Source organism: Lissotriton vulgaris, chromosome 7 (assembly GCF_964263255.1).
Source record: "Lissotriton vulgaris chromosome 7, aLisVul1.2, whole genome shotgun sequence".
Lineage (NCBI taxonomy): Eukaryota > Metazoa > Chordata > Amphibia > Caudata > Salamandridae > Lissotriton > Lissotriton vulgaris.
In genome coordinates this window covers 1,374,129,829-1,374,201,917 of record NC_141695.1, presented here as the reverse complement: position 1 = coordinate 1,374,201,917, position 72,089 = coordinate 1,374,129,829, and the positions used below count along the sequence as shown (strand labels likewise).

General features: G+C 47.3%; 1 protein-coding gene across 1 annotated transcript; it reads right to left on the bottom strand.

Moving 5' to 3' along the window:
• Positions 1 to 34,726: 34,726 nt before the first annotated feature.
• LOC147703741 (zymogen granule membrane protein 16-like) lies at positions 34,727 to 62,795 on the bottom strand. Its single transcript, XM_086928967.1, has 4 exons — positions 62,496 to 62,795; positions 61,896 to 61,951; positions 45,469 to 45,601; positions 34,727 to 35,284 (listed from the first exon to the last, which is right to left on the bottom strand). The coding sequence occupies exons 2-4, from the start codon at positions 61,948 to 61,950 to the stop codon at positions 34,939 to 34,941; spliced, it is 534 nt and encodes a 177-aa protein (XP_086785093.1). The 5' UTR covers position 61,951; positions 62,496 to 62,795; the 3' UTR covers positions 34,727 to 34,938.
• Positions 62,796 to 72,089: the final 9,294 nt, after the last annotated feature.

Below are 72,089 nucleotides of genomic sequence, written 5' to 3'. Positions count from 1 at the left end.
GGAAGGCTACCCCTCTTTCTGAGAATTTCTAATTCTAATTTAAAACATTTGTAGAGCGCAGCGTATACCGTACGGTTTCTTGGCGCTAGTAGTTTGTTTGACACCTGAAGAAAATAAGACCAGTCTTGGGTAGGGAGGGGCATTATACAGGGAAGGCTTGTTTGAAGAGAAAGGTTTTTAAATCCTTGCGGAACGAAAGATAATGGGTAGAATAGCGGAGGTGATCAGGGAGGGAATTCCAAAAAGTGGGGGCAAGAGTGGCAAAGTTGGTTCCGCCCCATTTTTTACGTTTAAAACGTGGGGTTAGGAGGAGGGATTTGGAGGAAGAACGAAGCTCTCTAGAGGGGACGTATTCCTTTAGTAATGAGGCAATAAAGGCAGGGGCAGTGCCTTGTCGGGCCTGAAAGACCATACACCCGGTCTTAAACAGGGAACGTTCTTTAACCGGGAGCCAGTGAAGCTCTTTGAGGAGGGGTGTGGAATGGTGGTACCGTGGGAGACCATAGACCAGGACCAGCCTGGTTCTGAACCAACTGGAGTCTCCGCAGGCTATATAATGGGATGCCGTTGTAGATGGCATTAGCGTAATCTACTGTAATCAAACAGGTCCACCTCCACGGAGGCCACGGACGGAGGAGGAAGCACAACGAGGCTGTGGGTTGATTGGACCCCTATTATACCCTCTGATCTAGCGCTGGCCCATGAGGCACTGGTCCTCATCGTAAAGAGCATACTACATGAGTACTTTACTTCGTAGCTAGGGATGTGTATCTAGTAATATAAAATATATATACATGCACATTGATCCCTTTAGTTTCATTTTTTTGTAAAAATTAGACCCACCGTGGCGACACACTAGTGAGTGACAGGGGGATCTCTTACCCCGGTCCTGACGAAGGGGCATGTCGCCCCGAAACATGTCGACCCACACAGGAAAGTAAGCTCATAAATCCGCTTACCCTTTCCGACACCACCCTTTTTTTAACAATACCAGCCAGTGCTTATTAAATAGTTTTTTGTATCACTAGGCCAGGTATTTTTTAACATCACTCACCTATCACCCCTGACCCCACTGACACTCACTCCATTCACTCACATAGCACCCACAATTAAAAAGGTGCTCCAGCGTAGTCGCTTGTCGCAGCACTGCCCCGTCCGGCAGCCGGGCGGGAAGACCCCGATGATGAAGCATGACACCAAGGGCCCTTTTGGTGTGTGAGGGGTATTTTAACCACATGTGTGTATCCCAAGGTCATCAAGATACGCACTGACCTCTTTGTTTGAGGTGGACCTGTTTGATTACAGTTACTTTTGCAAGAGGAGGACGTGCCCACCTCGGTGCCACACAGCACCACCTCTTCCTCCCCCCTTTTGATTTCCTTACTATTAGCGTAATCTAGCCTCGAGATGACCAGTGCAGCCATGATCACCTTAAGTGCCTGTGGGGAAAAAAAACGGGAAACAGAGCGAATAGTGCGAAGGGTGAGAAAGCAGGAAGATACAACGGTGCTGATTTGTGAGTGGAGGGTGAGCTGGTTGTTGATTTTAACCCCCAATGTTTTAACTGTGGGTGACGGAGAGGGGGGGAACCTAGAGAGAGTGGCCAGAAATGAGAATTCCAGGGACTGGACGAACCACCGGTGAGAACCAGCTCGGTTTTGTCCGGGTTCAATTTCAGCTGGTTGTGGTTCATCCAGTCCCTGATGAAGGTCATAGTCGACTGAAAATTAGAGACAGAAGAAGGGGAAGTAGACAGATCGAAGATGAGCTGGAGGTCATCCGCGTAATTGTACACGGTGACCTCCAGCTGCTGAAGAGCAAAGATAAGAGGGGAAATGTAAAGGTTAAACAATAAGGGGGAAAGAGAAGATCCCTGGGGGACACCACAAGTGACAGGGATAGGAGTGGACGTGAAGTCACCCGACCGAACCGCCTGGGTGCGGTCCCTCAGGAATGAGGACAGCCAGAGCAGGGCTGAGCCCTCGATTCCCGCCGCCCCGACACGGTACAATAAGATGGTATGGTCAACCGTGTCAAAGGTGGCGGAGAGATCGAGAAGCACCAGCGCCTGGTGTTTATTGTTGTCCATGCCCGTCCTGAGGGTGTCCAGTACCGACACCACGACTGATTCGGTCGAGTGTCTGGGGCGGAAGCCGGCCTGGCGGGAAGCCAACCCACCGTTGGCCTCTACGTGGGCGCTGAGAACCGCGGTGGCATGGCGTTCCAGCACCTTGCCCAGGTAGGGCAGCAGGGAGATAGGGCGGTAGTTGGCTGAGATGGTAGGGTCAGTGCCGGGTTTTTTCAAAATGGGCACTATAAAGGCTGTTTTGAGTGCCGGGGTCACTACTCCCTGAGCGAGAGAGTTGTTGAGAAAGGTGATGGGGGCTTCAGGGCAAGAAGAGTAAATATGTTGCAAGATACGAGCTGGACAAGTGTCTGCCGGAGAGCCCGACTTGACTTTGGGGAGCCCGCGCAGGGCTCAGGAGGATCCCCTTCCAGGGGGCTCAGGGATCCTGGCCGGGCCTCCGGCACGGGGAGGACCACCGGAGTTCTCAGGCCGGATGCCCGTGGGAGGATTGCCCAGGACCCATGGAGAGCGTCCCAGGCACTTTGCCATGCCGTGAGCCGGAGGAAGGAGCCCCCAGACGGAGGGGAGGTGTTGGCCAGGCATAGACCATCTGGTCCCCGGCAAAGAACCACCAGCCCAGGGAGAGGTGTTCCGACATACCCTCCCCTACTAATCCAGAGGAAGGCTACCCCTCTTTCTGGGAACTCATGCACACTGAGGGACTCAGGGGACCCTAGGCCCAGATGCGTACGACCTCCTGGAGCCCTGGCTGTGATTGGGGAGGCAAATGAGTCCTCATCCGTTCTTCCAGAGCAGCCCAGCCATCTTGTCGCCCCATTGGAAAGCATTGCGTGTAACCAGATGGCCGAGGGGAAAGGTGCGAACAGATGGTTGGGACCGAAAAGACTTCCATCTCGGCCCGGACACCCGGGGAAGGACTGCCCAGGACCCATGGAGCCCGTCCCGGGCACTTTACCACACTGTGGGCCAGAGGAGGGAGCCCCCAGATGGAGGGGAGGTGTTGTCAGGGCATAGACCATCTGGTCCCTGGCAAAGAACCACCGGCCCAGGTAGTGGTGTTCCGGCATACCCTGACCCTTCTAGTCTGGAGGAAAGCTGGGACCAGATGGCCGGGACCGAAAGAACTCCCATCTGCCTACCACGAGCCTTCGCGGTAGGGTTCCCGCCTGCTGCACAGGGCTCAGGGGCTCTGCTTCCAGGGGGATCTAGGACCCCTGGGCCACAGGCACGGGGAGGACCACCGGAGGTCTCGGGCCGGACGCCCGGGGAAGACTGCCCGGGACCCATGGAGAACGTCCCGGGTACTTTGCCACGCCGTGAGCCGGATGAAGGAGCCCCCGGACAGAGGGGAGGTGTTTTCCGGGCATAGACCATCTGGTCCCTGGCAAAGAACCGCCACCGCGGGAGGGGTGTTCTGGCATACCATGCCCCTAGTAATCCGTAAGAAGGCTAGCCCTCTTTCTGGAAATCTGTGGGCACCGAGAGACTCAGGGGACCCTAGGCCCAGATGCACCCGACCTCCTGGAGCCCTGGCTTGGATCGGGAAGGCAAATGAGTCTTCATATGGACTTCCAGGGAAGCCCAGCCATCTGGTTGCTCCATTGGAAAGCATTGCGTGCAACCAGATGGCTGAGGGGAAAGGAGCGACCAGATGGCCGGGACCAAAAGGACTCCCATCTGCCTGCCCAAGCTGAGCCAAATTGGTAGGGTTCCCGCCTTCCCTTGCATTGCTCTGGGGCTCTGCACCAGGTACCATTGTCCCGGCAAGATGGACACTTAGCAGGCCGCAGAATGGGCGCTCCCACACCCCAAGCTCTGACCGAAACCCAGGCCCCGCGATCGGTCCTTGCTTCTCAACCTAGCCAGGCCGGGGAGATCGGGGAGCCTGCCCCGGCACGAGGGACCCCTGTCCAGGGTACACGGACCCTCAGGACTGTTACCAATGTCTCCAATAAGTTCTTTCTTTAATCATGTTATGAGAGTAGGTATTTAGGTATTATGCTGTCATTGAGAAAGACAACATTCCTAATACCAATATGTAAAAAAGTGTAGACGGTTAATATCCTGTCACCACCAGCCAGTATTCTTGGATTATATCATTAATAGATTGTGTGGGATGGTATTCTATAATAGTCTACATGCCAATTTAGAAGAGAATAGGCTAATAGAGGATTAGCAAGCTGATTTCAAAATTATTTATTTTTAGATCTCGCCTACTGCAGAGCAAACGCTCTCACTTGTGAGAAATGTTGTATACAACAAGGGGCCTGCAACCCGCCCATTGCTTAACATTCGTTGGCTTCCTTGTCACTCATATTTGCTGCCTTCTAGTTTGCCAGCATGTGCTAGCTTCACTTGCTCTTCTTTAGACTGGAGCATGGACCAAGTAACGATTGCTTCAGCTGGATAACTGTCCTGCTGCTGATCACGCTTTGATTGAGGAACTACTTTTATTTTTTCTTCTTCCCTGTCGTCCTAGTTGAACCTCTTGTCATTTGTAGCTATGTTTTACTATGCTACAAGCACTTCAAAGAAACCCTTTCATCCTTTGAAATGGATGATTATTGTGACAGCAGATACTTTTATTGTGACAACAGGTGTTATTTGCCTCCAAATGTATATTCATTAAGATATGGACATGGTGGGCACAATTGCTTTCTTTATGTGATAGGATTTTTCTCAAATGTCATATTTCTTTTTCTTTTTCATGCATGGAAGATTAACTGATTTGTAACACAAAAACCAGAGGAGAGGGTCTGAGGGAGATAATTTAAAGACCAGCGAGAAGAGTATCCCCTTTTACAATACAATAATAACACCAAAAACGACTTGGGTCGATGCTAGCATGAAATCAGTTTCAAAGAAGAAGGAGAAAGTGTCTCACAGAAAAAGCTCCAAAGGGGAGCAATCCCTTTCATGACGAATGCCCTCACCCACCACAGGTGGCATGCTTCATCATATGGGCTTCTCCTCCCAGTGGGAAACCTAGTCACCAGTGAGGGCTAAAACTCCCTCACTATGAGGAAGGAGCTCTGGGATGTTTTATGAGATGGTTTTAAAGGGGGCTAAAACCCCATATGTGAGTTACTAGTGTAGTGAGCATGCAGCGCACAAATATGTAGGTAAGTGTGACAGAAAAGTGAGTTAAAACTACCTAGTGGGGGCAAAAACCTCTTTATTATCTTGCTCGCACTGGTAGGGTTAAAAAGCAGAGCAAATAGCAGTATAAATTCAAACTGCTAGATCTAAAAGACGGTCATCCTGTTTCTTTCTCTGCGATCTGTGTAAGATCAGGGCTTTCTTCAGGACCGCTCGCAGCTCATGTACCACAACGTGGTTCCGACGGAGAGAGCATGGCCCCTTCCCTGAGTTGTTGCCAGGTAGAGGTGGGGTTTCTTATCCTAAACTTTAGGATAAGCTCCAGTAATACCGAACTACACAGGATTACTGGTTTGGTATCAATTTATTTATTTCACATTGATAGCAGCAGCTTTGTTTCTACTCTTGGTCCTGAAGAAAGCCCTGACACTTATACAGATCGCAGAGGCTGAAACATGTCGAAAGTCTTTTAGATCTAGGAGTTTGAATCTATACTGCTATTTGCACTGCTTTTTAACCCTACCAGTGCGAGCAAGTTAATAAAGAGGTTTTTGCCTCCACTAGGTAGTTTTAAATCACTTTTCTGTCACACTTACCTACATATTTGTGTGCTGCGTCCTCGCCTCACTCGTGACTCACATATGGGTTTTAGCACCCTCTATAACCATCTCATAAAACATCCCAGAGCTCCTTCCTCACAGTGAGAGAGTTGTAGCCCTCAGTGGTGACTAGGTTTCCCACTGGTAGGAGAAGCCCATATGATGAAGCATGGCACCTATGGTGGGTGAGGGCATTCTTCCTGAAAGGTATTGCTCCCCTTTGGGGCTTTTCCTGTGAGACACTTTCTCCCTCTTCTTTGAAACTGATTTCATGCTAGCATAGACCTGAGTAGTTTTTGGTGTTATTACATTAACTGATTTGCCCAGAATCACTGGGGTGTTGTGTCAAGACCAAACAAGCATTGGCAAAGCCAATAGGTCTAGGTTTTTAGACTATTGGTTCTGGAATTGCTTTTTATTCATTCTGTACAGTTCCTACTTTGGCGATGATTTGTAGCTATCTGTATAGCAGCATGGGTGATGTGCAGCATGGCTAAAAATAATAACAAAAGAGGCCTATGATGCATCCATCACTAATACGCTTTAAAAAAAATAGTGCATTAGCCCTTGCTGCATCATAGCATGTTTTAACATCTGGTTTAGCCTCACTGCAAAGCATTCAGGCTGCTTGCTGTACAACATGGCTACAAAACTTGGCTAAAGCCAATAGCGTTCACAGGCAAGACTTATCTTATTGACTTTGTCAATGCTTGTATAATTTTAATTTACCACTCCACGTGCTGCTTCTTTACATTCTTCCTAGATTTTGAAATTGCCTTTGCGGAAAAAAAAGAGATCTATTGTTTGTACCAACATTCATAAGCTAAAGATTCGCAGGAAACTAACCAGTCAAAACTTCATATCAGAATGCATATGAATATTACCACCCAGTTTATAGTTGGTACTTCTGGAGACAAAACAAACATCTTTAGGATTAACAAATTCAGACAGGGGTGTAGTCTTCCCCTAACCCTCTTTCAATTGTTTTATAATTTATTTGACTGCTTTGGCTCCAATTAGCCCAGTTATCCCCTAATTGAAAAAAAATCCATACACTGCTTAGTCAAGTGTGTGCAGACAATGAAGTCTTTCACGATGCATTTTCAGCAAATAAAGCGATACCAAGTCCTGATATTGGAAAAGCCACAATCTGTATAGAAATATTTAAAAATAAAGAGTTTGGTGTTTAAAGAATTGTCTTTCTTCCACTATTTTGGCTGAAGATTTCACAATTGAGGAATGAGTGGTCCTAAGTTCTGAAACGCATATTAATATCATTAAATCATTTGAAGAGATAGCAGGGTCCTTATCCTCCTCGCTAACAACTTGGAGTCATCTGCTCTATATGGTGCTGAACTTTGGGGTTATGCTAATTTAAAAAAAAAAATGAGGCTTTTCAACTTTACCCCATGATGCTGTTAAAACATTAGCTATGGCTCAAAGACATAATTGATAAAGCTGCGCTAAAAAAGATACGTTGTTGGGTGAGCATCTGATTTAACCCAGAGGTAACACAGCATACCAAGAAGGACATTGTGACATCAAGCCGTGTCCAGGCTATGTGGTTGCTCTGGCTGTTCCAAACAAGGGACACACTGATAGAACTAAGATTGACATCTCGATGGTCCTTGCTGGACACCATTTTGACTACATTCACTAAAAGCGAATACCAACTATGGAGCCAATTTATGCGGTGAAAATTTAAACTGTCTGTGTGCTCCTCATTTGATACAAAGAACTTTATGTCCAAAACATAGACTAGGAAACTCTTTATAAATAAAAATTATAAATAAATAAAATATGTGGGCTACTGATTTTCATTATATACATTGTTTATTTTTGTATTCTTTACAAATAAGTGAAAGAGAAATCTGAACTAAGGGCCTGTTTAGAATGTTGGTGGAGAGGGAACTCCATCGCAACGGGGACAGAGTTCCCTCTCCTCCAACATAATGGTTGGCCTCCCTGATTTCATATTTGGGTGGGCCACAGTTTAATGACAGCGGAGACTACTCCATCTGCCATAGTCAAAACCCTCCGACGGTTTAACGGAGTAAGGGCCGTCATAAGTTTGGCTGGATGTTCGCCCACCTAACTGAGATGGGGGAACATACATTCATTTTCCAATGCCCATCCCCTCCAGAAAAAATCCTATTGGCAAGGGGCGCTGAAAAGTGCTCAATGGCCCCCTCACCATGGGAGAAAACTTCCATGGTGAAGGGGGAAATTGTTTCTTTTTATTATCAAAAAGAAAATCCCACTTTGGGATTCTCTGTTAAAAAATGAAAAAATGTATACATATGACGTAAGGCTCCGTCATGATGACAGAGTCATCCATTAAACTTACAATGCATTGACAGGAACTGTCAGGACATCAGTTTCTGTCATCACTTGGAATGTCTGCTGGGCCAGCGAAGATTTCAAAATTTGGGGAGCAGCACTCCCGTCACGGCAACTGAGTGGATTACTCCATTGCCCTGGCAGAGGACAGGCTGCACACCAAATATAAAATCAAGCCCTACATCTTTATGATAAAAAAGTATTACAAACTTTCTGGAGGTTGCTGCAATGCCCTACTTTTAAAATGACCCACTATCTCAGCTGAAGAAAGCATCCTTGATTTTGCAAATATTGCCATTATCACCTCTCTTAGCGCCACATTGCAAACGGAGGAGAAAATACCGACCCACTGATAATTTCCAGTCTGGAGGAGAAAATTCTGACCCATAAGTAGTTTCCTTGGCAAACTCTAACACCTTTGCATAGTACCTAGACTATGAATTGGCATAGTGTATCACACTCTTTTCACGGGATGACATGAAGTTTGCATCCCCTGTGTGACTTTAGGCAAATGAAACCTATCGAAATGTACCAGAGAACCAGAGAAAAAGGCCATGTAAGTAGCTGCACATGGAGATTTAGGTTTGTAGAACACCAATATAATGCGTGTTATGCCCCACTGTGATGGCTAAAGTATTGTAAGTGATAATTATCACACCTGATGAATACTAAAGTACAAGATATTTAATTGTGTGCAATAGTTAATGCCAACCCATGTGAAGTAACCATAATTAGGGCTAAACAGACCTAATTCCATTGGAAAGGCAAAGAGGCCTGAGCTATCGTCTCTTAAGGTGGCTGCATAATAAGCACAGTATAACACATTTATTCTATTACCACCTATTTACTATATGCGCTATTGCACTCTCGCTCGTGGTCCCAACTAACCCCCATCTCTCTAACGGCAAATGGCCCAGCCTAAGCTTAGTATGAAGCCGCCTCACTGAGTCACCTCTGGAGGATTCAATCTTAGATAAATAGGGTTCAAACCATTGCCGAAGTTTTGTATCTTTATATTAAAGAACATAATGGTTCCCAACCTTCATGGCAAGATCCTTTTGCATAATATCCCTTGGCACGCACTTTTAGAATTTCAGCTTTCCTACGCCAGTGTTGGGTGCTGACTCCCCCTGCTGGCCAGATGCAGCACCTCCAAGCTGGGTTAACCTGCCCCAGGTCACATGCACTCACCACCTTTATCTAGCCTCCAATAAACATTGAGAGCTTCCTTATAGAGACGAAGCTGCAGGCTTTACCCAGAGCATGACACTGAGCCGGCGTGGCTTAACGCCTTGACACATGCAGTACGAGTCAGTCCCACCTCTCCATTGGGGTGCTCCAGTTACACCAGACATTTTAGGAACTCAGTGTTACAAGACCACACCTGCAGCCTGAAAAGCAGTCATGTTATACAACATAAATTCTGTGGCAGGACACCGTGTAAACCTTGCGGATGATTTGTATGTCAGAATAATGCTGTCATAAATATCGTCTAATATGTATATCATGTCCTAAAGCTCGTTCACAAAAATATTGGATCACTGGGTGCTAAATCTTCAAGTTCTCTTTTTTGTTGTTAATGTTTTATTGGGGTTTGCGATATAATCAAAAGTACAAACTGTTCCGACCTCCGGAGCTCCATACCTCCTATCGGCCGATCTCCCTGTTAACCGCATGCGCGCTAGCGGGTTTTCCCGCTGCGCGCTGAAATTTGAAAATCGCGGGTAACGTGACAAAGCCAGCTCGTCATGCGCGCAGCGCAGGTAACGCCCATGACGAGCTGGCTTTGTCATCCGCATCAAAGGGGTTAAACTTGGAGGCCAAGCTCCTTGCCAAAGCTTTTGCCACTAGACTCCTGGCCCCCCCCTCCCTGAACTGATTCACCCGGACCAGGCGGGATTCATGCCCCGGCGCACCACACGACACAATATACGTCGAGCTTACAACGCGATTGCCACCATGGACCGCTTTCACCGCCCAGCGTCCCTTTTCCTGGCGGACATCAACTCCTTCAGTTGGACCTATTTATTTATCCTCCTTGAGCATCTAAATTATGGCCCCAAATTCATATCATACATATGCATGTTATACTGATTGCATCAGTACGTTTAGCGGGCAGAGTATGTCCACCATTCCCAATTGGTCGGGGCACCAGACCAGATGCCCACTTTCTCCATTATTGTTCTCCCTAGCCATCCAGCCGTTGGCGGCATGGGTTCATCTGGATGCCCAGACCAGGGGCTTTGAGTGGTCTGCCAAAGTTTCAGATCGAATGGCCCTATATGCGGACAATGTTCTCTTCTACATGACAGACCCTCACAGGTCAGGCCCCCAATCCTTCAAATCAAGCGAATATTTGGCGAGACCTGAGGTCTTTATTAAGGATGTGAATAAGTCCACATTATAGCCTCTACATAGGTCTCCCAAAAAACTATTTAATCTCATCAAGAATAATTACTGCTCTCCCCCAACCTCCAAGTGGGGTGATTCTACAAAGAAAGCAGCGGATTTCGCTGTATTCTTTGACGAAAAAGTGAAATCACTGGTGGATCAGGTCGCTCATCCTATTCCTTCAGAGGAGCGCAAATTACGAGCGATTTGGCAGAACTTTGACCCCATCTCTGAAGATGCCCTCTTCAATTACATCCGCAAAACAAAGCCCTCCAACTATCCCTAGTGCCATTGCCATTGACTTCTTTACCCCTTCTCTTCCCTATTGGACCAATCTGGTCAACCTCTCCCTCTGTCAAGGCTCCCTTCCTGTCCCCTTCAAAATTTGTCAGTTCACCCCTCTGCTTAAAAATCCCACTGCTGATGTGAATGACCTCAACAACTTCCGCCCATCACTAACCTACCTTTTCTTGCAAAGATCACAGAAAGATGTGTAGCGAAACAACTCTTGTTATGTCAAGGACAATGATCTTCTTGACAATCTTCAGTCCGGCTTCATCCAAAACTGCAGCACTGAAACAGTCCTGCTGCAATTGATTGATGATGTGCTGCGGATACTTGATTTGGGAGGGTCTTGTCTTCTAATTCTCCTTGACCTTTCTGCGTCCTTTGACACTATCAATCACAATAATGGTTTGCGTCCTTCCTCTCTGATAGATCCCAAATTATCAAAATAGGGAACAGCCTTTTATCTCCTCTGGTGGTAGGTCAAGGTGTTCCCCAAGGCTCTATACTTGCACCCACACTGTTCAATCTCTATTTAGAACCATTGGGAGATCTCCTAAGTACTTTCATCTCTACGCAGACGACACTCAAATCTACCTCAAGGTTGCCTCCACTCACAATCTCTCCATCCTTAGCTCTACTCTGGACTCCATTCAAAACTGGATGTCAACACATCAACTGATTCTGAATCCCTCCAAAACTGAATTCCTCCTCCTCTCCTCCTCACTCTCTCCTCCCCCGTTTCAATCATGGATGGATAGAATGAATCTACTAAACAATAACCCCATCATTGTTAACAGCGCAAAATCCCTGGGTGTCATACTCGACAAAAAACTCAATCTAATCTCCCACATCAATTCCATTGCAAAGTCTGCTCGATACCAACTGCAGCTTCTTTGGGGGATTCATCGCTTCTTCCCGGAGCATGACCTTAAAACCCTGGTCCAATCGCTGGTTCTCTCCAGACTGGACTAATGCAATTCTCTTCTCACTGGCCTCCCCAAATCCCACTTGTCCCCCTTAAATCTGTTCTCCATTCAACAGCTTGTTTCATTTATTGGGCCAAAAGAAGCAACCACATCATACCCATGTTATCCACCCTCTGTTGGCTTCCCATCGAGGCAAGAGCTATCTACAAGACTGCCTGCATCACCCACAAAGCCTTGCACTCCTCCTCTCCTTGCTACCTGACGAATAAACTGAATCTCTCTGGAGGCTGTAGACCATCGCGTAATGCAGAAAAAGTAATTTCTTGAACCTCCCACTTTCAAGAAGGAAAGATCGATGGCCCAATCCTTCCCAGGCAACGCAGTGAGAATCTGGAACTCACTTCCGCCGCAGCTCCGGACCACCACCTCCTCCCAGGCCTTCAAAACTGACCTCAAAGTTCTCCTCCTTCAAAGACACTTCCAAATGTAATTCACACCCTCTCTGCTATCCTTTTCTCCATGACTTTGGAAGTGCCCTCCCAGTGTGTTCTGCCATTCATTGCAGTATTATCCTTCTACCTGTGTTTGGTACTCTTTTGTAACATGCACACATCACTTTTCTCTTGTAACACACTGTTTGCTACCTCTTACATTTGGATTGCTTTAGATACTTGCACAAGTGCCACCATTGACTTCGTAATGTTTGTTCTTGTGTTTGAGTGTCTGCCATATATTGCAGTATTATACCTCTACTTGTACTTTGTATGCTTTTGTAACCTGCACACGTGTCACTTTTCCTCCTGTAATGCACCGTTTGCTACCTCATGTATTTTGTTTGCTCACAATTGTCACTTTTGCCTCATGTAACGTAATGTTTGCTTTTGTAATTTGTTCACTTATAATGTTCTCCTCATGTATCAGATCTGTTCCTTTTGTGAAGCACTCTGACAACTTCGGATAAAGTCTGCGCTATGTAAAGACGCATAAAATAAATAAATAAATAAATAATGGATAGACAGGAGGTCTCCAGGGCTCGCAATATAGACATGGTTCTCGCTAAGGTTAAAACGGAGCTGACGTCATGGGCGAGTTTGCCCCCATCCTTGTACAGCTGTTCAGCAATTTATAAGATGATATCTCTCCCACAGCACTTATATCAACTACACAATCACCCCTACCCAATTCCGTAGACATGGTTCAGACAGATCAACTCCATGCTAAATGGGTTCCTGTGGGTCTCGGAGTGGCTAGACTGGCACTTCACACCAGTTTTCTCCCCACTTTTTGTGGGGGCATTGCGGCCGCTGACATACAGTCATACTATGCAGCCTCCCACCTACAAGTTCTAAATGACTGGTGGTATGGCCCAAGGGATGAACCAGCATACGCCATGGAGAGATGGCTGCTTGGGAATCTGTCGCTATACAAATATTTGTACAGATGTCCAAATACCCACGCTCTCCCCCGGCCACTAAAGTAGTGTTACCAACATGGCGGCAGTCTCTTTGCCGTATCGGCTGGCTGAATTGTCGCACGTGCGAGGCCCTGCTATGGTGTAATCGCCTTCTACCGCACTTTCAACATCTACAGGGCTTCCAAGGCTGGGACCAGAATGGGATTTCTTCATCATCTGGGGCGTTCTCCTAGGCATCAATCTCAAATCCTCTTCAGATCTACAAGAAGAATATTCCATGCAGCGCACTCAATTTTGCAAATATTTACAGTTCCATCATGCCCTTTCACCCTATTTTAGAAACCTCATATCCCACCCTGAATTTAGTCCATTGAAAGGGAAACTCCTCATTGGAGACCTAGCAGACAATAACAGTTCCAAAATATATCAGACATTTGTCACCCAAAATGCCTCCACACTGGCTACTCTTAGAGAAACCTGGCAAGCTGATATCGGTTCCCATCGACAATGATGACTGGGGAGACGCTCTGGAGCCCCCAGGGGAGCCGCAGTCTCTTTGTATTTGATCCAGCTAAAGTATGTACACAGATCATATTATACACGCCTCAGGCTTTAGAGGGCAGGGCTTATCGCCTTCCCAGCTTGTCAACACTGTGGGGTGGAAGAAGCCACATTCCTGCACACGGTATGGACATGCCCGGCCCTTGATAAGTTTTGGAAGGGAGTGTTTCGGTGCCTTGCTCTGGTGCTAGGGTGGACCATGCACCGTACACCACAGCTTGCGTTAGTACATGTCATTGAGGATGTTGGGGGTAACAGATACAAACACCACATGCTGTTTCTGGGTCTGATTATGGCAGAATGGAACATAGCCCGCTCTTGGAAAGCAAATTCCCCAACCCTGCTGAGTGTTTGGAAGGGAGGATTAGATTTCTGCATGGGGTTGAGGATCCAGTATTTAAGGCTCAGGATGCCCTCAAAAACATGCATGCATATCGCATCACTGAGCAGATTATAGAGGTATTGCCCACACCACAGCCCACATCATCAGATGTAGAGGTTCTGCTCCAAGGCTAACACATACATTATGTATAAAAAAGGTAACTGAACAGTAGTGTGGGCTATATGGGCTGCACCACTAAATAAGTCCTCAAAATCTGATATAGCACAAAGGTGCTCACACTTGACTTGACCCCACTACTAAGCGGTCAAATTTCTGAGCAAACTAATTTCTCTTCTAATAGCAAAGATAGTATCAAGGAGCACACTAATATCTAAAGCAATTAAAATGTCAAGTACAATATAATCTTTTAAATCATGGCAATAATGAAACATATGTAGACAGAAGCCTGTAGAGGTCATTCTCAAGATATATAGATCAAAGTGTATGGCTATTGTGGCATATGGCTCCTCTTTATGGGGATTTAATCAATAGGCAATGGTGCAGATAGCGACCCTTGACCCTTCCAGGTAGGTCGCTCCCCCTCCGCACAGCACCGCCTGTGGCTGTTTTCTCCCTCGCTGCCCCGTGGCTCTCTGCCCGGTTTTTCCTTCTTCTCCCCTCGCAGCCCCCGTGTCTCTCTGCCCTGTTTGCCTTCTGTTGCTTAGCTGCCCCTACATTTCTGTGACCTTTCTGCCCTTTCTTGGGACCTTTCTGCATCTGTGCCACTCGTTTCCCCCCATTTTTTTGTGACCTTTCTGCGCTTTCTTGTGAGCTTTCTGCTTCTGTGCCACTCGTTTTCCTCCTTTTATTGTGACCTTTCTGCCCTTTCTTAGGACCTTTCTGCCAACTGTGCCACTTCTTTCCCCCCCATTTTTTGTGACCTTTCTGCCCTTTCTTGTGAGCTTTCTGCCTCTGTGCCACTCGTTTCCGCACGTTTTTTTGTGACCTTTCTGCCCTTTCTTGGGTCCTTTCTGCCTCCTGTGCCACTTGTTTCCCCCAGTTTTTTGTGACCTTTCTGTCATTTCTTGGGACCTTTCTGCCTCCTGTGCCACTAGTTCCCCCCGTCTTCTGTGACCTTTCTGCCCCTTCTTGTGACCTTTCTGACTCTGTGGCACTCGCTTCCCCGTTTTTTGTGACCTTTCTGCCCTTTCTTGAACCCTTTCTTCCTCTGTGCCACTCGTTTCCCCCCGTTTTTTTTTACCTTTCTGCCCTTTCTTGTGAGCTTTCTGCCTCTGTGCCACTCGTTTCCCCCCGTTTTTTTGTGACCTTCCTGCCCTTTCTTGTGAGCTTTCTGCCTCTGTGCCACTCGTTTCCCCCCGTTTTTGGTGACCTTTTCTGCCCTTTCTTGGGACCTTCGTGCCTCTGTACCACTCGTTTCCCTCCTTTTTTGTGTGACCTTTTTGCCCTTTCCTGTGACCTTTGTGCCTCTGTGCCACTCGTTTCCCCCCTTTTTTTGTGACCTTTTCTGCCCTTTCTTGTGACCTTTCAGCCTCTGTGCCACTCGTTTCCCCCTGTTTTTTATGACCTTTTCTGCCCTTTCTTGTGACCTTTGTGTGTCTGTGCCACTCGTCTCCCCCCTTTTTTGAGACATTTTCTGCCCTTTCTTGGGACCTTTCTGCCTCTGTGCCACTCGTTTCCCCCTGTATTCTTGTGACCTTTTGCCTTCTGTTTCCTTCCTTGCTGCTGCGTCCCCTGTGGCCTCGCCCCCCTGACTGCCCATTCGCTACTCCACCTCCCACCTCCCAGCTGCTCCTCCCTCCCACCTCCCCATATAGGCCGGCCGCTGTGCGGTGAGGAAAGCGACCCTTGACCCTTCCAGGTAGGTCGCTCCCCCTCTGCACAGCACCGCCTGTACCCGTTCCCTCCCTCGCTGCCCCTGTGTCTCTCTGCCCGTTTTGCCTTCTATTGCTTAGCTGCCCCTACATTTCTGTGACCTTTCTGCCCTTTCTTGGGACATTTCTGCCTCTGTGCCACTCGTTTCCCTCCGTTTTTTTGTGGCCTTTCTGCCGTTTCTTGTGACCTTTGTGCCTCTGTGCCACTGGTTTCCCCCGTTTTTTGTGACTTTTCTGCCTTTTCTTGGGACCTTTCAGCCTCCTGTGCCTCTCGTTCCCCCCGTCTTTTGTGACCTTTCTGCCCTTTCTTGTGACCTTTCTGCCTCTGTGCCACTCGTTTCCCCCTGTTTTTTGTGACCTTTCTGCCCTTTCTTGTGACCTTTCTGCCTCTGTGCCACTCATTTCCCCCTGTTTTTTGTGACCTTTTCTGCCCTTTCTTGTGACCTTTGTGCCTCTGTGCCACTCGTTTCCCCCGTTTTTTGTGACCTTTCTGCGTTTTTTTGTGACCTTTGACTCTGCTCGCAGGCAGGTTGCACCCTTTGCCGCTGCTCGTCACCTGACTGCCTGGTTCCTGCCTCCCTGCTACCTCCTTGTTTCCTGGGTTTTCCCTCCCCTCTGCTCTGTGCACCAGTTCCCCCTGCCCCCCGCCGCTCCTGATCCGGCCCTTTCCCGCTGCTGCTTCCCTGCGGCCCGCCTCCCCGCACACCCATTCGCCTCTCCGCTCTGGCCTCCCAGCTGCTCCTCCCTCCCAAGCCACCTCATATGCAGGCCGGGAAGCGGCCACGCAGCGGTTGTGCGCAGCAGGCATGCCTCTGGCATGCCGAAGGTGCGCCTAAGTCAAGCCTGTCTGCGCCCGTCCGAGCCTTGACCGCACCCAGCGCCAGAACCCCTGGACCCCGCGAACACCACGACATCAGAATCCACTACAATGCCAGCATCCTCCACGCACTCAATGCCAGCCGAAACCACACCTACTTCCAGGCTGCCCTGAATAGGACCCACGGACCCTTCTCCTGCCACACCTGCAGCTTCACCTGCGACAGAACCACCAAACCTCCAAGGACTGGACCCAACCACCTATGCTGCATACTCCTCAATACCCGCTCCGCACGCAAACACGCCGTCGAGCTCTGGGATCTGCTCGACACCTGCGCCCCAGACGTGGCCTTCCTGACCGAGACCTGGTGGAATGACTCCTCGGTGCCCGACATCGCCATGGCCATCCCAAACGGCTACAAGATCACCTGCAGGGATAGCGCCAATGGAATTTGGAGGAGGAATAGCCATCGTCCACAAGTCCACCCTCATGGTCGCCACCCATGCAGACGACACCCTCAACACCGCCGAACACCTGCACTTCCGGATCCACAACGACCCCAACACCACCCTCAGATGAACACTCATCTACAGACCCCCCGGACCCCCGGCTCAGTTCAGAGATTCTATTGCCGACCTCGCCAGCACCCACGCACTCGCCTCCACGGACTAAATCCTCCTCGGGGACCTGAACTTCCACCTCGAGAACAACAACAACGCCAAATCTGCCACCCTGGTCGACAACCTACCCAACCTCGGCCTCAGACAACTCGTCACGCACCCACCCATGCCGCCGGCCATACGCTGGATCCCATCTTCTCCATAGGCTCCCACGTCGCCTTCGACCACACCCCCTAACTCCACTGGACCGACCACCGCTGCATCCATTTCACCTTCAAGGAACCAACCACGCACCACCGCACCCAACAGCTGCCTGGAGCAAAGTCACTGAAGACCAGCTGATCACCTCCCTCGCCAAGAACTCACCCATCGACCCCACCAACACAAACGCCGCAGCCCAAAACCTCAGACAGTGGATCGACGACTGCGCCAACACCCTCGCCTGCTCAAGAAACCCTCCAACAGCCATGCCAACAGGAGAGCCACTTGGTTCACCGTCGAGCTCCAGACCTCTAAACGCGCATGCCGGAAACTGGAGAAGACATGTCTTCACTAACGCACAACGGACAACCACGCACCCACAAGGACGCCATTAGCAGACACCACCACCTCAACAGATTAGCCAAGAGATCCTCCTTCAAATACTGCTTGGATAACAACGCACACAACTGCAAAAAGCTCTTCAGCATCGTAAAGGAACTCTCCAACCCCAGTGCCAATGCCAACGACTTCCCACCCTCACAAGAACTGTGCGACTTACTAGCCATCTTCTAGATCTTCAAGATCGCTGACATCCACGACAGCTTCAACACCACGACCCCCCTGACTACGCCAGACTCCACCTCCCCTGTGAACACCACCAGCGCCAACCACCTGACCTCCTGGTCCAACATCAACGATGACGAGACACGCAATGTCATGAACTCCATCCACTCAGGATCTCCATCTGACCCGTGCCCACACCACGTATTCAAAAAAGCAGACACAGCCATCGCACCCCAACTATGGAAGGTCATGGGGCGCTAGAGGGCGCGCTTGCGGAATGGCTGCCTAGACCTGCAGCTCCCGCTCCTTGGTCACTTATCCTGCCGTGATCCTTCGCCACGGGGTGCCGCGGTGCCCCCAGGAGACCGGATTCCGCATCCGGGGGGTGCTATTTACAATCGTGTCAAGTCTGGAGCGGCTGCGATCCCCGGAGCCGAAGATACGGGCTTCTGAAACCTGCCCGGTGCCTGCTCTGGAGCTGCCTGTGGCGGACGCTCGGCTGCCACAACTACGCGACCCCGGTGCCTGCCACGAGGCTCCCAGGCCGCAACGGACCCTCGCCTGCCCGATCCTGCTGAGACGGCGTGCGGAGAGGACGGTGAAGGTAGGAGACTGCTGCCTGCTCTCCTTGGGTCTCCCCCCGGCCGTCACCGGGCTGCCGCAGACGGCGGGCTGCTCCTGCTGCGACGCCTGCAAACACGGCGCTACCTGATTGCCGTGCCTGTCTCCCCTGGTGCCACAGCCCCGTACCTGCGCGGCGATGCCCGCCTGAATTCCTGGATCGGGTGTAGGGGTTGCCCCATCGAGCGGAGTTCCCCTGACACTATCCCGCATTGCTGGGTTACAGACTATTTCGAGCGCTGGATGCGCTGGGGGCTGTACACGTATCACACAGCTGCCATACTGAGAGGCGCTAATCTGTGTGCCGCGCTACTCCTGACGCTGGCCTGCCTCCCTGGATCTGACCCTACAGCCCATCGGGGGGGGGGATGCTCTGGCCTCTGCACTACCTGGCTATCACACGGCGAGTGCCTGCTACTGCAACCGGGTGCCCAGGACTGGACTAGCAACCACTACCACTGGGCGGTTGGCGACCATTTAGCGCTACTGGTGGCGCCGGCTGCATTGCGGTATACTACAGTACACTGAGCCTGGGACCCTATTACCTACTCCTGGCTGTCTCCTACCCACAGTGCTCTGTCGCCATATTTCTTCCTTTTTGGCCTCTGACTTGCCTCCGGTCACAACCATGGGACGGCCTGAGACTCGCCAGCCTAAGCTGAGCTTCGATAACACACGCAAAAGCAACACGTCGGCGCAGATGAATCCGGGGCCCAGCGTACCGCCACCACAGCCTGCCCCACCCATCGCTCCTGCTGCGGACCTTACCAACCTGATACAGGAGATGCGTCAAGGCTTCGCCACCGTCGTAGAGAAGGTGGACGGCGTCACGGCTAGGCTGGACGCCCTGGTCCATAAGGTAGATCGCCATGAGGGGCGCCTTACATCTGCGGAACAGAGAATCTCCGACAACACTGATGCCGCCGCGTCCCATACGACGCAACTAGCGAGAATGGACAATCTCCTCCGCATCATAGCGGCAAAGAATGAGGACTTGGAGGCGCGTAGCCGCCGGAATAACATCCGCATTACGAATGTGCCGGAATCCACTGCTACGGGCAGGATGGAGCTCTATGTGGAGAAACTGCTCAAGGGTTCGATCGGAGATGAAGCTTTCTCATCCCAATTCATTGTGGAGAGGGCCCACCGATCCTTGGCGCCTATGCCCCAACCAGGCCTGCCACCGAGACCTATCATTGCTCGTCTTTTGAATTATCGGGACCGCGACACGGCCCTCAGGGCTGCCCGGACACAAGGATCACTGCGGTTTGAGGGCATTACATTCTCCATTTATCCTGATTTCACCCCGATGGTCCAGGACGAGCGGCGCAAATTCCTCCCAGTGAAGAAAAAACTGCGGGAGGCCCAAATAGACTACGCCCTCTTGTACCCAGCGAAGCTTAGAGTCACCCACCAGGGCAAGCAACGCTTTTTCACCAACCCGCAGAAAGCTGAGGATTTCCTCAAGACGATCCGAAGAGCACGCAGAGATGGACAGGCCCCTGCAGACGAACAAGAGAATGATGACCTGCCTCCTGAGCACCATGCAGACTAACGGATCTTACATACTCTGACTCACATTTGCATCATACCGGACCACTAGCTGGCACTGACTCACCACTTGAGAATTGGGGAGATGCGTGAGCGGCGATCATCTGGACATTGCACCCCAGTGGTAACGTATACCAAGGACCACTCTCTCGGCCCTAGACTCCACCAGGGACGGTACAGTTTGGAGCTATGGGCCGGATAGTGGCAGCGCGCACTTTCTGATGTACCCCTATTGGGTGTTCCCCACTGACTTATTGTTTGTTTGGCTGTTTGCCTCTCTGAAGTTGGGGGGGAGGATGAAGGGGGGGGTTCACGTTGAGGGGATCCAAGGCTACTGGCATGTTTGGGATGCTGGGGTGGGTGGGGGGGGGCTAGTTTTTGTGAGGTTAGCATTGAATGCGCTGTGTATATATTACTTCGCCTGGTGTATGACTCGGTCCTTTGGGGGTGGCGGCGGATCCTTTGTTTGGCCCTCTTGGGCTCTTTCGTCTTTGCTGTCGCTATGTCCATGGCTGCTGTGAACACTGCTGCGCGACTGACATGTCTATTGTGGAATGTCCGGGGGTTGAACAATGCTAAAAAATGCAGGAATGTTATTGCTTACTTGAATAGACATCATGTACAAGTTGCCATGCTGCAAGAGACGCACATGCCCATACGCAGGGACAACTCCTTTGGACTCAAATGGGCAGGTACCCGTGCCTTCTCCTCCTATTCGACATATGCGAGGGGCGTGGCGATTCTCATTGCCCGTGGCATGCCTTTCCATCGCTTTGGGGAGGAGGTGGACAGGGAGGGGCGGTATGTCTTGCTGTGGGGCAGGGTAGGGCATGACATCTATTTATTTGTCTCTATGTATGCACCGAATGTTGACTCACCTGCCTTTTTTTCCACACTATGGGGTAGGATTGTTTCCATAGGGGCACGACATGTCATCTGGGGTGGTGATTTTAATCTGGCGCTGGCGCCCCCCCTTGACAGGGCGGATGGTGTTAGCTCCTACAAGCCCCGAGCCAGAGAGATTTTGGAGGGAGTGGTGGAGGAGGGTGGTCTGTTTGATGCCTGGAGACACCTGTATCCCCTCGGGCGGGAGGGCACACACTTCACACCTCACACCGGGACATGGGCGCGCCTGGACTATTTCTTGGTTACCCGAGACATTACTAAGGAGCTGATAGGGGTTGACCACTTGCCCAGAACTTTTCAGATCACAGCCCTGTGAAGTTGCAGTTCAGAACCCCTGGTTGGGACAGTCCGAGACCACAGTGGAGGCTAAGCCCCGACGTGCTCCTTGACGAGCTCTTTCGCACAGAGCTGGGTGAGGAAATTAGAGAATTCTTCCCTAGAAACAAGGGCTCAGTGGAGTCGGTAGAGCACATATGGGAGGCTTTCAAGGTCACTATTAGGGGGTTCTGCATTTCCAAATGTCACAGGGTCCTACGTGCTATCCTGCGCACCATCACCACACTAGAGACAGAGCTGCGTGCTCTGGAGCTCCAAATGGCGGTAGATGATGATCCACGCCTGCAGGTGACCTTTAGGGACACGCTGTCCAAATATGAGGAAGAGGCTGCCAGGGAGGCGAAATATCGGGGTAAACACTGGGTGGCCCGGAGATACTGCGAAGGGGAGAGACCTGGGAAAGTGCTGGCTTCACTCACACGCACGCCACGCGCACACAACACTGTCTTAGAGCTTACGGATGCAACTGGCACCGCCATTAGAGAAACAGATGCGATCCTTACTACCTTCACGACACACTACTCGACACTATATACGTCCACGGCGGAGGAGGACGCTCCATATGCCGAATACTTGAGCGAAGTGGCCCTCTGCTGGCTTAGTGATGGAGATAGGGAATTCCTTGCGGCGCCCTTCGAGCTCGATGAGATTCGCGAAGCCATCATGTCCCTCAAGAACGGTAAAGCCCCGGGGCTCGATGGCATCCCGGCTGAATTCTACAAGGCCTATATTGAAATCATGGCTCCCGTGCTGAGTGAAGTGTTTGCCGAATCGTTGGCTGATGGGATACTGCCCTGCTCTATGCGGGAGGTGGTTATCACCTCACTTCTGAAACCGGATAAGGATCCCACCTCCTGCGACTCTTACCGCCCACTCTCCCTTCTGAATTGTGACGTCAAGATCCTTGCTAAGGTCCTGGCCACACGACTTTCACTACTCATGACCAGACTTGTCCTACCTGATCAGTCTGGATTTGTGGCGGGCAGGTCTACGTCTCATAATCTCCGCACCCTTTTCTCCCTGCTCCGCACAGTCCACCCTGATATCCCTGTGGCAGCTGTGTTCCTGGACGCCTCCAAGGCGTTCGACTCTGTCGAATGGCCCTACCTCTTCTCGGTCTTGGCCAGCATGGGTTTCCCTAAAATGTTCTTGGCCTGGGTGCGCCTCCTATACACAGATCCCACGGCAAAAGTGCTGATAAATGGAAAATTGTCGCCACCCATCAACCTTACGAGAGGCACCCGTCAGGGGTGTCCGTTCTCGCCTCTATTATTCGCTATTGCAGTGGAACCTTTGGCTTGCCGTCTGCGCCAATTACACCGAGCAGGAGCGGTACAATGTCTGCAGCGGCAAATCGATGTATCCCTCTATGCGGATGACATAACGCTGTACGTCAAATACCCGGATCAACACCTTAATCCCCTGCTTCGTGAGTTTGTCCTTTTCGGAGGTCAGTCGGGCGTTCACATCAATTGGTCTAAATCGCAATTTTTTCCTCTCACTGATGCTGTGCACGACTTCCCCCTAGATTACCCATTGGTGTGGTGCCGTGATGATCTCAGATATCTTGGGATTCGTATCGCGCGCACCAAGGACGAGACACTCCGCTCCAATTATGGCGTAGCCGTGACCAAACTTACTGCCTCCGTTGATAGGTGGATCACGTTGCCTCTCTCCATGGCTGGTAGAGCTTCCCTTATAAAAATGATATTATTGCCCCGATTCCTGTACCTTTTCCTCAATATTCCCTACTACCCTGGTGCCTTTTTCTTCAAGACACTTCGCACGGAGCTGCGCAGACTTTTTTGGGGCGGTAAGTCTCCCCGTTTGAAATGGTCGACATTGACCCTACCCTACGACCAAGGGGGGTTTGATGTCCCCGATTTCGAAACGTACTATTTATGCATGCAGGCGCATTACGCCTATCATTGGATGGCCCCTACTCCCTTCATGCCACACATAGCGGTGGAGGACTGGATAGTGCACCCCCTCCCGCTGAATGGCTTGCTGCACTGTCCCGAGACTTCCATCACCACTTCGAATACCTCGGTTTCTTGCACACTGGATGCATGGCGCCGCATTGCTCGGCGACTGCTCTGCACGCTGCCCTACTCCCCCAAACTTCCCCTTACTTATCATCCACGTCTGGCCTTGCTATCGGAAGGAGGGTTTCGGCAGCTTTGTGGCAAGCTTCTTATCGCCTGCTGGGGAGACCTGTTCCACGACAGACTTTTCAAATCAGCCGATCAATTTTTTGGAACGCATAACCATTCGCCCCTTGACCTATTTTACTATATCCGACTACGTGCTGGGATGCGTGACATCCTACCTGACTATCCTGATGAGCCTGCGACCCTGCCGCCACTACACTATCTTTTAGAGTAACAGGATGGGACCCATTTGGTCTCTGGGCTCTACCGCCAGTTTCGCGGAGCTGCTCCTTTACAGGCTTCTGCTGCCCGATTGCACTGGTCGGCGGAACTGGGGACAGATGTCTCGGATGACCAATGGAAATACTGCTGCGTATTAACTTCCCGCATCTCGGCCAGCTGCAGATTGAAAATAATACACTATAAATTCCTTCAGAGGATGTATTACACGCCGGTCCGGAAATTCAGGTTTGGACTGGCCGATAATGATCGCTGCGAACGATGCCGTGCTGAACATGCTGATTTTCTCCACCTGGCATGGTCCTGCCCCCAGGTTGCTGACTACTGGCGACAGGTCATCGAAGCCGTCGCGGAAATGGTAGATGAGGAGGTTCCTGCGGACCCTCTGGTAGCCATCCTTGGATATACCAAGCAATTATCTAGGGAATGCAGAAAATTCATTGACATAGCATTGCTCTTGGCCAAGAGACGTGTTGCTTGCCGCTGGAGTAGGGGCAGAGCTCCCAAGTTCAAGGACTGGCTAACTGACTTGACATACTGCCAAGACCAGCACACCACCTTTGCTGAGCTGTTGCCTCTCTCTTGCCGGCCTGGGAACATCTGGGACCCACTGGTACACTATTTGCTTAAACGCTCACCAGACGATGCGCAGTCAAGCGATGAACCCGACACTCCCCAGCTACAGTGACACATTTCTAGACATTGCCTGTAACCCTGGATAAACAGCGCTGCCTTCTTACCGCTTTCTGTGCCCAAGCGTCCTCCCTGCCACATAGACGGACGGTCCCACCTCTGGTAAACTATGTCCTTCATACCCTGCTGATCCTGAGATTACACCCCGCGAACTTCCATTCACACTAGAAATCGAGACTAGGACAGTCAATTTCCCCGCGCAGCGCCACCTGCCAAGATGGCCGCGATGCACCACTACCATACTCTAACGCAACACAGTCATGCGACACCTCTTAGTTTGTTAACTCGTTGGGATGTTTCGTGGTTCTTGTTTCACAGACAACAAAACAATAGTGAGACTATTCTCTCGCTCAAAAAATCTGTTCGACTGCTGCTCATCCTCGCTTGGCCTGCTCCACCGGATACTGATGTGATACAGCGACACTCTATACTTTGCCGCCGGGCCCCCGGGATGCCGGCTTCCAGGCTGTGCATTGTTGCTTCTCCATTGCTGCCGGCCTCCGGGTTGTAGGCGATCCAAGCTGTGTATCCTACTACTTTTAACTCAATAAAGCAGATTTGAACCCCCCAAAAAAAAAACAAAAAAACAAAAAAAAAAAAAACTACGGAAGGTCATCAACATCCCCTTCGAAACAGCAACATTCCCGAAAAGCTGGAAGCACGCCAAAATCAACGCCCTCCTCAAGAAGCCCAAAGCGGACCCCAAGGACCTCAAGAACTTCCGGCCCATCTCCCAGCTCCCGTTCCCGGCAAAGGTCATCGAGAAAATTGTCAACATGTAACTGGCCCGCCACCTGGAAGACAACAACATCTTGGACCCATCCCAGTCCGGATTCAGATGAAAGCACAGCACCGAGACAGCCCTTATCGCCGCCACAGACGACATCAGGTGCCAACTAGACAACGGCGAAACATCAGCCCTCATCCTCTTGTACCTGTCAGCCGCCTTCGACACGGTCTGCTATTGCACTCTAAAGACACGCCTCCTAGAGGCTGGAATTCAAGAGAAGGCTCTTGACTGGACTTCGTCCTGCCTCTCCGGCAGAACCCAGAGCGTCCGCCTCCCACCCTTCCGATCCAAAGCCACAGACATCATCTGTGGCGTGCCCCCAGGGCTCATCCCTCAGCCCAACACTGTTCAATGTCTACATGGCCCCCCTCGCGCATGTGGCCCGCCATCACAACCTCAACATCATCTCCTACGCTGATGACACCCAGCTCATCCGCTCCTTCACCAAGGACCCACACACCGCCCACACCAACCTCCACGAGGGAATGAAGGCTGTCGCCGCCTGGATGAGGGGCAGCCATCTGAAGCTGAACTCGGACAAGACGGAGGTCCTTATCCTCGGACCCACCCCCTCAGCCTGGGACGACTTCTGGTGGCCGACCACACTGGGGACAGCACCAACACCCACCGACCATGCACGCAATCTAGGATTCATCCTGGACTCCACCCTCTCCATGTCTAAGCAGGTCAACGCCGTCTCCTCCTCCTGCTACAACACCCTCTGTATGCTCCGCAGGATCTACAAGTGGATCTCGACCCAAACAAGAAGAACGTTGACACAGGCCCTCGTCAGCAGCAGGCTGGACTACCGCAACGCACTCTACGCAGGAATCCCAGCCAAACACCTACGACGACTACAACACATCCAAAACCCCTCCGTCAGACTGATCGTCAACGTCCCCCAACGCAGCCACATCACCCCTACCTGGGAGACCTACACTGGCTGCCCATCGACAAGAGGATCACCTTCAAGCTCCTCACACACGCACACAAAGCACTCCACAACGCCGGACCAGCCAGCCGGAACAGCAGACTCAGCTTTCACACCCCCACCCGCCAGCTCCCCTCTGACAGCCTCACCCTCGCCGCTGTCCCCCGCATCCAACGAACGACCTCCGGCGGCAGATCGTTCTCCTACCTCGCCGCCAAGACCTAGAACACCCTCCCTACCCACATACGGCAGACTGAAGACCTACTCACCTTCAGAAGACTCCTCAAGACCAGGCTCTTTGAGCAGTAGCAGCACCCCCCTCTCCCCTCTGCACCTTGGGATCCTCACGGGGAGGTAGCACGCTTTACAAGTACTCTGATTGATTGATTGATTGATTGATTGATTGAAAATAGATTTAGATGTAGCCTTCTGTCTGTACCTCAATTAACAGCAACTTTCGCTATTCACCAGAAATTGGGGTTGGGTTACATCTCTGACATCCTGAGCACAGCCCCATTACTCTGTTGTCTTAAAACCTGGCTCAATCCAGAATTAACCTTGAACCACCAGATCCTGCGGGACTGTGTAAAACTGGATAAAGCTAGCAATATCAAGTGGCTGTCCTATGTTAAGCTTATGTTATCTAAAATAGGGCGGCCAGAATTATTTGAAGCCCCAGAAAGGATCAGGAAGGAAGGTGTGAAGTGGGTCAAAGTGAATTTTATGAATAGATTGGTGATGGAACTGGAAGAACAGGAGCTACAGAAACCTTTAGTTAGGGCACATTATTTGACAAAAACAACCTTGTTAATTGAACCATACTTAAAAATTGTGACCAAGCCTCTCCATCGCTGGCTCCTGACTAGGTTTCATTTTAATTTGATCCACTTCTCGTTGGGTGATCTCCTGGGGTGCTGTAAACCTGAGGATGCAGGCACGTGCCAATGTGATAATTACTCTTCACAGGACACTTTACCTTTTATGATGTTCTGTGATTTTTATAATAATATACGTAGGAAGTTTTTAGTCCCTATATTGAATAGAAAGGGTTTTTACAGATTAGACCTGTGTTACTTTATTTGCAAATGCTGAGTAATTCCTGGGATATTTTTAATATTGCTTGTTTCCTTGTTGCTGCTGTACGGCTCAGGAAAAAAAGATATCCCGTTTAAAACAATGTATACATATTATTGATAACATTTTTATTGAATTTCCTAACCCTGAGATATCTGGTTCTGCTTCAAAACACAAATGCTGCTGTTTTATATATTTTGCTCAAATGTTTTTATAGGAATGTGTTTTTTTTTGTATATTGCATATTGTACTTTATTGATTTTAATTAATCGAATAAAGTGGATTGACTGAGTAAGGCATTTATGAGCACCAAAACAGTTAAAAAGTAGAAAACACCCACTCCTATTTTTACCCCCAAACAACAAAAATTGTTATCGGAGAACCGGAGATAGGATTTTTATGTTTTTTAAGTCAAAGTAACCCCTGAAGCGCATGGCGCCAATCGTGGTTATCTGGTTGTGCTGCACGAGGTCCAAGTCAAAAGTTAAGGCTGACCTCCAGTCGTATACTGGGACTGGGTTTGTCCTAGTGAAAGGTTACCTTATGAGTTAGAAGATTTTCTAAAGAAAAGTCTGCGTTGTAAGGTCGTTAGCAGGTCAGGCTTCAGGCTGGATCCAAAAGCAATCTTGATGATGGCAGCCTGGTGAAGCAAGGGTTCTCTGTGGGAACTTTGGCTCCAGTGGGAAATGTTGCACCTTCGACTGTGGGAAGCTCCGAGCTGGTGAAGTCCATACTCCGTACCCAAGAAGGTCTTGTAGATGGTCGGAGACTGTTCGGCGTCAAGCTGTTTGGGGACTTAGAAACTTTTCTCCCAGTCAAAATACTTTCAGCGGACTGAACTAATTGGCGCTCTGATACCTCTGGGTTGAGCCAGCGCTATATAAAACCTTTCAAATAAATAAATAAAAATAATTGTCTGGATATATAGGAGGGCCCCAGCTGGGGTTGGTTGGTGCTTTCTCTCCAGGAAACACCACCCTTTGACCAGATGGTGCCTGAACCCTCCCTTTATTTATAAACAAAATGCCCAGGAACAGATGCCCTAAGCTGATTTGATATGAGTTGTGAGTTTTTAACGGTGGAGCACCTTATCATTGGACCCTACTTTCCATTGCCCACTTCATTTAATATCATCTAAAACTCCATATGACCAAGACCCCAGAACTAGATCCTTGTATTCCTGTTTGGACTCAGAAGAAGCTCTGCACCTCAGCTCCAGGGAGGCGTGTCTTTAAAGAACATTATATCACACTGCATTAACAGTCCCCAAACCAACTCCTTCCCCTATCACTCATTGACTGTAAGTTTTTTGTTGACTCTGTACAGCACTTCACTGCCCTTTGGCTGGGCTTGTACTGCAGAAATTTAACATATACATACATGTCCCCTGAACCGGCACACCTGAACCTGCTGCCATATCCCACAAACTTGTGACCACATGTAGTACACTGAAGTCACCCTCTGTTCTGGCCTGACCTGGAAGAAGAGTTTTTGGACTGCTCAGGAAAGAGAGCAGTGACACTGACCAGAAAAACAAAGGACGGGGGTGCGAAACTGACAAAAGACCAGTATGGAGTAGACACCAGCTGACACAGACCAATCATAAAGCCATCAAAACTTGCAGGAGATATTGAAAGGACAGAGCTTGTAATAATCCGTCAAAGCTGCTAGACCCATTTACTTTGTGGGAATCTGTATGACTCTATTTCTAGTCATAGACAAGTAAATGTTTTATTCCTTTCACTCTAAACATCTGGGTAAAGTTTGGATAGAGTTCTATTACCTGAGCATATTCACAGTCGTTTCGGAAAAGTTTGAGCAACTCTTTGCCACCTGCAGGCTAAGAGTAACTCATTTTAAATGTGGATTTGTTCCCAGGCCTTAAATGTGAGCCCGCAGTTACAACTCAGAATAAGATCCAACAGGTTCCCGCAGATTCAGTGACTACCGCTACACTTTAAACCTTTTGCTGCACCCAGAAATTCACAAGGTACAGGTCTCCAAAGTTTGGAAACCTGTGGGACTTACTCTGGGTTCTATCTCATTCCCCGCCCTAGAAGTAACCAATTGCATGCTAAAAAGTGTCTATTGCCGCTTGTCAAGTACCATCGAAGCCAGGTGAGCCATGTTGCCTGCACAGCAAAACTTTGACCCTGGAACAGCTCTTTGCCGCACTAAAACCTTCATTTTTCTGTGGGTGGGAATGGAATCTCAGTTCCTTTTTGGATGGTGTTTTTTGGGGTGTTTATATACATTGTATGTGCTATTTGACATTTTTGACAGAGACTCAGCTGCTGGACTCAAACCAAGTTAGCTCCACCTGATCCCTGAGGCCCTATGCACCCAGGATAGAGAAATAGGACCTGGACGATAGCACACTGAAAACATTCTAACATTCTCCGGAGACACATTTAGTACCATCGACTGGCCACTGAAAATAAAGTTGCTGTCGGAGGATTGTTCTGCAAAGGGTTTGGAAGACAGGGTAGAGCTCCATATATGTTCCTCCATAGGAAGACGTTGTCCAGGGGCCCAGATGAGTTTGATTACAGTAACTTACTCCTAAAGTCCTGTACAGGGCCAGACTGGCCAGAGCAGGCATCGGGCATTTCCCCGGTGGGCCGCCAGGGTGAGGGCTGGATGTAGACCTCTGGGGGGAGGTTTTTGTTACCGGGGCCAGTTTTGCAGCATAGCTGCAATATTGGTCCCCTGCAACAAAAATGGGACAAAGCTTTCCACTAGCACACCCCCAAACCCCCCTACACCCAACCCGTGGCCAGCCGGGATCTTTGCAGTGCCGGTTTTTGTTCCCAGTCTGGCTCTGGTTTTGTAAATATTTTGAGATTTGTATCGCATGAAGACGCTAGAAGGGTCTAGATTGTTGTGCCCCCTGTCATTCTAGCGACTTTTCTCCAATATGTAAATAAAAGAATATCCTTCTTGAAAAGCAATAGCTTTGACTTGGCACTAAGTGAATTGAATGATATTATTCTGAAATATATATCTTAGACAACTGGGCATTACATGCATTGTATGTATTTATTTGAAATGCTATATTAAAGACCCACACATGTTACTTCTTGTTACTCTGTGTGAGGCAAAAGTAAAAAAAACAGTAGGTGTGCATTAGTACCTGAGAACCTGAGACAGCAAGGATAAATAACATTTCCCTCCCTACTCAGCAATAACTGCTAACCACCCCAGGACCCAGAAAAAAGGCTTTGCACCTCTTTTTTCTCACCTGGACTGTTGCAGACTTTAATGCCAATTCCTCTGACAACCACATTTTTACATGCTAAAAACTTCTGTTTTGTTTCTCTGACATATTTCCTTCTGCTGTTATTTCTCAGGGTCTGAAGACCCTGCTCACAACAGAGGACATGCTCAAGTCCATGAAGGGAATCCACTCAGGAGCCCCGTTGGATCCTTGCCCGCACTATATCTTCCACAGAGCAGCCACCGCCAACGTCCCCCGGCCTTGCCCCACCATCAAAACCGCCACCTTCCCCAATGGCTGGAAACACGCCGAGATCAACCCCCTGCTGACGAAGCCATCCTCAGACCCGACTGACCTCAAGAACTTCAGATCTATCTCCCTCCTCCCCTTCCCAGCCAAGGTCATTAAGAAGGCCATCAATGCCCAACTCTCTGCATTCCAAGAAGTAAACCGTGACCTGGACACCGCCCAATCTGGCTTCCGAAGCAACCACAGCACGGAGACCGCACTCCTCGCTGGCACTGGTGACATCCGCTCCCTCCTCGATCTGGGCAAGACTGCAGCCCTCATCCTACCAGTTCTCTCGGCCGCCTTCGACACCGTCTCCAACCGCAATCTAAGCATGAGACTCCGCGATAGGCACTGGACTGGATCCACTCCTTCCTCACTGGCCAGAGTCAGCGAGTCATACTACCCCGTTCCTCTCAGAACCTACAGAGATCAGCTGCTTAGTACCCCAGGTTTCCTCCCTGAGCCCCAACCTCTTCAACATCGACCTGGCACCCCTCGCAGCCATCGTCAAAAACCACAGACTTAACATCATCTCCCATGCCGACGACACCCAGCTGATCCTCTCCCTCACTAACAAACCCAAAACCACCAGAACCAACTTCCACAGCGGAATGAAGGATGTTGCGAACTGGATGAAAGATAGTTGCCTCTTGGACTTGGCCCCTTTTGCAGGGTTATCCCCAAACTTTTTGCTTCTTCCACCTATTTTTTTCTGACCTGTTGTTGTTGGTTTTAGGACTCTGAGCACTTTACCAATGATAATCAGTGCCAAGGTGCATATGCTCTTTGTGTAAATTGTGAACATGGTTTGTTATCCATGATTTGCATATTTGACTTACTAGTAGTCCCCTAGTAAAGTATACTGAGTGTGCCAGGGCCTGTAAATCAAATGCTACTGGTGGGCCTGCAGCACTGATTGTGCCACGCACTTGAGTAGCTCTGAAAAGGTACCTCAGACTGCAGTGCCTGTGCGCAGTTTGTTAACTGCCATGTCGACCTGGCAAATGCACCCACTTGCCAGGCCCTAACCTTCCCTTTTCATACATGTTAGTCACCCCTAAGGTAGGCACAAGAAACCCCTGTGGGCAGGGTGCAATGTATGTGAAAGATAGGACGTGCCAGGATGTGTTTGGCGTGTCCTGATAGTGAAATACTGCCAATTTCGTTCTTCAATCTTGTAAGGCTATCTGTTCCCATAGGATAGAATGAAGAGTTTGCTCATAACGTCTTATAAGCATACCAGCCCCTGGGAACCAGATAGGAAAATACGGTTTAGTATGCCTGAACTCAGAATATTAAAATGCATCTTTTAGTGAGGGTGATTTTTACATTCTGTGTTTGAAAATACCACTCTTAGAAAATAGGATATATTCTTGCTTGGCCATCCAGTGTGCCTCTGCTAGGATGTATATTGACTGTCTGGCTTTGGAGTATCAGGGGCTGGGGATGTGCAGTGGCTCCAGAGAGTCTGGATGAGTCAGCACTAGGCTGGAAAGTCCTGGTCTGCATTTAGAGCAACTGAATAGGGCTGTGACTGCATTCCACAATTATAGCTCTGCCCCCTGCGGTGTGCCTGGAGCCAGGGCTCACACAGACAATGGAGGTTTTTGTGCACTTGCAAAGTGCCCCTCAGAACTGGTTTTGACTGAGCACAGGGCCTCTCTGCACAACGAGAACAAAGACATTTTGGGATATAAGTGTTAGACCTAAAACCCCTGAACTTTAGACTACTTCTGGAATCAAGAGGAACCTTTGCCAAGGAGAAGGTCTGGAGAAACTGAGAAGTACTGCCCCTTTGCTGTGTGTCTGGGGTTGTCCTGCTGTAGCTTTTTCTGACAAGGAAAGGAGAAGGAATTTGCTGTGAGCTGTGTCCCCTGCTTGAAGAAGATCTCCAAGGGCATGAGTAGAGCTTTCCTCCTGTTTTGAAGTCTCACGAACACAAAGACTCCACCCCCAGCTTCCCTGAACTTCCTTTCTGGGATTTCTGACCTGCCAGGAGGCGCCTGTGACTGTCTTGGGCCTCTGAAGGTTGTTTTTGCTGTTAGGTGCTGGAAAAGCAACGCAAATGCAAGACAATTGACGCATCACTCTTCTTGTGACAGTTTTCAGATGCAACATCATGGTACGAGAAGAATCTCCCCATATTGCTGCACACTGCCGAAACCCAAGCAGCGCCTGTCACCACTGCAAGAAACGACGCATCAAGGGGTTGCAGCTGAAGAAATCGATGCACGCACCGCCGCTTCATTCGCCGACGCATACCGGAATTCCATGCATCGTCCCTGTGCGGCACGTTTTCCCCAACCTATCAACTGCAGATCGGAGTCATCTCAGAATCGACGCATCACTTCCCCCTACAGACCGGACCCGACGCACTGCTCCCCCTGTGCCCAGCGAAACTGTCTCATCGCATCCACGAAGGTCTCAGGAAACAACGTGTCTCTTTGTCTTTCGACACTTCCCATCACGTTTGGCTTGGTGAATTTTGTCGCAACAACAGGTACTTTGCAAGAAATTACGCATCCATAGTTTCCTATGGACTCAGTTGCAAACACCGTTTGAAACTCACTGTTCTTATTACTTGTATGTTGGATTTGTGTCATTTTGGCCTTGTTGGGTCTAGATAAAGTTACTTTATTTTTCTATACTGGTGTGTTGTCCATTTGTGGTGTTATCAAAGTATTATTATGTATTTTGAGTACAAATACTCTACACCTTTCCTTTTGGTAGGTCTGTCTGCTTGTGCCAAGCAAACCAGGGGGTGAGTAGGGGTTATCTAAAGTGTGTATCCCCCTTACCTTGACTAGTAGCAAGGGTCCCTATTTGGACAAAGGTACCTACCTCTGCCAACTAGAGACCACCATTTCTAACACTGCCTCAAGCTCAACTCTAACAAGACAGAAGTACTCATCCTGGAACCCATCCCTTCTGCCAAGGATGACTCCTGGTGGGCAGCCACTCTGGGAACCCCTCCCAACCCGACGAGCCACCCGTGCAACCTGGCATCATACTGGACTCATCGATCACAATGAACCGCCAAATTAACACAGTTTCCTCAGCCTGCTTCCAGACACTCAGCCTGCTTCTAAAGACATTCAGATGGATCCCCACAGAATCCAGAAAGACAGTCTCACACACACACTCATCAACAGCAGACTCAACTACAGCAACGCACTCTACACCGGCGTCATCCAGAAACAGCTCAAGAAAATAAAGAGCGCCCAAAACATCGCTGCCAGACTGGTCCTTGACACCCCCCGCCGCAGGCACATCAACAAACACCTCAAACAACTCCACTGGCTCCCAGTCAACAAGAGAATCACCTTCAAGCTCCTCACACATGCCTACAAAGCCCTCCATGGCGAAGGACCAGCAAACTTGAACCACCGTCTCGCATTCCGCATACCCGCCAGACAACTCCGTTCAACCCAACTCGCCCTAGCCTCCATTCCCAGGATCCACAAGACCAGAACCAGAATAGGATCCTTCTCCTACCTCGCTGCCAAGACCTGGAACACCCTGCCCCTCCACCTCAGGCAGTCCGCGTCGCTGACCCAATTCAAGAAGACATCAAGACCTGCCTCTTCGAATTATCCTACACTCACAAGGACCAGCACCTCCGCACTCCCCCCCAACGCCTTGAGGCCCTCACTGGTGAGTAGCCACGCTATACAAGCCCCTGATTGATTGGTTGACTGTTTCCTATACTGTCCCTGAAAACCTACCTAAACCTTGCACTCGATCTGGCCATTTTGCCTTCTGCTCTCGGCTTTTTCCAGGAAACAAGAAATACATTCAGAGGCTTTTTGACAGTGCATAGTAAGTTTATTTGGTTGGATGACATTAATGGCTGTCTGTGTAAAGTAGGGTTAAACATTGGTACTGAATAGCGGATTTCCTACACAAAGGCAAACACTTTGATCCACAGTTCTGGTGTCCTTCTACTATTGGCCACAAGTGGTTGCCGAATATATTTGTACATTTTACAGACATGCAAAGTGGGCTGGAAAGACAGTTAGCTGCTTGGCTTTTTCTCTTCTAAAGCGCAGTGGACACAGTCACCATACGGACTGCGGTCCCAGTGGAAGCCGATGCTGTGGATGACAGAAGAGTAACGTCCACTGACGTAGCGTAGAATTCCATTCTGGTAGAGTGGGAAGTCATTGAAGCTGGTGCCTGAGGGCTGACCAAAGCGAAAGAGGCGTCCTCTGTTGGTGAGGAAAGTCAGTTCATTGACGTAGGAGGCAAATTTGCCAGAGGCCTGGGTGATGTACTCACCAGGGTGAAGGTTCACCTCCAGGATTGTCCCTGCAGTGTTACCATAGTACTGGCTCCACTCATTGCCATACTTTATCTGGAGACTGAAGAAAATGGAAAAACAATCAGTCATTGAAAGGAATTTGATAGGTAACCACAGGATGCCCCTCTTTGCACTTCCTGCATGTTACTCTACCCCTCATAATCATGGATTTTAGTCGATTTTCATATCCAATGGTGCTTAATTTTTGTCTGTAGTGGTGGGCAACTACATTCATTTTTGGGGACCAACACTTATTTTACATTATAAGACTTTGACCCAGAGCAAGAAAGAGAAAGGCAGAAACGAAAGAAAGGAGAAAAGAAAGATGGCAAAACAGTGACAAAAAGAGATAGCAGAGGTGGAAAAGAACCTGCAAGAGTGAGATAACGACACAATGGGCCAGATTTACAAAGGACTTAAACCAAGTCCAACAAAGTGATGCAGAATCTTGCATGGATATTTACTTTCAAGCACAAAGTGCCAAATACCAGTTGCAAATCTTGCGACTAGCACTTTTTGTGACTCGTGTGGTAATTTGCAAATGGACCTAGGAAGTAATAGGTCAATTCGCAAATTGCAAATTTCTAGTAGGCTTCAATTCAACCTATCTCACAAATAATAATATGGTAGGTCACAAACTGTGATCAACTGCAAATCGCAGCCGCCACAGGGATGGTGGCCTGCTGAGGTAATCAGACCACCATTTCTGTGAATGTATTAAAACAAAGCATTAAAAAAAATGCAATCCAATTTCCTAAACAGAAAACAGGATGCTTTTGAAAAGAAAAAGGCTTTTGTCAACAGTCAGAAAGGGGAAGGTCCTGTGGAGAACCCTTCCTGTTTGCGAATGGCTTACCACCTCATTTGAGGAAGTAGTAAATGATTAATGTTTTACAACAAAATTCAGTCACAAACAATTATTACAAACCAATTTGATTCAGTATTTGGAAGGGGTGCCCCAAACACGCCCACTGCCAATTACCGAATCGATATTTGGTTAATACATTACGTGGCTTAACTACCACGATTCATATCTAAAGCAGTAGTATATTTGAAAAATGTAACTCAAAAGTGAGTTATATTCACATTGTCCACAACTCATATTTACATTACCTCAGTGTAAGTATATTCTAAATCATAATTATTTAAAAGGGAACAAAACAAAGACAACTCAATCAAAGAGCCAAGGTATCATTATAAAATCTAAACGTCCATCATAACTGACATCTAAAATAAGGTAAGCATATAGCATAAATAAAATGAGTAAGCTGCGGAAGGTGTAGAGAGCCATCCAGGCTCTCTCTTGAAATGTAATGCACCCATGCACCCCTACATCCCTCGAGGTGGTCTCGCCCTGAGGGTATAAATAAACCTGCGGGAGATCGCTCGTGGTCTTCCCGCCAATGAAACTGTTCTTGCCTCAGGTGGCTTCTTTTGTCTCTGGAACTCCGGGGCCTGGTTGGTGTGAATCCAACCACTACACTGGCGACGTAGGGCGGTACCGATCGACGCATGCCTAACAGCAGCTTCTTGTCAGACTGCCTGCATAAGAAAATGAGCAGCGGTGCCAACCCGACTCACTCCACACGCGAATTGACGCTAAAGAAGATTGCCGCGTCTGGTTAGAGCCCGCCCACACGTCTCCCACACGGGAACGCCTTCAGCAGGCGGAGTTCACCAGACGTGCCATCAGCAGGCGGAGATCACAAGACACCCAGGGTGAGTGAAATGCGCCCCTCCCCTGCGCTGCCTGGCCGATCGAAAGAAACCCTGGGCCAAACAAAGGCAAAATCTCTCTCAGTGAGATACGGGGAGCTTTGAAACCGCCAAGAGTCACAGGACGCCTGCTCTCTCATGAAAGCGTAAAAATAGAGGCATAAAAGAGTGCCCCCCTCTCTTTTCCCCACAAAATCAGTGAGGCACACAGGAGCAGTGGCGACTGGCCCACCTCAGGGGGCAGGCAACAAGCATTGCCAAAAGCAAGTAAAAAAAAAAACAAGACTTGGCAAAAACAAGAAGTGACACACAAGTGCATTAAGCAGCACTGGCAAAACCAAGGGATAACAAATTCAAACAGAACAACCAAGACATTTTTCCCTGGGCCTATAAAATAAAGAAATTTTGAGAGAACAAGGGAACCACGTGCCAGGAGTCTGTCAGGGAAAGAAGGGCACCCACGCCAGCAAGGTTTTTGAAGAACACGCAGACCCGGCGCAACGCCACAATGAGCAACAACGCACCAGGAGAAGAAGCGGCTGCCCAGCAGGGAGCGGGAGGAAACCGTGGTCCCGCACTGGTCCCTCAACCTCCAGTATACACGCACACCGCAGTGGCGCCCCTACCCCCGTTCTGTGAATCCACCGATCCGGCAACAGCAGCACCCCGATGGAAAGCCTGGGTAGGGAGACTCAATCACTACTTCAAAGGGACCAGAGAAACCGATGGAACGGTCAAGAGATCTCTCCTCATCTACTATGGGGGAGCAGAAATTTACGATCTGTTTGAGACGCTCCCTAACACGGGATAGGACCACGACTATGATGCAGCGGTCAATGCACTCAACGCACATTTTGACCCACAGCTTAACAATGACTTTGAAAAGTTCAAGTTTAAAAGAGAGTGGCAGACGGAGTCGGAGTCCGTTGACATGTTCTATGCGTGGCTACGCCGGCTGGCTAGCACATGCCCCTTCACGGAGCCAAGAGATGAGATCAGAGACCAAATCATTGTAGGATTTCGCTCCAAGTTACTGAGGACAATAATCCTAAAACAAACCGGAATCTCCCTGGATGAAATCTTGATCCTAGCACAATCCCACGAACTATCAGACCCTAGAGCGGAAGAGATGGAGGCAGACCTACACACCCCGGTAGCCACTCCGCCGTCAGCACGTCTCCTACCAGTCAAAGAAGAAACGGTTGATGCCATCCAGAGGAGACCTCTGCCAACATGCCAAGCAGCAAAAAACACACAGAGGAAGTGTGGATACTGTGGAAAAGATCACCCAGCGGAGGCCAGGTGCGGGGCAAAAGGGAAGACGTGTTCCCGCTTTGGAAGGATGAACCACTACGCGAAGGTGTGCCGAGGAGGACGTTTTCGATCCATGATGCCTAGGTCCAGTAGCCTACCACAGCGCATCCGTCAGATCTCGCTGGATGAACAGGAACCACTGCCTGATAATCAGGCACAAGAGAAGCGTCCGATGTACGAAGATGATGACGATGAGGAGGTGTTCGTTATATCATATGTCAGCCGATCAGGAACGAAACGACGGCCACCCCCCATGTGCTCCGTGACTATTGAAGGCACTGATGTACAAGCTCTCATTGACACCGGAGCTTCAGTGAATGTTATGGACACTTAACAGTATGAGAAGCTATCACCGAAGCCACCCCTCACGCCCTCAAGTGCAAAAATATACACATATGGAGGAACTGACCCCCTGCCGCTGCGGGGCGTAATTCAAACTACCATTGTGAGCAGAAACCACTCAACGGAGGCAAGATTCCACATGACCGAAGGCAAGAAAGGGACCCTGCTCAGTTGCCACACGGCCGAGGAAGTAGAACTTGGTTTTTTCGCAAACCAAGTGCATGAGTATCAGGCGGAGGCTCTGCTAGGAGAATTCCCAGAGCTCTTCCGAGGTTTGGGCAAACTTAGAGGGAAGAAATTCAGACTGCACATCGACACATCAGTACGACCCATAGCTCTCCGACACCGGCGTGTGCCATTCAACCTCAGACTGCAGGTGGAGGAGGAGCTCAGGAAACTAGAGGAACTTGGAGTAATAGAAAAGGTATCCGGGCCCACACCGTGGGTGTCTCCATTGGTTGTGGCCCCTAAGCCCAAACAACCAGGAGCAATTCGACTCTGTGTTGACATGAGGCTCCCCAACATGGCTGTGAAACGGGAGCGGCACATCACCCCTACGATGGACGACATTGTGGCCAATTTGAACGGTGCAAAGTGGTTTTCAAAACTAGATCTTAATGCAGGATACCATCAGCTAGAATTGGAACCCGAAAGCCGATACATCAACACCTTCTCGACACACGTGGGACTACGCCGCTACCGGCAACTCAGTTTTGGAGTGTCGTCCGCAGCCGAAGTTTTCCAGAATGCAATTCGAGAGATTTTGTCAGGGCTGCGAGGAGTCATAAACCTCAGCGCCGACATACTGGTATATTCGGACACGCTTGAGGAGCATCACGCACACCTGCGAGCAACGCTGCAATGGTTGGTGGACTGTGGGTTAACCTTACACAAGTCTAAATGCTCCTTCTACCAGGAAAGTATCGATTTCTTTGGATACATATTCACGCGTGAAAGACTCAAGGTGGACCCAAAGAATGCGGAGGCGATCCGGACAGCGAGCACCCCGCGCAACCCTACAGAGTTGAGGAGTTTTCTGGGCATGGCCACCTACTGCAGTCGATTCATCCCCAACCTGGCGGCGATGTCGGAGCCCCTGCAAGCACTCACGTGCCAGGACCGAAAGTGGGACTGGTCGGTAACAGCTAACAAGGCATTCCAGGACATCAAGGAGAGCCTGCTAGACAAGACCGTGATGGCATACTTTCAGCCACAGCGCAAGACGGAACTCGTTGTTGATGCGAGTCCAGTGGGACTAGGAGCAGTGCTCCTGCAGCACCATGGCACTGAGGTATGGAGGCCAGTTGCATATGCTAGCAAAGCGCAGACTGACACTGAAACGCGCTGCGCACAGATTGAACGTGAAGCACTGGCCATCAAGTGGGCGTGCCAACATTTTCATCTCTACCTGTGTGGCCAAGAAATTACTGTAGTGACAGACCACAAACCACTGCTACCACTATTTGCAGGATCGACCCGTCTGGCTCCCCCACTAATCGAACGGTGGGCTTTGCAACTGCAAGGGTATAACTTCAAGGTTGTTTTCCGCTCAGGAGCACACAATCCGGTGGACTATCTGTCCCGACATCCTGAAGTGAATGTGTCAGCCCGTCCCCCGGATGTTATTTGCAGTGTGGAATCCTTCGTTAACATGATTTCACAGTCTGCCTGCCCCAAAGCAATGACGCTGGCTGAGATAGGACAAGCCACCCAGGAAGATGCAACCCTATCCAGAGTCCGAGAAGCGTTGGAAGACAATAGCTGGGCACACTGTATGGGAGGGGCCCGAACCCTCCGGCTGGAGATCGGCCATGCTCGGCAACAGATATGGCAGGTGCGACATGAGTTTAGCGTTGGAGAGGAAGGAGTCGTTTTGAGAGGTCATTTGATTGTAGTACCTGAAAGTTTACAGAAGAGGATCCTTGCCCTAGCCCATGTGGGACACCAAGGAATGGCTAAGACCAAAGCGAGACTGAGAAACAAAGTTTGGTTCCCAACCATGGATGCCATGGTGGATGAGATGGTGAGGTCATGCCATGCTTGCACGATCACCGGAGGAGACCCAGCACTAGCACCCGTGGTCACTGAGGAACCCTGCAACACCCCATGGACACACCTGAGTGTGGACTTCGGCAATTTTCCTGACAGCCATCATATGATGGTTATTTTACATTCATTTTCAAAGTTTCCAATTGTGGAAGTCATCACAACAACAGCATTCTCGCAAGTGAAGACGGTACTGGATTGGGTCTTTGCACTAATGGGTTTGCCTGCAGAGGTTAAGTCAGACAATGGACCCCCCTTCCAAGGACGGGTATTTCAAGACTACCTAGCCAACCTTGCCATACGACACAGGAAGATCACCCCATTGTGGCCCCAAGCAAATGGGGAGGTGGAAAGGCTGATGAGAACGCTCAATCGAGCACTACGTATTGCCGTAGACAATGGAGAAAGCCCAGAGTCAGCCCTTGACCAGTTTCTCGGGGCATATCGCCAAACCCCTCACAGCACCACGAAATGTGCTCCCGCACACCTGCTGTTCAAGAGGGCCCCAAGAGACAGCATACCGGCAGATCCAGCGTGGATGCCTGAGCAAAGGGACGACGAGGCGGTCCAGGGGAGGAGAGAAACCACGAACAGGAAAGCAAGTGAGACCCGTCGTGCGCAGGAGCCAACTATTGCGATAGGGGACTCGATGGTGATCAAGGACCGTCACCCCGGGTGGAAGTTTCGAACACCATATGAGCCTGAGATCTGGACGGTCGAAAGGGTCAAAGGAACAATGGTGACAGTCCGGAGAGGAAACCAAATGGTCACTCGCAACGTCTCCAGCTTCAAAAGAGCCCAGTAAGTGGAAGCAGACCTGGAAGTGGAGGCATTTCAGGACATGACACTAAGAGCAACCCTTTCGGGGTCATCACTGGCGTGGAGTCCGGCGATGGAAGGGCATCAACAGTTGGATCAAAGGGCCGGGGCCAACACAAGCTCAACTGTTCAAATCCAGACCCGTGAGGGGGCCCAGGAAAACCCAACTGGACGTGTGACAACCCCCAGTGGCCGGAACCAACGCTACAGCCTTCGACCCAACCCGGGTCCTAGCCAAAGACTCCGAGACTTTGCCTGTGCATCCCCGTGAGGGTGTATAAAACGTTCTGATGTTAGACTAAAATGAAGGAGGGATGTAGAGAGCCATCCAGGCTCTCTCTTGAAATGTAACGCACCCATGCACCCCTACATCCCTCGGGGTGGTCTCGCCCCGAGGGTATAAATAAACCCGCAGGAGATCGCTCGTGGTCTTCCCGCCAATGAAACTATTCTTGCCTCAGGTGTCTTCTTTTGTCTCTGGAACTCCGGGGCCTGGTCGGTGTGAATCCAACCACTACAGAAGGGTGTAAATATAAAGAGGTCCGCAAACGTAATGGCAAAAATAAAGCGTAATTATAATAAAATGTATATATAAGTCCCCATTAAATAATCATGATTTTGAATACACTTGTTATTCTGAGGTAATGTGAATATGAGTTATGGATAATGTATAATGTATATATAACTCCCTTTGGCTTTTCGTTTTTCAAATATAGCATTGTTTTGCATATAAATCATGGTCTTTTTTTGTTGTTGTTATTTTCTCTAAGCAGCACTTGCCAAGAGACTGCACAAAGATGGCGCTGGTTTAGTACACCATTACCAGGATGGTACAATATTTACATTGTTTACATGATGGGATTACATATTAATGGTACAAATTGGTGCGGATATGGAGATTATAGGTACTAGAAAAAGACGTTAGCGTTTGATATAGAGATCTGATAAGATGTGATATGGTGGTGTGGAAATGAATATTACAGGTAATAGAAAAATATGTTAGCGTTGAATTATAATATTATTATAGACACTGTAGGTATTAACAAAATTCACTACAGTGATCCTCTCCTCAATACACTAAGGCTTAGGATATGGGTTGTGATCATTATTTGATGTTCTTCCTGTATAAAATATGTCAGGAGACTATACAAATATGGCGCTGGCTCAACAGGCTGATATTAATTCAGCCCGTTTTCTATGTTGTAAGACGAGATGGAAGTATACATAGATGTTACATGATGGCGCTGATGTGTTATACCAATAACATTAAGGGAATATACTCATGGGAGAGACCTAATATTACGATTAAGGGGCACACTGGTAATTGATTATGGTGTGGGGACCATTATATTATCCATATATTCAGTTGGGGCTATTGATTCAGGCCTACTCTCTGTCCCCCCCTTCTCTTGCTCTCTCCTCTCCCATTCTTCCCCCTTCCCAATATGATCTACCCCCTATCTCGTCTGCCTTACCTCAGGCCTCCACTCCCCCTCCCTACCCTGCATCTTCCCGATATTCCAATGGTATCCCCTCCCCCCTAATCCCTCTAATCCCGCCCACCTCTCTCCTACTTAATCCACCTTTCTTACATCCTGGTCTACCAATCAACTTTCCTTACCTTCCCCCCTCCCTCCCTATTTCTCCTCATCCTTTTCCGCTCTTTTCCCTATCTCGTACCCTAAATTATTCTCTTACACCTCCCATCTCTCTTCAACCTCCCCTTCCTCACCCTTTGCTTCACAACCATGTCTCCCCCCTCGGTACTTCCTTCCTCTTCCCTCCCTCTGACCTTACAGTCCCTTACTCCTCCCTTAATTACCATCTAGCCCAACCCCCCCCCACTCCGCCTGTTGCCTGTCCTCCTACATTTACCTTTCATAGGCTACTGCACGTGTCCAGCACCTTCTTCTCTCTTTTCCCCATACCTCTGGCCTTCCTTTGACCCCCCCTCCCTTCCCTCCCTGTACAGCCCCCTCTCCTCTCTTCTCCCTGTACCTTTGGCCTTCATTTGACACCCTCCTTCCCCTCCCTGTACAGCCACTTCTCCTCTATTCTTCCCAGTAACTTTGGCCTTCATTTGACCCACCTCCCACCCTCCCTCTCTACTCCTCAACTGTCTCCTCCTATTTACGATCTCTACTCTTCCCCTCTGTTCAACACCAGTAATTTGTTTTACCTCGGATAGTGATAGTTGTTCTCCACATCAACTGGATATTTATAGTGGATAAAAAAGGATGTCATTTCAGTTATAGACATTAAACTATTACTTTGTTTTATGGTGAACCGAATACTGTCGGTTTTTATATTTTTGATATTAATAGGTTCACAGCCGTATTCCAATGCACAATATAATGGAACATAAAAGGGTTACTGCTAATATTAGTGATGGCTAGCTATCGAATGATAACTGATGATTTGTAGGTCGAAATGGTAACAATGCAATTACCAGTGTATCATGCACGTGATATATCGATAATCTGGTGTGTTTTTTCAACATTTTTCAAGACTGATGTTTGCGGCATCGTTCCAATTGGGATTCTAGGGATTACGAGTTTATTATTAGTGTGATATGTGCCTTGATAACTTTACTGTTGCCAGTTCTGGTGTATACATGACACAGAATGGTTCCGTATGTATAGTACTAAACCAGGGAGGTTTATTGGCATAATACGCATTTAGATTAAAGAGTGAGTTTATTGATATGTTATAGGATTGGATAATTCTTTGACATAATTATATATTTCTTACAAATATTATACATTTATTTCAGTTGATGAAATTGCCTCTGATAAGAGCTGGCGGCCATGGTAATTGATGCGGTAAGAAGCTTACACCAGGATATAACAACAGTATTGGATTTATGGGCGAATAGCAGGATTATTATAATTTGACTTTGTTTGTTAAGGATATTGGAAGACAGTAGCTATTATACTTGTCCGCAGCACTTCAGATAGTTTGCGATAGAATTGTTCATGATTAAGTTTGAACGCATTTGAAACAGGATTACATGGCTTAAAATGTATTCATGGTATTGTGGTGAGAGCATGGCATGTTCTCAATTATTAGGGGGCACTAGCTTAATCTCCAGCTTTTCTTCTCTATTTTTAATCTACAAGGAATTTTTATGGAGTTATTCATTCTGGTGATTGGACTATCCTGAGGTAGAACTGTGACACTATTGGTTGCCAATTTATAAAAACACCCATAACTATATTCCTGGCTTGGGGGTCCAAACAATTTATTCTCTTGTGGTCACTTTCAATGTGGTGATAGCTCAATTTCGGTTAGACCAACATCAGAACTAAGGTTAATTATGTTTTAATTTGTAGCTCTGAGGAAGTCAGTGGTATACCTACCGTAGACGAAACACGTGTTGGCTACATTTTTGCTTTGGATGTATTGGACGCATTTGACGATTGAAAAATAAAGTGGAGAACTTATCTATATTAACACTTTGTGGAGACTTGTGATTTGGACATTGGAGCTAGGGATTGTTGAATGAGGCCGCCACACTTATTTTTATTTTTAATTTTTATTTTTTACAAATTATTCTACAGAAAAGAACTTGTGTTCCGCAGTTTGGGCTATGAAGTACAGTGATGTTACTGCGTACATTTGAGTAGTGCTCCACTGGGGTATATAATTGTTTTTCATTGTCAGCCTGCTGCCATTGCCCTCCAATTAAGAGTGAGTTGAAAAGAGTCTACAACAATAAGGGCGGTGGACAAGCAGGGAGGCACTCAGTGAGCAGAGAAAGACCTGATGTGTACACTGGGGAAGCTGCGAGACCAACAATGGAGTATAATAGAATGATGATTTGTGTTTCTTACTGGGGAGGGTAGTGAGTGTTAGAGGAGAGGAAAAGACTGCAGGAAATATGTTAGACGTGGAAAAAATAGGGAGATAGATAAGAAGGCAAGAAATCGGTGGTGTGTGGTAAAGGAGGTACTGTGCTACGCTTTTCCATTTAGTTAACAACATTAAATACGAAGATGTAGAGTTTACCCAATGATGTGGCTGGGATTCTCACGTATCCGAAGGGCTGTGATTGGTCCTTTCATATGTGGTCCTGAGTCGGAGAATGCGGTTCCGCCTCCAGCTCCATATTCCCCAGCAAAGGAAGAGAATCGACCCTGGACTAGAAAGTAACAACAAGAGCCATATTTGCCAAAGGTGCAAGGAAAAAAGCTTTCAAGACTACAGCCTTCACATAAGCAATGACCAGTATAGTGCAGCGTTCCCATAGTACTGCTAGGGGTTAGGTTAATTATTGTTCAGTATTCCTACGCTAGTGAAGTATATTTAAAGACAATAGAACTGTGGCACTGTAGTAATGGATCAAGTATTTACTTGTAGTCTTCATTACATGGAGTCCATATGATCATAGTCAACTTAGCTGGTTACTACATTGGTTTGTACACTCTGAGATATTTTGCTTATGGCCCTGAGTAGGCATGGGGTGAAGTGAGAGATGGAGGGGAGATCTGCTGGAATGGACTTTGTTAATATCATCCCTTATATGATTATCACTGTTAGAAGGTCAAGAAGCGGCCATAGTATGTAGCTAGAACCTGGAAGGTAGGGTAAATTAAAGTTGTGTATTGTCCTGAAGCATTTCACAGACCTCTAAAATTATGACATGTCTGTTTAGTTGATGATGAGTAGAACTGCACAGGGCTGTTGGAAATTACTTTGAAGTATTCGAATTGCCGAATAAGGTCACCTCTTTCTTCTTTTCAAAATATTCAAAAACTCTTTCATTACATTTCAGTGGTTTGATGAGCAATTTCTGTACTTTGAGGCAATGCTATATATTTTGTTTTTTTAAATTTTGCACATTTTAACAAAAAGATACAATATTTCGCATCACAATTTTTGTACATTTACACAATAATTGTGACATTGTCTTCTGGTTATAATTGTTTAAAGAATTTACTGTTAGATTTTCTTTAACTGTATACAGCAATCTCAGAATCTACTCCTTTCTGGATCCTATGCGCTACTTTGCAGGGGTCATGTGTTCGTCCCACATTTCATTTCATAGCAGTGTGCAATTCAACCCCCCTCTCTTACTCATCACGAGAAATACATTGCAGGATATATATTTCATCCTTTGTAAATGGTTTATTTCACTGTTATTCTGGAACAACGAAAGAATGATTTTTGTAGTCAATTTTATTTGTTTCCAGACGCAATGCAGATTGCAGATTGGCTAGAAGAACAAATAGCAGTGCTGGATATCATTTTTTGATTTGACGTGTTGTGGTGCAATTGCTATTCACACCAAGCATACGGAGTTCTATACGTACTCTTGGAGGTTTTAGTTCAGCCTCCTTCAGCCATTGGCAATCATATTTTGGATCAGCACACAGGAGTACTTTATTTTAATTTTCATTCTACTGGCTATTTGTTTTTATCTCATCCATTCATTGCATATGCAGAACCATTTTTTTGTTAGTTTACACTGCCCTATTACAAGTACCATATACCCCATGGCACTTGTAATACTGTGTGGATTGATTCAATATATTCCTGAGACTTGTGTATATCAGTTTGGCTTTGAATTTGTAATAAATCCATACTTAAACCAACTTTTGACTCAGTTTTACTGTGTGACCAAATCGGTTACACTGAATTGTGATTAATCCTGGCCCATCTATTCTTCAGGCACCTATAAAGGTCCGTCACAGGGAGAAGGGAAAAGGTGCTCGAAGATTAAGTATTTTCAACTGCGAACCTGTAACTACATCCCTAAATGTATAGAGACGTGAAAGTGTTTAATGCACACCTCTCATAGTGCTACTGAACGTTAAATTTGGCACTTAGTAGGACAAGTTAAACCCAACGGTAAGTTACAAGGATTTGATATGTGGGAGACTGTAAAATCCTTAGAGAGGTATGTCCTTTATTTCTAATTATAAGTGAAGTCTAGTGTCAGAATAAGCCTGTAATAAGAAAAAAAGTAAGTATATGCCCGTGATTTATAAAACTGCCTATTTAATTTAAAAAGTTCTCTCCTCCTCCTTGGCTGTCTGCCCGCCGCTCGGTTAGCTTTAATTTTCATCAGGATCTTCAGATCTAAAACAGCTCGATATTGATAGACAGAAATCCTTGCACGTGTCAACATTGGGCAGAGATATTGAAATCCCTTTTCCCATCATATGAAGGATTATAAAGCATGCTGGTAGAGCAGAGCGTGCTTAGCGTATAACCCTGGAAAGGAAACACAATGCGCTAGCGATATTTTCATTCCATTGACGTCTCTATGGAAATGCTGACTGTCAAAGGCAATAGGTCTCGCCTATGCGAGAACTATTGGCTTTGCCAGTGTCTTTTAGTCATGTTGTACAGAAGGGTGGCAGTGACTGGAGGGGCACAGAGTGGACTGGAACGGTGTAAAGTGAAGTGGCATGCAGTGGAGTGGTGAACAGTAGGTATGCATAGAGTCGAGTTGCAGAGAGTAGAATGGCATAGGGTGGATTGGCTTAGAAAGGTGTAGTGTGGCATAGAGTAAAGTGTCATTGAGTGCAGTAGAGTGATGTAGAGCAGAGTGGCGTAGGGTTGAATGGAGGGGCTTAGCGTCGAGTGGCATAGAGTGAAGTGGTGTAGAATGGAGGGGAGTGGCATAGAGTAGAGTAAAGTGAACTGGAGTGGACTGGCGTAGAGGAAATGGAGTGGTGTAGAGTGGAATGGAATGGAATGGCGTTGTGTAGAATGGAGTGGAGTGGCATAGAGTGGAATGGCGTGGCATAGAGTAGATTGGCATAGTGTGCAGGATGTTCACCAAGAAATAATTTTACACAAATTTACATAAAGTACATTGAAAACTGAAAATCTGTAATATATGTTGCCTTCATTGCCAAACACCCATACTGAGAGAGAGAGAGACTGGAAATGTTGATGACGGTTTGGTTTCACACCATCGTTTGTGGCCCTCTTTGAATAACGAGCAAAAAGAACAAAAGATGAATGAAATGTTGAACAATGCAAACATTTGCATAGATCTGAGTTTATTCTATCATTTTTTTGATCACCACGCGACCCCAGTTTGGACCCAGCCGTCTGCAAATCAGTCTTGACCCTGCTCCACAAGGGAACAGTCCCGCCCGAACTGCAAATCTAAACCCTCCCTGGACAAGAAACAAGCATGCTGGAAGCAGTTTTGGGGTATCAGCCCTTATCAGCCAGGCTAGCTTGAATCCAGTGGCACAGTGAGCAAAGGACCCACGTCTGGGCCTCTGAATAACAGCATAAATTATGAATTGGTAGCCGCATGAGAAATCGGCAATGCTTTCACAATAAACAATTAGGTAAGCAGAATAGGATATTCAGCACACCACTATGTTAGATCACGTCCTAAACTGTTTCCTTAAAGGATGTGAAGAAAAGTAATTTTAACTTCAGTCTTTGCAATTTGCAGACGAGCCATGCATGTTCTTCATTGGGTTTTTTAAATTGCCCTTCGGCTTCTACCTTTGTCTACCAAATGTATTCCAAATTTGTACGCCCCATGGCTACTGACGGTATTTTAAATATAACATTAGAATGATTAAGGGCATCTTCAATCAATAAAGTGCTATTTCAGTAAATATGCATGTAGGTGCAGCAGCATGTGACGCCTTCTCACTCATCTACAAGCGTGTAGTGTCTGTTTCCAGGTTACACACAAAGCCATTGTTAGCATTTACACCTTATCTTAATGGCATCTAAAGAAACTGATAAAATGCTGTAATTCTTTATAGTACTAGGTACACTGCAGCATTCTGCTCCACATCCTTGTAGGGACACGAATGATCTAAGTCCTAGCATGATTGGGGTTGCTGGCTGAGAAACGTGACCTTTGTAATAAAGTCATCCATTGGACCAGTTGAGAGGTTTTTTTTTGCATCAATACAAAACAATGAACAACCCTTACATAACCAACGGGCATTAATTCTCAGCTTTGAAGCAGACAATTGTCTGGTTCACCTTGCATGTGTTTAAGCTCAAAACACAGATGTTTAAGTAGACAAAGGGCTGCGCACAAGTGCAGACGAAAATACATAAACTAACAGTATGACTATCTATTGAATTAATTAGTTCCCTGGTGATCTGGATATTGTTAGTAAGGGGAGAATTCTATCAAGAGCAACGATAAAAGCTGCCTTAGCTACTGCCATTTATAAGCTGTCTGTCAGAAACCAGAGGGTGAAAGGGGAAAATCCGACTAGTATTTTGTATGACGGGGAATTGCCTGTGTTGAAGCATGGCCTAAACCTTTAGTGTGTGTTTGTGTTTTGAAGAAAGAGCCTTACACAACTGCCCAGTAAAAAGCAATACGACCCTCACAAATACCGGATTTACATTTCAGGAGGTTTAAATTGCGAAAATGATAGCGACAATATTCGCACGTTTGATAGGCTTTTTATGTGGGCAAACTCCTTTGATTCAATGTCAACCAAGCTAATGGCCTCAAGATGAATCTTATGCAACATGAAAAAAAACAAAGTCAGTTGAGATAGCTTGAAATGGGCCAACTTTGTCGCTGCTTGTGCGCTGGTTTAACCTACACCCAGCCCCAGCTTTGGTTATTGTGACCCACAGTCATCCCACTAGATACTGTTGCAAATTTCACTGAGAAAGCCTCAGCTTTTTAGGCCTAACTTGAGTGGAGGAGCTGGTGGGAGCGGGAAGAGCAGACGTCATTATGAGTTACAGTGTCACCTCAACATCCTGTGATTCTGGGAAAAACACTTAGGGCCTTATTACGAGTAAGGCAGTCCGAGATCCGACCACCGCCACCCCTGTGGGTCTGCCTGCTCTATTAGGAGTGTGGCGGTCTGACCACCACAGAACCGCCTCCACCGCAAGGATCCAGGATCCTGCGGCAGAGGGGTGCGGATTGGCAGCCACATTTGGGGCGGTGGTGATGCCGGCCCCGCATATTGAATTATGACCTGCCTTTCCACTAAGCGTTTCATGGCAGTAAGACCACCATGAAATGCTTGCTGATAGGTAGGGAAAGGGGCTCCCAACTGGCCCACCCCAGGCGAAATCTGCACAAGTCCCTGCTCCTGCACGCACTGTGGCATGCACGTTATGGTTCATGCCATACTGCACACAAGGCATAGCAGCGGTCCCACGGCGGCGACATGACTGCTGGCTGTAATCCTCAGCCAAAGGATGCCACCGCCATGGGACTGCTGCCAACCCGCCCACAAGCCCTGGATTCTACACAGAATCTGGCTTGCGGATTCACCATGGACTTGGCAGTCCTTCTGGGGATGTACGGTGCTGGTCCTGCAGGAGGACCGCCAAACTCGTAATCAGACCCTAAATCTGCTGCCTTTTTTAAAAAATGAATGCAAACTTGTGTAAAGTAGCTGTTGTTCATGTAAAGCTCCTCAATATCTTCTGGTGGGGTCGAGTTTGTGCTATTTAAAAATGCCACAATTGGCTCAATCACAGCGGATGGCCACCAATTAAATGAAAAATAAATGTAAGAAAGAATGATAACTATGCCAACGAATGGTAAGTAATGGACAGACTAAAAGCCCCTTTTTAGAGAGATTTTTTTTTAGGATACGAAAGATTGTCGCCATAGCGACAGCTGCCTTCAGACTCGCACTAAAAAGAGATTCACTGGAATGTGTCCCAGAGTAATTTCCAGGGGCTGAAATGAATACAAGCAATCCACCAATCACTCTTTGTTTTGTGTAATCCTCAGTAGACACAATTGTAATGAAACATTTTCTAAAGGAAAGTCTAGGCGCTTTTGAAATTGTAACTATTTCCTGTTCTATGATCGAGACAAGAAAAGGTGCTATCCTTACACAATTATATTTTATGTAATTAAAATACTCCTCTACATTTCACAGACTGCAAACGTTTTAATGGTTTTGAAAGGTAAAATGGTGCATTTCCTTTCAGATACTTCTCTCCATCAATATGCACACCATTTAAGGGGCTACATACTAAGAGGAACAAAAATACCCATAGGAAACTGGGCTATTTTTAATCACCTTATAGTTGCATGCCATTATAGGGGAACTTGCCTTGTGCTTCTATAAGATCATGGAAATTCTCTGTGACTTGCAATATTCTATATATATATTTTACCTCATAAATTGCATGTCAAATGCTACAGAAATTTGAAGCCACTTTCATTATTCGTAATAAAGTATCCCCTAAAAACGAGGCAGAAAACCGAAATCCTTTATAAGGTCATGACTCGCAATATCCTTTTAATGTATGGCAAATAGTTTATTCCATATATGTCATTGTCATTCCATCACCCTTCCCACAATCAGCTTCAGTCACTGGTGTTTTGCTCATTCAAGTTCATTGTAGACATGAATGATAAAAGCAGAATAAATCTGCACTGAAAAATTAAACACACAAAAAAGCAGTAAGTAGTTTTTACAAGACAAAATTAGAATCAGTTTCATCTCAATCAGATTAAAACATGCTCTGGGCTCAGATTGTGTAGAAACATTCAGAGATTCGATCTTTCCCCCAATGGCCTTTCCTGCAACTACCTATAAAGCAAACATGTTGCCATAAATATCTCCTTCACGATGAAACATTTTTCTTTCTAGAAAACCATAGCAGAAGAAAAAACACAGGGGCATATTATCAAGGGGATTATCTCCGCTTTTTTGGCTTTAAAAGCCAAGAAAGCGGAGATAAAATTATCTCCCTATTACCTAGCTATCGCTAACACCAGTTAGCGACAGTTAGTAGGAGATAGCGACCATCTTGGGCCCCGCTTTGCATGTCAGTGAAATTTATCACTAATGACATGCAAAGTGGGCGTGCCAAGATGTTAGCGACTGGAAACAGTCGCTAACATCGCTATCTCCTATTACAAACTTTTGGAGATATTCGCGCTAAGCGCGAATATCTCCAAAAGCTAACACCTGCCATGAGCAGTTCTTAGCCATGTTATCCAATGGGAGGTGGATAATATGGCTAAGAACATTAGCTCGGTAATGCATGAATATTGCTGACTTTCCAGCGATATTCATGCATTTCGGACGATTTTTATCGCTTAGGAGATAAACCTTGATAATAGCAAGGCTCCTAAGCGATAAAAATCGCCGCAGCACGGCGATAAAAATATAGCCGCTAAGCCAACATAGCGATAATTGTCGCTAGTTGTTGGTAATATGCCCCAGAGTTCCCATTTTCAATGTTTAAGCTGCACCTGTAGTTTTGCTCCATGACCGCCTTGGCCCTGCTTGCTGACTCTGACGTTAGTCGTTGTGACATCAGAACTCAGCTATAATAACCTATTTCAGTTTTTATTACGGTGTGCATCAAGGTCCAGTACTCCCTCGCTGTTGAGAATTTTTCATAGTCCGAGTGGGTAGTCCACTTGTTGAGATTTGGACCAATTTACTCTCTGTATTGGTATACTTGCAGAAAGGATTGAGTGCATCTACCCTTTAATAAAAAGTATCTACCCTTAAGTTAAAAAAAAGTGCAGAGTCCTTGCTGTCTCATTGAAATTTCTGTTTCTATTTGGTAATAGTTGTGTCGCTCCAACTCCAGTATACATTATTCCATCAGAATGTTACACTTGTATATTGTTTGTGTGCTGTGAGCAACCAACACGTGTTTCGCCCCCTAAACGGCTCGATAGCCTCGGACTTTCTGAAGGCTGATTGGAATTTGGACACAGGCTTTTAAATTGGGATTGTCGGCATCCAAGTATTATATTTTTGTAACATAATGTAGTGGGTATTTCATATTTGGAGGGTTCTTTTTATGCTTGGGATAATGGGTCTTTAAATTTAGAGTTCCTTGCTGATATGAAGGGCCGCACTGGCCGTAGTGGGCACCGGGCATTTTCCGGTAGGTCGGAAGGGCGGGGGCCGGTTTTTGACCCATGGGGACGGATTTGTTACTGGGGGACGGTTTTGCAGCAGTGCTGCAATATCGGCCCCCTTTACCACTACAGCAGCGGTGCTTGACACTAGAACCCCTCCTGCCACTCCCCAGCCGGCACTTCTCAGTAGCACACCTTCCCTCCCCCCGCGCCCCGTCCACCCCCCCTCCCCATCGGCGGGTCGAGCGGAATTGCCAGGGCTGGTTTCTGTTCCCAGTCCAGCTGTGCTGAAATGGCAGGGAAGTTTTTCACCAAAAGTGTTTGCGTTGACATAGCAGAGTCACTTAAGAAAATACGTGATGGATTACCTGCAAAAATGTAATGACACCTGCTTGGCAATGTTTTTATTTTTCAGAAACAACCCCTCACCCACATAAGAAAGGGGTTGTTTCTGTGAAACAGAACAGCGGTTGCCTGACATGCTAAAAGGTTTTCCTAAGACCTAGGTAGCATTGTTCATTTTCTTCTATCCAGTGGTTTCAAAACCAGATATAATTGGAGTGTTTTGGGTTCTCATACCTCCGAGCCCCATGCCACTGCACCTCCTGTACTACTGATAACTAGGACCCTAGGTGGAACAGAGGTTGGTTGAGAGAGCAGTGGAGCATGAAGGAGTTCATGGGTGTTTCAACGTGGATTGGGAAGAGGTTGCAAAGATGAGATGGAGGAAGAGGGAGAGAGATAATAAGAGTGTTGGTGGATGGGATGAGAGAGCAGATGGTCCCTGGGGGAAAGTGGGACCGGAGAGTGTAGGTGCGACAGATTGAAGTGGAAAGAGCATAGTGGCAAGACTGTGGAGGTAATGAGAGTGTTGGTGGTTAGAAAGTATGGAGGTAATCAAAGTAAATGATTGTGAAACTGTATAAGTGGTAGGTAATGGATGTGGTGAGAGTGTGAATGGAGCGATGAGATTTTAAATATAGGTGTGAGTTCCCTGATGGACTGAAAACATGAATAGTGCGAGAGAGTCGACGGGGGTAGTGGATGCCTGGGCACAGGGATGAGAAAGAAATAAGTGTGTTGACTGGGGTGAAGGAATGAAGGGTGAATACTGATTAGAGAACAGATAACGTGAGAACAGGAGAATAGAGAGTGGAGGGGTGAGAAAATGGATGTGGTAAGAGATAAATGGAAGGGTGGGAGTAAATGGCTAGCTCAGAGTGAATAGAGGATTGAGAGTGTGAATAGAGTGATGACAGACAATGTAATAGTGTGAGCAAGTTGAACAGGGCAAGCGGATTAATGGATGGTCAGAGAATGGTGGGTTTGGATATTAGAGTTGTTTTAAGCAATGGGACGAAACGCCTAGGGTGTGAGAGTGATGAGAGTGACTGGACGGGCCATAGAATATGGCGGTGAGAAAAACTCTTGGCTGTGAGAAAGTAGATTGATTGGTAGAATACAAGGGGTTAAAGAGAGAGTGGAGGGGTAAGACGGTGGGTGGAACTGGAAAGCATGTAAGAGTTCCAAAGAAAGAGTGGTTGTGGTGAGAGAGTGGATGGATGATAGAAACCATAGAGGGGGAGAGTAGAAGGGGTGAGTGAAGGGATTATGGAGAAAAAGAGAGTAGGTAAGTGAAAGGGGTTAATGCAAGCAGGTGGTCAAGGGGAGAAGATGTGAGAAGAGACTCTGACAGCAAGGAGACAGTATTGGGCGAGATTTGTAATTAGGCTGAATACTTAATTGCCCCAAGAGCACCTAATGACTTATTTATGACGTTAGATAACATGCGCTTCCAAATACCTGAAATGTTTGATCTGCAATAGGTGACTCCTAAAAATGTGCATTGGTGACTTGTGTGTTTAGCTTCAGTGATACTGTATTTACAAGCATGGGCACAGTCAATAAGTTGACTTTGTATGGTGATTTTCAAGCCATACCCATTGGCTTTGCTAATGTTTGTGTGCAGCTGGAGAAAGCCACCAGCCATGTTTAGCAGCAGCAATGGCCTGGCAGCAAAGGAGAGAGTAGCTGGGTGTGTTCTGGTTGTGAGTGGCATCCCAGAGAAGGGGAATAGAGCTACCGGCCATGCTCACATGTAAACATCTCAGAAAAGGGGGTGGCGATGAACAGAGTGTCTGAATTAAGCAGACCACTCTTACCCAGTCCAAAGATCAGGGCTTGATCCATCACCGTTATTTATCTCACTGCACCATCCCAGCTCAGAACCTGGCTATATGCAAATCCGTCTGTCCCTGGCCCAGTGCATCATGGGAACAGGGCAGACTAAACTACCAAGCCAATTCTTCACCAGAAAGGAGACAAGCTACCGGGGACCGGTTTCTGGCATTTCAGCCTTCTTCGGCCCGGCTTGCTTGAATCCTGATGGTGCAGTGAGAAAGGGACTCATGTCTGAGTATACCCTGCCACACCTATAGTGGCCAAAAACGATTCAGAAAAGGGGGTGGTGATGAACAGAGTGTCTGAATTAAGCAGACCACTCTTACCCAGTCCAAAGATCAGGGCTTGATCCATCACCGTTATTTATCTCACTGCACCATCCCAGCTCAGAACCTGGCTATATGCAAATCTGTCTGTCCCTGGCCCAGTGCATCATGGGAACAGGGCAGACTAAACTACCAAGCCAATTCTTCACCAGAAAGGAGACAAGCTACCGGGGACCGGTTTCTGGCATTTCAGCCTTCTTCGGCCCGGCTTGCTTGAATCCTGATGGTGCAGTGAGAAAGGGACTCATGTCTGAGTATACCCTGCCACACCTATAGTGGCCAAAAACGATTCAGAAAAGGGGGTGGTGATGAACAGAGTGTCTGAATTAAGCAGACCACTCTTACCCAGTCCAAAGATCAGGGCTTGATCCATCGCCGTTATTTATCTCACTGCACCATCCCAGCTCAGAACCTGGCTATATGCAAATCCGTCTGTCCCTTGCCCAGTGCATCATGGGAACAGGGCAGACTAAACTACCAAGCCAATTCTTCACCAGAAAGGAGACAAGCTACCGGGGACCGGTTTCTGGCATTTCAGCCTTCTTCGGCCCGGCTTGCTTGAATCCTGATGGTGCAGTGAGAAAGGGACTCATGTCTGAGTATACCCTGCCACACCGGTAGCTTGTTTCCTTCCCAGTATAAGAATTGGCTTGGTAGTTTGGTCTGCCCTGTTCCCATGATGCACTGGGCCAGGGTCAGACTAATTTGCATATAGCCAAGTTCTGAGCTGGGATGGTGCAGTGAGCTAAAAAACGGTGATGGATCAAGCCCTGATCTTTGGACTGGGTAAGAGTGGTCTGCTTAATTCAGACACTCTGTTCATCACCACCCCCTTTTCTGAATCATTTTTGTCCACCATAAGCGTGGAAGGGTATACTCAGATGTGAGTCCCTAGCTCATTGCACCATCAGGATTCAAGCAAGCCGGGCCGAAGACGGCTGAAATGCCAGAAACCGGTCCCCGGTAGCTTGTTTCCTTCCCAGTATAAGAATTGGCTTGGTAGTTTGGTCTGCCCTGTTCCCATGATGCACTGGGCCAGGGTCAGACTAATTTGCATATAGCCAAGTTCTGAGCTGGGATGGTGCAGTGAGCTAAAAAACGGTGATGGATCAAGCCCTGATCTTTGGACTGGGTAAGAGTGGTCTGCTTAATTCAGACACTCTGTTCATCACCACCCCCTTTTCTGAATCATTTTTGTCCACCATAAGCGTGGAAGGGTATACTCAGATGTGAGTCCCTAGCTCATTGCACCATCAGGATTCAAGCAAGCCGGGCCGAAGACGGCTGAAATGCCAGAAACCGGTCCCCGGTAGCTTGTTTCCTTCCCAGTATAAGAATTGGCTTGGTAGTTTGGTCTGCCCTGTTCCCATGATGCACTGGGCCAGAGTCAGACTAATTTGCATATAGCCAAGTTCTGAGCTGGGATGGTGCAGTGAGCTAAAAAACGGTGATGGATCAAGCCCTGATCTTTGGACTAGGTAAGAGTGGTCTGCTTAATTCAGACACTCTGTTCATCGCCACCCCCTTTTCTGAATCATTTTTGTCCACCATAAGCGTGGAAGGGTATACTCAGATGTGAGTCCCTAGCTCATTGCACCATCAGGATTCAAGCAAGCCGGGCTGAAGACGGCTGAAATGCCAGAAACCGGTCCCCGGTAGCTTGTTTCCTTCCCAGTATAAGAATTGGCTTGGTAGTTTGGTCTGCCCTGTTCCCATGATGCACTGGGCCAGGGTCAGACTAATTTGCATATAGCCAAGTTCTGAGCTGGGATGGTGCAGTGAGCTAAAAAACGGTGATGGATCAAGCCCTGATCTTTGGACTGGGTAAGAGTGGTCTGCTTAATTCAGACACTCTGTTCATCACCACCCCCTTTTCTGAATCATTTTGTCCACCATAAGCGTGGAAGGGTATACTCAGATGTGAGTCCCTAGCTCATTGCACCATCAGGATTCAAGCAAGCCGGGCCGAAGACGGCTGAAATGCCAGAAACCGGTCCCCGGTAGCTTGTTTCCTTCCCAGTATAAGAATTGGCTTGGTAGTTTGGTCTGCCCTGTTCCCATGATGCACTGGGCCAGGGTCAGACTAATTTGCATATAGCCAAGTTCTGAGCTGGGATGGTGCAGTGAGCTAAAAAACGGTGATGGATCAAGCCCTGATCTTTGGACTGGGTAAGAGTGGTCTGCTTAATTCAGACACTCTGTTCATCACCACCCCCTTTTCTGAATCATTTTTGTCCACCATAAGCGTGGAAGGGTATACTCAGATGTGAGTCCCTAGCTCATTGCACCATCAGGATTCAAGCAAGCCGGGCCGAAGACGGCTGAAATGCCAGAAACCGGTCCCCGGTAGCCTGTTTCCTTCCCAGTATAAGAATTGGCTTGGTAGTTTGGTCTGCCCTGTTCCCATGATGCACTGGGCCAGGGTCAGACTAATTTGCATATAGCCAAGTTCTGAGCTGGGATGGTGCAGTGAGCTAAAAAACGGTGATGGATCAAGCTCTGATCTTTGGACTGGGTAAGAGTGGTCTGCTTAATTCAGACACTCTGTTCATCACCACCCCCTTTTCTGAAACATGTAAACATCATCGCAGTGGCAGGAAAGAAGAGCTGTTGCCATGCTATACCCGGCTGATGAACCCATAACAAGGGCAAAATCAGGCAAAACCAGCCTGGGTTGCTTGTGTTCCAGTTTAGGAACATCGGGCTGGACTGTTCTCAAAGGAGGACGGTCAAGATTGATTTGCTTATAGCTGGGTCCAAACTGAGGTGGCAAATAATGATGGATTGGGATGCAGCCCGACTAATTACCAGTGGCAGGGATTAACTCAAGCATTCCGTCCATCCCTTTTGATATACTTTAGGGTGCACTCGCTCTGTCAGTAGCATCTCAGTGGCAGTGAAGAGGGCGGTCCTTGACGCAGCATCATCGGGTGCCCAGAAAGAAGGCAGTGGCACTGCAGCACTCCCAGAAATAATCATGATGGAGTTCAGAAGGTGAATGAGCAATAAAGATGACTTTATACTTTGTTTTTACCTTAGGATATTTTATGTGCATTCAAAGACAGAGGTCAGATGTCAGGCTCTGTCTTCTGGACAAACTGCTGCTTATTCTTTTAACATGGAGAATGGAGACTACTTTTCATTCTCTGACCACAAAGTGAAAGGGTTTTATGAAATAAATTATGTGGCAATTTTGCTGGAATACGAGTGTGAGAGGAATGGCGGTAGAACATCATTTCGCTCTAACACAACCAAATGTAAATACCTGTGAAGGGATTGTACAAATACTTCAGATATATCAGCAGGTAAGAAAGCACAAATGAAGCACTTTTTTGTAATTCTCAAGTGTGATGGAAAAAACTTTGTTAATAGGATCAAAACAAATCAGGACACTTAACTTAGTGATGTGCAAATGATGCATCTTCACTGAAACCAGATTTACATGGTTTGTTGTTTGTGCCCTCTATAGTTTTATCAATAAAACTGCATGTCTGTGCACACTTATTAATCATTTCAATGGAAAATGTGCTGTCTGTAAAAGACAATATATTACCTCGCCACGTGTTTGTAATATATGTGTGAATTGTACTCCAAAATGCACCACCAGCTACAAACCACACCCTTACCACACTTCTGCTGAATGGGCGTGGCTCAGTGGCGTAACAAAGGCCTACGCAGCCCCCGCAGTACAGGGGTGTCCCCGAGCTCCAGAGGGCCCCCTTACCTCAGCACAGTATCTTGGCCTGAGAGCTCCTGATTGAGTCTGGATGGGGGCCCCCTCCATGTACATTTCAGGGGGTGGGGGCCTCAAGTTTAGTTACGCTGCTGGCGTCACTCATTTGCTACACTTGTTCTCTGCATGATTTTGCAGCGTCTCTATGACTTTGGTGATGCTTCGCTGATGGCATCGCTCTCAGCAGCGGTAGGTGCAGGTAAGTGCGGTGGAGCAGGCGGAGTGAGAGAGATGTTGACAGACGACGGAATAGGGCAAACAAAATAAATCAATAACTCCTATTCTGTCGTCTGTTGACATCCCCCTGCTGCGCCCCGCCCCACCGCGCTTACCTGCACTGTCCGCTGCTGCTCCCGCTTTGAAAATTGTTCCAGCACCACTGATGTCTCATGCCAGTGGCTGAGGGATCCTTAACCGAAGAATGTAATGGCTGAAGGTGGCTCACCCAAGGCGCAGAGTGCAAGTGTATGTCTATGTGTATATATATATATATATATATATATATATATATATATATATATATATATATATATATATATATATATATATTTGGTTTTTTTCAAGAAAAATAATGGGTTATGCCCGCCCTAAAAAGTTAGCTCTGCAGCCTTTATTGGTCACTATTCCTGTTGTAACAAGTGGGGTAGAGACACTGTCTAGTGACATGTTTCTGATAATGCTACCAGTGTGACACATTCTATTCTATTCCTGGACTAATCGTGTGCAATTGGTACAGAAAGGACAGGATCCAAATGGTACTGAAGTACCTTAGAACCCAATAATCCAGTGTGGAAGTGACTCACTTTGCAGCAGCATTCATGTGCTTAAGTCTGCAGATGTTACACTTTGAAGCCGGTGCCACTGGATTTCTGTAGAAATTCACCAGCAGAGCATGCAATGAGCTGACTGGACGCTGCAGGGCGAAAGGGACTAATTAGATAGTATATTGTGCATTTAAAGGCAAATTAAGCCGCCTTTTCGATTCCATTGTTATCTAGGTATTGTAGCTGTTTTAGCATGCTCAGTGACTGATATCAAACGGATATTGATGCTTTAGAAATACCGCGTTTTTCCTCAGGACAAGAAATGTTCACATTTGCCAGTTAGCATGCACAGGTTATTCTCCACGGTATAGAGATTTATTGCACTAGAAGGCAGGCACACCATTCATATTCTGGTCGTGACATACAGGATTTAAATCTTTCTGCTGACTGCCAGTGTGAGATTTATTTTCTGTTCGCACCGTGGAGCTGCTGGGAGCATCAAAACCCTCCCTGGCAGTTAGATATTTATTTGAAGGCCTCATTAAAGCCACAACAAAGCACAGGTGCTGAAGTTTGGAGTTCTTTCAGGGTTTATGTGGCCCCTTCGAAAATGCTTCTTTATGAACGTTGCGATGCTGAACATTTAAGCACATATTGTAAGGGGTTATTAACTAGAAAATACACAACTGTGGGATTCAAAAACTTGGACAATGAACTTAAAGTAGTGATAACGTTATGCTTGGCTTGTGGCAGGTGTTTGATTTGTTTGTATTTGTGCTTAGCCTGGAAAGCATGCGAAGATGTTTGAATAAGTAGTCATCCCATCCACCCTCGTTAACTGGGTCTAAGATACCCTTTATTTATATTTACTAAAGCTAAACCACACCAAAATAACGCCCATTCACAATCTGAAAAAAGGAACTAGGTGCGAGGTAGAAAGCCAACATTTGCGTAGTATTAACCATAGTAAAGAGTGATTACCTTCAAAGTATAAAAATACAAACAGAACTAATTGAAAACATCATAAAGATTGAAGGTATTGAATCTACCTATGAATTAATCCACCCATCCATCTAACTATCCACCATCCACCTACTGCTTGCACGTGCATGTGTGTGTGTGTGTGGTCTTTGTGCATGGGTGTCTGCATCTTTGGTACATTCTGGGCATGGGTATGTGGGAAGTATTCACTAATTGCAAGAAGGTATGTCTGGGTGATTTGTTTACATTTTTTGACACTTGTGCCTTTGGTCATCAATGTATGGGGTGTATGGGGGTCTTTAACTAATGTGTATGTTGTCGTGCGTGCATCTACCACTGCATGAGCGCTGTCTGTGCATGGATGTCTGCACAGGTGTTATCTGTGTGTATGAGGGCCTGAGTCTATGTTGTTTTGTGTGAGTTGTTCTATGTAGGGGTGTTGTTCCGTGTGTATGGAGGCCGTGGTCCATACTGTTCTTTGTACATCGGCCTCTGTATGGGTGTTGGTTTCTGTCTGCATGTAAGGATGCCTGTAGCGAAGTAGCTGTGTCCATGCGTAAATGTGTGTATATGTGTTTCTCTTTCCAAGCTCTATGAAAAAGGCAAGCCTATTAGCGTTATCTATGCTTGTTACTTACTATTTGCAGCAAATGCAGACTCTACCAGCAGGAGGGAGGCAACCAACACGATCATCCTGGGGACAGAGCAGGGGAATGAAGGGTTAATGACAGTGGTGGTCAATCTGTAACAACATATTCTTTCCCTTTGCCCTTCTCACTCCATACGACGCAAACGTCATGTCACGTCACTGTTTCTGTTCTAGGCACATTCACTGGACCCGCGCAAGGGAAGCTTGCCCTGCCTCTGTGCCTTCTGGGCAGCTTGCATTTCTGCTGGGTGTGAGCTGTGTAAGAGGGAAGCTTTGCCAGCTCCTGCCCATGCTGCACATGCATGCACACATGTTCCATGTGAGTGATGCACGCGCTGCACGCGCTGTGTATGTGATGGGTGTGAGCGAAGCTTGCGCTGCAATAGCTGACTGTGTTCGTGGTGGCTATGCTGGTGGAGCTTAGTTTGTGCTGTTGATGTCTGCATTATATTTGTTATCTGTGTATTGATACCGATAACTGATATGCACAAGCTGCCAGCGTTGCCCTCACCACTAATCTGACATAAAAAAAGACTTAAAAATAAGCAGTTAAACCCGTGATAGTAGTGGCAGTTGCATAAAAACTCACCTGGCTTTCAGAATGAATCCGGTGCACGAAAGAAGCAGGCAGTGACGTGTGTCAGTCGTTCTTCCAGCCCTCTCTTATATAGTTCTATGTGGCGCCTATAGGTGGGATGTACAGGATATGGTATTGACCAATGTACATCTGCGAGGCCTGGCGGGAGCGTTGTAATCTGCGAATTACACAGCTGTACACACAGGTGGGTCTTTATGGCCCCGGGCGCGTGCTCTGGGCTGACTCGGGAGTGTGATGTATTACCAAGGTGAGGAACAGATGGAGTGTGAAGCTTCTCGTTGCCTTCTAAGCACTCCAGGCCTTGGAGTGACGATACATGTATTCACGACTGCCATGTACCAAACCTAGAGCCAGCTGGGAACTCCACCAGGTGCTAAAGGCCTAAACTGCTTCAACCATGTAACGCCACTTGAATATTTTAAAAGTAAGACAGAGTATATTTCTGTAATGCTGTGACTAGTAAAAGGGAGGAGGTGTAGGTCTTCTGAGGCCTAACGCTAATACCAGTGGTTGATTTGGAGAGAACATGACGATCACCCACATCCCGACGTCCTTATGTTGTTCAACTTGATAACTAGAATCAACTTGTCTGTCTGTTGCCTGTCCTCTCCAGAGGGACTGCTGCAGTCTTTTGATGTGTCTCAATTCGATGACATTTTTATTTAATGTGCAACACATAACAGTTATTTTCTTACTTTTCGGACACTTGGAGTTGTTTTTTTGCCTCCACCCAGCTATTTATCTTCCTTTTTTTCTCAGCAAATTCGCTTGTGATGTCCTCAGTACTGACAGGTGCACTTCTATTCCTCCACGTGATGGATGTACTCCATCTTGCCTTAGTATCTCGAGACAATCGTACTTTATCAGAGAGTGATCCGTTAGTCCTTCTGCCAGCATTTTACAGAAACTTCCAATTTCTCTCTCCAATCCGGATGTATGACGGTACAACGCGGGCTATTACCACGCGAACCGTTACCACAACTTGCGCTGTAGGGTGCGGACTTAGGAATAGTTTAATTTACTATTCCAACACCAGTCCCTGTGGATAGTAGGAAAGGTGTTGGAATAGTATATTAACTATTCCTTGTCCTTGAGCGCCCTCCAGCGCAAGTCGTAGTTACGACTTGCGTTGTAAGAGACGCGTCGTAATGGTAGCGCGGGGTAACATTCGCGTCTTAAAGGATGTTCCCCGTCCAATCCACTTCTTTCTTTATCCACTGCTGAGGCTTTCCTTGCCCCTCCACACTCTTTTCAGCAGCTTTCGTGTCTACCGTACCTTTCAGCCCCGCAACCTTCACATATCGGAACCAGGCCTGTTTTTTATTCAGCTGCATCAATTCTAGTCTTGTCTTGTGTAGGGTGGTTCTCTTTGTAATGTAACATCACCTTATTAGAGCATCCTTTTTTCGTGTTCCTGTAACTGTGGCCATCTCATCCCCTCTCTACCTGACTGTGTCACCTCTACTTCTCAAGCCTAACCCTATCGGCATACCCAAGCCATTATATTCTTTTCCACCTATAATACTATGGAATGTCCTCATATCCAAATCTCCAGACATCTTCTACCTTAAAACAACAATTATTACCATCACTTGCTTGATTCATGTTCACTGTTGTCCCTCTCATACACCCTTTACTTTTCTGACCACCACCTATGTAGTTTCATAACCTCTCTTTTGTTCAGTCTTATCCTTACTCCTTCTGTGGTTGCCTCGATGTGGAAAAAACTGAGCACCAAATGTTATCTCTTTCAACCCACAACCTGTCCAACCCTTTCTTCAGATTGCCAGCTCTTCTCCTCCTTTCACTCTCATTCCATTTTCAGGTGTAAAGAGACTTTCTCCCATTCTCTGCACGTGTTCACAAAATGTCTTCACCCACATCCATTGACACACTCTCTCGTCCTCCAATTGTTTTAGCCATACTACCACTCCTTTGCATTTTTGGTCCGTTTTTCTCTTCCCTAGCTAGAAACATACCAATTTCATCCATCTTCACCATATCACATAGCAAACCATTGCCTCCTTTTCTCTTAAATATTTTAGATATCCTAAACCCATCCAAAATATTAACAATGTACAGAATTCTGAACAATTTACTTTCAATTCTGAATAACATATCCGCCTCTGGAGCCAGTCCATTGAACCGCGTCCACCTTAAACAACAGCGCATCAGCCACATTGTTGTTCATACCAATTGTGTTTTGCTTGCTTCACAATGTTCAAAGGCAAACATTGTAGCACCATTTCTCTCAAGAGTTTACTCAGGCATTTCTCCTTCACGCGGCGATCCCAGAGCAGGCAACCGGACAAGGTCGGTCCTCGGAACAGTTGTGTTCTTTGAGAGACAGACGCCATGTCGAGTTTACATTAGCAATAAACTGGTTTATGTGTTCCTGTGTTGTCGGGATCTCCTCCACACATGCTGATTCAATTGGAATCCAGGGTGATCAGTAAAATTGGTACTTTGACTAAATTGCGGCTTGACCAATGCAGGACTGATAGCAACACATGTCTTGAAGAAGACCGGGGTGACCCTCATGGCACAGTAAGTCAGTCGAAACATGTTGACAACAGCGGTATAAGGAGGGTTGTTTTGAGAACTTGATTTTCTCTGGGAAACACTACCCATCCTTTATTTTCTTTTAATCCTGGTTGCAGAACCTGTCAATAAATTCCTGTTTGGTATCCTCAAACCAGTTTTAACACTTCCTGATTAACTGCACGTTTGTTGCACTTTAGTTCGAGTCACAGGGTGACATTCACTGATCACATTTGTGTTTATGTAAATATGTAGTGTGGTGTTATATTGTGTCCAATGGTCTTTTATGTTCAAACCCCCTTCCCTATGCTCCGTCCAGAGTGTGGCTACACCTGGGCGTATTGTAAGCAGACCCAATGATGAAGCATGTCACACTCTTCGGTGTGTGAGTGAGGGCAGTCTTTTCAAAACAATCATTTTTGTTTTGTCGTACGGGACGATTTGGGTTTGATTTTGAATCTCTCCATCCCTCTACGTGTGTACAATTGGATATCAGGGGGTTCGGGTTGGTAGAGTTGTAGATGTGGTTGGCCCTCTCTCCTCATCTTGTGTTTAATGATTTGTCCTTCACAGACAATCTCTGCAAAGCCTATTCAAATGTTTCATTATCTCTCAGTAATATCACTCTAATATTGCTGACCTCATGTCGTCAGTGCACCGATATCACCAGTACAGAGATGCACTCCATAAATGCAATGCCATAGATTTTCTCCATCCACTTTTTTGGTCATATTTCAGGGCACCAAGCACTCTTGCAGAACACCAAAACATGTTGTGCATGCTGCTATCAAATTCTCTTAAAACTTACTGCCAGTGTCTCTACTGTGCATCAGTCCAAATTACAGTTGGGTAAAAACTTCTTGCTTGTCTCCAAATCCTCCCTACTCATTTGCTCAGGCTCTCTCTGTGATGCAGTTGTTGAACAACTTTTGTCACATTTGCCCGTCTCCTGCAAAACACTTATCCTGGTGCTGAACATTTCTATGCAAATTTAACGTGTCCCAGTAGCTGTTGTACTGTTCCCCAGTTCGCACTTTTTCAATCTCTTTCTCTCACCAATAAGCTCTTTTAGTTTTGTTATTTTTTCCAAACGCAGCCTGCTACCCATTTTCATTAAGTCCAGCTCTATTCCTAAAAATACAATATTTTTGTTGGATGCTTCCGGTATCTTCGAGAATTCATGCAACACCCTTCTTTCTACACGAGTTTTCACACTCATCAGCTCTGCAAATAAGAAGTTGTCAAGATGATGCAACGCCAAATCCACTCCTCCTTCCCACCTCACTAGCCACTATAGGAATGTGCAAAATCCTTTAAAAAATCCGAACACAATATCGAATGACCCATTGGCATGGCTTTCTGCACGTACATTATGCTGTCAACCTGGATTCCTAGCACCTCTGTTTGGGTGTAACAACTACAATCTAAAGGCACATTTTATATCACATTTTGCCATATCAGCTCCCCTTCCACAGCTTTTCACCATGTCTATGGCTCTGCCCACACTGGTGTAGGGAACTGTGCGGCCTTCTCTCATTGTGATGATTTTTTATTGCCCCCTCCCTTCTGGCCATTGCAAGTTGCCCATTAATCTGAACTCTCCCTCTCTCCTTCTTGGGTATAATTCTCCAAGGTTGTATAATCAGCTTTTATTCGTGCATGAATGAAAATGGGCCACACATTTTACTTTCAGGAACTTCTTCCTACATTTTTTTTCAATTCGTTTTTTTCATTCTATTAATGCTGTGCGAGTTTCCTGCCCATCAGGGATGTTTGGGCCGACTCTACGGTTTGCGAAAAAACCTCCATTAAGCCTATCCATATTATTTTTACACTCTCTTTGTCTGGGTGGTGGTCCAATCATTTTCCCAGTGTTGACCTTTCCAAAAGTTTATTTTCTCTTTCCTTTATCACTGTTCCAAATTCCTTCTGCAGTAGCCATGCTTTGTAGTCCTGCATGCTTCCCTGAACTCTTGGTGCACTTGTGATTAAGCTTGCAGTATTGCCTTGTGCATGAACCTTTGTTCTAAGCCAAGCATTCTTCCCTGTAAAATCCTATGTTTCTGTTACTAGCATCTACTCCTCCCTGGGCGAGAAGCCCTGGAAAGGGAGAATGCCTATTTCCCAGTGCCTCATGACCAAGGGTCTTGTGGGTTATTATCAAGTGGAGGCATAAGTTATTGTCTAGCTTGCCCTATGTCACGCTCTTTTCCTCACCTCTCCTACCTCTATATTTCTCGTCTGATGTAAGTCAGGCTGTACCTCTAAAACTGGTATGTGCTTGACTTATTACATCCATGCACTTACACAAGCAAACACTTTATGCTGGTTCCTTCTCCCATATTACAATGGTATTTACAGAGAAGTCTGTTGAAGGACTGGGTTCTTTAAGACCCAGCGGTGCCAGGGCACAACACCTGAAACCTTCGTGGGTAACCTGCTCCGGCGTACGAATCACAGAGACACGGGACACTTCCTTCGGTGTCAAAGATTCAAGGTTTATTTACTGCAGGGAACACAGAAGTCACGACAAGTACACCACGTGCAACTTGGGGAGACTGCTTCAAATTGGTTCTGTGGATCGCTCCTTTTATACAGTTTTTACCCATAAGACAACATGGTACACAAAGGTTTACAACTCAGTTCCCACCATCATCCCCCAGAGGGGTCGCTTTGGTCACTTTGAAACACATGAGGTCCGGAACATAAGTGCGGAAACATTTGGCGGTTCCCAACTGTAAAAACCCATCTTCCCACCATTAGCGAATTCCATTTAGCAGTAAAATAGGAACAAAGACAGGTGCAGAGGAAGACGGAGACAGTGGGGAAATCGGAAAGGGTGTAAAAGGGGAGGTATCGAGAAACACGAGATACAGGCATCAAAGGGACGTGCCTAATGAGATGCACGGCTGAGACAATAAGTCCGTGCGGCAAGATGAGCCTCGAGCGGCGCCATCTGCCTTACAGTAGCAACCCCCTCGTCATAAAGATACTTACAAAGAACATGTGTCTTCCGCAAATATCTTGGGAGTCCCAGGGTCGCGAAGCGGACAGCGTCCGTTCGCTGGCTACTTGAGGGCAAGAGACAAAATGGATGCCGTATCTAAGATGGAACCCGTGGGTACAGATGAAAAACCCACATAACAAACGAACGGTTTAAGCTAGCACAGCGAAACTGCGCACACTTACTAAACTCGTCATTTGCGGTTCATAGATACCAGACTCGACCATATTCGTGCGAGTCGAAAACACCACTTACAATTTTCGCGGAACCTCAGACGCTCCTTTTGCCCTCATGTAGGCAAGCACTAGTCGGAATCATATTCGATATTCATCAGACCATCGAGATGTTGCTGTAGCATAGCTCTGTCCAATCGAGTCCCCTTGGCAACAGGTGGTTGTCTTATACACGTTGTAGCACAGAGGCCACATAAGGCAGGACCACACTGCACACAAAGGCAGCACGTGAACAGGAACACTACAACGACTCCGATGATCATCAGAATTTTCCAACCCCAAGTCGACATCAGGCCCCAAAACCATCCAAGTAGTGTCCAATCCCCTACATCCACGTGTATGGATTCGGAGATCTTATGCAACCTCGAGATGGCTTGATAAACAGTAGGAGCATTATCTGGAATGAAAATGCAGCAGCTCGAATGGATCACCTTACATACCCCACCTCGATCTGCTAAGATGACATCTAAAACCATACGGTTTTGTAACGTCATAAGTCTCTCCGCCTGAAGTTCTGTGGTGATATTACCAAGGGCACTGGCAGTAATATTAGCTGTCGATTCTACCACTCGAGTCAACTGTCTCAGGTTCCTACTATTAACCATAGGTCCCCAAAACGGGAGGAAACCCTTGAAAAAGTCTCCTGCCTCTTGACCGGCAGTATCCTCTTCGCTAATTACGCCCCTCACAACTCTAGTCTTGTGATAATCGGCGTCTACAGTAAACGTCGGAGGCAACAGATTTGCAATGAAACATGAGCCCATGAAGTCAGCGGGCAACCATGCATATGCACGATCATAGCAGATAAAGTATGTACCCTTGGCCGCCAGAAACACAGGGGACGAGAACATTGGCAGAATGTAATTTTCAGTGCAAGCACTTGCTCCAAGTCGGGCTTGCGATCGTCGGCCACGACCCATGAGACAAAAATTCCCCGTGTGGGGTACGACCCATATTGGAGGCGAGCTTTTAAGCTGCTTTTCGCTAGTGAACGCACTATATTCACCTCTACTTAGGACCCTATAGGCTTGTATCTCTTCTTCAGGAATAAGCGAGGGATCATAGATATCGCTATCTAAATCCTCTATTGCTATCGACAAAGGTTTTTGATACGAGGTAGGACCAGAGTAGGGGGAACGTGGTTCTCGAATGGGGTGGAAACCCAGTGCGCTTCGAAACATTGTTTGAAATGCTCGAGCTGACCCTTGGGAACTATACGGTAACACCAGATATGGAATTCCCTTATCCGTAGTATGTGCCATCAATCCACACACCCAACAATTAGTAGTGTTAACCACTAACTGATGCTGATGAAGGAGCTGAATAAAGGAATTGTTGCGGAATTCTACACGTCTAGCCTGCTCGTGTTCGGGTAACATATGAAAGGAATGAGGAGAAACAGTAGAGGTAAGATTAGGGTAAGGAGTAGGAGTAGGTGTAGCAGGTAAGAAGTGAGACATCGTGTAATACACCCCACCCGCTAATAATGCTGAAACAGTCAAAAACAATACAAACAGTTGAAATATGAAACATTTGGTGCGACTGAGTTGCTGCAGCTTGAATCGATGAACCTGAGCTCCCTCCACATCATTCAGCTTCGAGAATGCCATTCCCTACGACCGTCCGCAACGTTTCTTGACGCACTTCGTTCTGTGTAGCAATAGTCAATCCCTAGGAGTTCCCAGGAACCGACGGCCTTTAACCTAGCGTCAAGACCTACTATCCAGAAGGAAGTACGCGCGCGGCCCTACGGCCTCCAATGCACAATATGTATATATGTAAAAACAAAGTCTCTCAACTGTGGAAGCAAAAAGTACAAGGAATGAAGCTCAATATATATATATACAAGAATATTTACAGTAATACGAAGGTTCAAAACTGATCAGGGAAAATGGGATTATGCAGTTGTCAATACAACAAAACCGAATCTTTTATTTGTCCTTAGTGCGAGATCGCAAAAAGTATCGGGTTTTCCCATGACGTGTCTGCTCGTCAAACAAAGGATCCGTTGAGGAGTCAGCATCCTGCTGATCAGTTGAGTGTTCTGGTCTTGAGTTTTTCAATGACAATTGTTCAACAGTGTCTTTCTGCTGCGCTGAGGATTCTCCAACAGGCTGTGCGTCGCTAAAAGGTACAAACGCCGGCAATGTTTCTGTTTCCGTTGACGCAATGCCTCTCCTTACCCACGGGTCTGCCGGCATAGGAATAGGGACTCGTTTGGTGTGGGTGGCATGCACCCAATTCTTACGTCCCTCGAGACGAACGGCAGTCCTCGTGGCCAGGAGCACTTGATAGGGTCCGGTGAACCTCGGGTCTAGGTTGTTTTTGCGTGAAAAGTTTCTTGTCACCACCCAGTCTCCGGGCTGGAGCTGGTGGCCTGGACCCTCTGTCTGCGTCGGCAATGCGTCGTAAACCTGTTGGTGAATTAACCTCAGTTTAGCAGTCAAGTCATGTAGATAATCGATCAACATTGGGTACTCAAGATCAGAAAACATTCCTGGCCTAGGAACCCCCCACACATTCGCAGGACGGCCGAACACTATTTCATAGGGACTAAGCCCTACTCGAGAGTGTACAGTCGCCCTAGTTGACAGTAATGCTAAAGGTAAAGCGTCAGGCCACGAAAGACCAGTCGTAGCCTGAATCTTCGCTAGTTTTAGTTTAAGGGTGCCGTTGTACCCTTCAACCAAACCAGCTGACTGGGGATGATTGGCGCTGTGGAATTTCTGATTAATTCCAAGGCCCTTACACACACTCTTCATCACACTTCCGACAAACTCACTTCCGTTATCTGACCACACGACTCTAGGCATTCCATACCGAGGAAAATATTCCTTCAGTAGGATTTTCGCAGTAGACAAAGCAGTATTGTCTTTGAGAGGATAGGCCTCGATCCATCGAGAGAATGCGCAAACCACAACTAAAACGTATTTCAGGTTGTTGCATCTCTCCATATGGATGAAGTCCAATTGAATCACCTCAAAGGGATACGAAGGGGGAGCAAAACTGCCAGGAGGAGTTGGGGTTCCTTTGCCAGGATTGTACATCATGCACACCATACAATTCTTCACCAGACGTTCAGCACATTTCGTAATGCCATCATTCTTCCACACCGGAGACAGCAACTTACAAATACCTTTCACGCTGATATGTGCTAACCCATGTGCCATTGTCACAACGGCCAGCACATACGCATCGGGCAACAACCATCTTTTCTGATCCGACAAATCAATCCAACAACCATTCGCATCCAACTTTCCCGTGCTTTCTTTCCACTTCGCCTTTTCAGTCTCGGTGGCCTCATTCTGAATTTCTTTCACGCTCTCAATAGTGTCTTCACACATACTTGATTCTGTAGGCCACCTAACCGAACTCGTCACATACATTCGAGTGCTAAGGTTTCGGGCAGTCTCCTTAGCAATCTCGTCTGCAAACGCATTACCACGACCAACATCATCCGTCACCTTACGATGTGCACTACATTTAACAATCGCAACTTGCTTAGGCAACGTCAATGCATCCAAAAGATCATTCACAAGCTGGCCATGCTGAATCTTCGTACCATGCGACGTCAAGAAACCTCTCTCTCTCCACAATCGTCCAAAGCTGTGAGCAACTCCAAACGCATATTGGCTATCAGTAAACACATTCACACGTTTCCCTTTCGCTAACACACATGCTCTAGTAAGAGCAATCAATTCTGCAGCCTGGGCAGAATTCTGATTCAATCTTGCAGTCTCAACAACAGTATTCAACGTTACAACAGCATAAGCGGTAGTCACATCGCCATTCGGCAACTTAAAACAT

Coding starts and splice junctions, on each gene's coding strand:
- LOC147703741 (XM_086928967.1), bottom strand. CDS start 61,950: ATGATCGTGTTGGTTGCCTCCCTCCTGCTGGTAGAGTCTGCATTTGCT. Junction 45,602..61,895: donor GTCTGCATTTGCTGCAAATA/GTAAGTAACAAG, acceptor GTTACTTTCTAG/TCCAGGGTCGATTCTCTTCC. Junction 35,285..45,468: donor AATCCCAGCCACATCATTGG/GTAAACTCTACA, acceptor CATTTTCTTCAG/TCTCCAGATAAAGTATGGCA.